General features: G+C 41.3%; 4 protein-coding genes and 1 long non-coding RNA gene across 5 annotated transcripts; 1 reads left to right on the top strand and 4 right to left on the bottom strand.

Annotated features, from left to right (window-relative positions):
• Positions 1 to 18359: 18359 nt before the first annotated feature.
• On the top strand, positions 18360 to 19385 carry LOC135464362 (piggyBac transposable element-derived protein 4-like). Its single transcript, XM_064741788.1, has one exon. The coding sequence runs from the start codon at positions 18360 to 18362 to the stop codon at positions 19383 to 19385; it is 1026 nt and encodes a 341-aa protein (XP_064597858.1).
• Positions 19386 to 37727: 18342 nt separating this feature from the next.
• Positions 37728 to 40361, bottom strand: LOC135464823 (uncharacterized). Its single transcript, XM_064742390.1, has 3 exons — positions 40330 to 40361; positions 39957 to 40116; positions 37728 to 39818 (listed from the first exon to the last, which is right to left on the bottom strand). Exons 1-3 carry the CDS (start codon positions 40359 to 40361, stop codon positions 39474 to 39476), a joined length of 537 nt encoding a protein of 178 aa, XP_064598460.1. The 3' UTR covers positions 37728 to 39473.
• Positions 40362 to 41494: 1133 nt separating this feature from the next.
• Positions 41495 to 43036, bottom strand: LOC135464822 (uncharacterized). Its single transcript, XM_064742389.1, has 3 exons — positions 42757 to 43036; positions 42172 to 42318; positions 41495 to 42055 (listed from the first exon to the last, which is right to left on the bottom strand). Exons 1-3 carry the CDS (start codon positions 43034 to 43036, stop codon positions 41742 to 41744), a joined length of 741 nt encoding a protein of 246 aa, XP_064598459.1. The 3' UTR covers positions 41495 to 41741.
• A 1354-nt stretch (positions 43037 to 44390) lies between these two features.
• On the bottom strand, positions 44391 to 46717 carry LOC135464821 (uncharacterized). The gene is made up of 3 exons (XM_064742388.1): positions 46365 to 46717; positions 44872 to 45266; positions 44391 to 44561 (listed from the first exon to the last, which is right to left on the bottom strand). Exons 1-3 carry the CDS (start codon positions 46489 to 46491, stop codon positions 44391 to 44393), a joined length of 693 nt encoding a protein of 230 aa, XP_064598458.1. The 5' UTR covers positions 46492 to 46717.
• A 6382-nt stretch (positions 46718 to 53099) lies between these two features.
• Positions 53100 to 54998, bottom strand: LOC135464955 (uncharacterized). The gene is made up of 3 exons (XR_010443693.1): positions 54877 to 54998; positions 54592 to 54741; positions 53100 to 53430 (listed from the first exon to the last, which is right to left on the bottom strand). It is a non-coding gene; the product is annotated as an uncharacterized LOC135464955 (long non-coding RNA).
• Between the last annotated feature and the right edge of the window lie 17091 nt (positions 54999 to 72089).

The raw sequence follows: 72089 nt of genomic DNA, 5'->3' as shown, positions 1-72089 counted from the left end.
ATGTAAACGACTTCGTGAGCCCGATGATGTTAATCTTGCCTTGGCAAAGACATGGGCCAACGAACTATCGCAAATGACACCGAATCAGCAATTATTTGCAAAAAAGGCTATTAATGATATTTTATTTGAAGGCCAAATGGGTACTCTACGAAGAGACAGCGTTACAATCAACCAAATGCAGCAGTTCATTTGCCGACCCGGTACAGCAGTGCATCTGAATCAAGTTACATTAACAACCGCCCTGATACGCCATACAGCACTGTATCTGCACCAACATAGAGTCGATCCTCGACACCTTTGCCGCCTCCTGAGGAGTCATCTTGTGGACTCGCTGATTATTTCTCTTCTTTTGTACCGTGAATGAAACAGTATTTGAACAGTTTAAATTTGCAGTTGCTCCAGACTTAACTTAAATTGGTGCAGACTTAACGATTTTGTTTTGGTAATTCATTTCTGAACTTTGTGATGACACATGTATATTTCTACATTTCTTAAATCAATAATAATAATAAACCGAATTTAACAGAAATTGTGGTTTGTGCTTACCTTGATATAGGCCTATGGCCCAACGCACGTGATGAGGGCCTCACACGTCTCGATGACGATTTTTCCTATGGCCTGAGGTGACACAGCAGTGTGAAATTTCAAATCCTCGAAAGAATTCCCTTAGCCAAATACCGTAGCGTAACTGAAAGTCGCTCACTAGGGGAAATCGGATCTCGCATAATTGTTTTTCAATTAAAGGTGTTATCATATCCAGTAGTTCATCAAAACAATTTGCGTCCATTCTCAAGAAATTCCTGAAATCATCCGGCTCATTGTGGCGCAATTCGAGTAATAATGATTGGTTTCCGAACTTTCGTCCACGCTCTAGAAACCATTGTTTCGCCCACAACCTTCGTCTTCTCCGTTTGCTACGTCTAGAGGCAAATACCAACGCGATAGCGATTGTTGGATCCATAGTGGCCAAAGTTTACAGTAGAAATGATACCATTTTGCTCAATACAATTGTGTGATTTTATTGAATCGTGTGTGGCGACCAGAAAAAACCCTGAAGTCAATTGTGCAATACTATTGTGCAATATCATTGATCGTGTATGGGCCGCTTTACACACCCTAACCGATCAGATTATGATTCAAAAGTAACGGACGATTACGTCTTTCCCGTTAATATGTAAAGATCTCATGCTACAAGAGGCGCCATCTATGATGTTACACATGACATACAAGATAGACGGTTACACTGGGCAACCAGCGCCATCTATGTTGTTAAATACCATGTACGCGATAGATATGTACATAGGGATAACAGCGCCGTCTATGAGGTTGATCACAATGCAGATCGCCAGAGATTCTGAACTATTTGTAACGGCAATGGGAACGATTATTGGGCCCCTTATAAATAACCAAGTGTTATAATGACACCAAAGTGTCCGTTTTCAGCCGATGTTGACACTATGTTTTGGTTAAAAGTACCGGTTTTATTTTTGGCTGTGAAAATTGAATTGTGAGATTACCGATACCCATTTTCCTGCACATGATACGAAATATTATTTTCTTTGTAAAAGACAACCATTTTTTTTTCACGGGTTTTTACTATTTAAAAACAGGATATGCGTGGCACGAATATGTTTCTGTCATAAATCCATTTGTGCAACAACGTTTCACTGCAGCTTTTGATGTACAATCGTTTACTTTTTGAAAAAGTACGGAAGCTTTTAGGCAATAGGAGTGGACTGTCTCTAATACATATTCCCAACACAGACTGTTTTATATTTTCAGTTGACTGAGTAAAAAACAAACTGAGGAATAGCTTCACCAAGGCTAAAAAAAGCACCAGCAAGTGGGAGTGCTAGGAAAGCTGCAACAAAAAGGACGGTTTGGTTGCTAGAAAAACGTCAGTTCTTGGACCCATATATTGCAACAAGACAGACTGTATCAAACTTGAACGCTGTAAGTAATAAAGTCTTTAATTCACATCACTTCGGTTTATTGGTCAAATATGTTATGATTCACAATAATGAACAGGATACAAATACAGAGTATTAAACACATAAGGAATGCTGCTTTACATAATTATTTTATAGAACACACTGTGACACTGAGCAAATCATGTATATATGAATAAATATTTACAATAATTTGTTCACTACCTTTGGGGCATTTCTGGCATTTACAGAACTCAACAGGAGAGCACGAGAGTTTCAACTGTTATTGACTTTCTCTCGACACGTGTAAACTCTTCATGTAGTCCTGCCAGGGCATCGACCCCTCCTCAGACATGAAGTACTCAGTTTAATGCGTTGTTCCCTTGCCTATCTAGTTGGGTTTCTGTCTGAGGTGGCTACTAAATCTGTCAAAGCAGGACAGCCATTCCATTAGAATGGGACACTCTTACAGTTTTCTGAAAAGCTAGCTGATGAGAAAATTTCTACTGTTTTAAATACAGATAGAGCTGGAGTTTGTGTGTGTGCAATATTGTCATGATTGGTACATCCGTAGTTAACTTAGAGGCCCCAGAGCGTGGCTCTTCATTTCGGGTCATTTTTGCAACACAGTTATAGGCCTACAAATTAAAACAATGGAATTTTCCATGGAAGATTTCTTCAGTGTGAACTGTCTCCTGCTGCCCAAATGTAGGTCATGAAGCACAGTGTGGCAGCAGAGTACAACCAAACTCTCAGCTGGTTTCCAATAGTCAAGCTGGTAGGATACATTCACCCTCATTTTTGTGTCACGGGAGTCACATTATAAGGTATGTTATTGATTTTCACTACTGAATAATGTGTTGTCGGAGAATTCCATTGACTTATTTCACTTACTGGCATAGCACAATGTGAAAATGTGTAGTTATAATTTTATTTAGATGATTTAATATAATGGGAATTTTGATATTAAAGTCTGTCACGAGAGTCACAAAACATTGTCACGGGAGTCACGCTGTGTAATCATGGCCTTCTAATGTGGCTATTCATGGTTATATTTTACAGCATGGCTCCAACAGCAGCAGAGAGACGGAGGAGGAGAAGAAGTAAGCTAAAATCAACTGGTCAGTTTGATGCATACAAAGTGAGAGCTTTAAACTACAAGAAAGTGTATAGAGAAAAACAGAAAAGACTTCTAGGGCAGTTACCACCTCAAGAGCAATCCATATAGATCGAAAGGCAAAGGCAGTATGACCGAGCCCACCTGTGGAAGTGCCGTGAAAAGAAACACACAGCCAGGCTACAGGCTACTAAAAGTCCTACCAATGCATATTCATCAAGACGGACTCTCTCCCGGGCAATTAACTAGCACACATTATTCATAAATGTGAAATTTTATCAAAACAAGAGTGTTTGGATAAAATGAAACTACTGCTAACTAAAACGGTGGAAGCAAATAAAGTAATGGGAGGGATATCGGAGTGTGATGATATATTAGTTCAATTTGAGGACTTCATTAACACAACAGTTGTGGAACACCACTCGCAATTCGAATCGTTTAAGCCGTACGATTCCAGACTGGATTTGCTTTTCCATCAGACCATTGGTACAAAGGAGAGCTTTAAGAAGTTCTGGGCCATTGTCAGAGACATTCTCCTAATTTCTCATGGCCAAGCATCTGTCGAACGGGGCTTTTCAGTTAACCGTCAGATAGAGGTTGAAAATCTTCTTGAAGAGTCCCTTGTTTCACAGCGTGTAATCTGTGATTATATTGAATCAGTTGGTGGAATAACCAAGGTAGACATCAGTAAACAATTACTTCTTTTTGCCGGAGCAGCCAGGCAGAAGTATATGACACACTTAGAAAATCAGAGAAGAGAGAAAGAAAAGGAGGAAGATCGTAAAAAAAGAAAAGCATTTCTTGATGAGGTTGAATCCCTAAAAACAAAAAAAAACACGGATTGAGAAAGACATATTAAAATTAGAGCAATCAGCTGACAAATATTCTGAGAAAGCTGAAACGACGAGCCAGCTAACTTTCATTGCCAAATCAAATAGCCTACGTAGAACTGCCAGACAAAAGAAAGAAGAACTGAATGCTCTCTGTACTGAACTAGATGAGAAAGTAAATGAACTTAAGGGATGACTAAATTTCTTATCTTTATTTCTGTTGGTAAAGTCATGTCAACAACAGAAATAATCATTTATCTTGAACAGTGAAAATGTTTTTCAGTAAAGTTTTGAAATTTATTCTTGGTGTGGCTTGTTTATAAATTGTCACAGTTTGTATACAGGGACATGTCCAGAGATTTGCGGGGTGGGGGACGTTGTATTCAATAAATGTATTCTGGAATAATTAAGAATTTGAGCTCCCAAACCAGTGAACAGTATTGAAATAGACATGAATATGTCCCTGGTACATGTTGTACATGTATGTACCTAGCCAATTAGCTCAGTCATGCGATCATCTGATTTCAGTAAGCTTTATTGCTATGAAATAGTCTTGTTTTATCAGTCAGATAGTCACAAATCTGCAAACTGTAGTGGGCCCAAATCCAGTCTTGGTTAACAATTTTCATTGTTTCTCACCTTAATTTTTCATTAGATTTGGTGACAAAGTGATTAAAAGTGCTTGCAGATCTCCTTGCGACACACAACTTTTGCTTAATATCATTTTTATTAGCCTTTCACCACTTCAATTGCATAAACAAATGTTCATCGCTAGTGAATGAATTGTTTATAATTCTCCGAAGTCCAGTGGTTCTCTCCAGCTCCCAATTCAGTAAGCCCCATAGGCTGTTAAGAAAGTGACAGATTCTCAAGTACTAGCTTTAATAAACTCCTGCCCGGACAAGAGTGGGCTTCAGCCTTTATCAAGCGACACAAGGATGTAATTTCACAGCGCATGTGCCAGAACATCTCTCAAAGCCGGGCAGGAGTTGATCCTAGCCAAATAAAGACATACTTCAAAAACCTGGAAAACTCATTGAAAGATGTCCCACCGGGCAACATCGTAAACTATGATGAAACCAATCTCTCGGATGATCCTGGCAAAAAACTCTGCATGTTTAGAAGAGGAGCAAATTACCCCGAAAGAATTCTTAACAGCAGAAAAGGGGCAATTTCACTGATGTTTGCCGGAAATGCAGAAGGTGATCTTTTACCAGTATACGTTGTGTACGGTACAAGGCTGAAAACTTGTGGGACACATGGACACAAGGCATACCAAACGATGCTCGTTACAATAGATCACGATCTGGATGGTTTGATGGTGTCTGCTTTGAAGACTGGTTCAACACTGTAGCAGTGCCATTTTTAAGAAGGAAACCTGGCAAAAAGGTCATAATTGGAGATAACTTGAGTAGCCATTTCAGCAACAATGTCCTCCAGGAATGCGAGAGGCAGGACATTCACTTTCTTTGCCTCCCGGCCAATTCCACACACCTGTGTCAGCCTCTAGATGTTGCATTCTTTCGACCCCTGAAGAGCAAGTGGAGAAAAATTCTCACTGAATGGAAACAGGGCATAGGTAGACGCAGCCAAGCTGTCAACAAGGATGTATTTCCAACTCTTCTGACCAAATTACTGGAAGCAATAGAGCCACAGCAAAGGGATAACCTCGTTGCCGGTTTTAGGAAGTGTGGAACACATTCTCTCAATCCCCAAGCAATACTCGAGAGACTTCCATCTGATGAGAATGACCAAACAGACAGCGACGACAAAGTGGCGAATCTGGAGAAGCATGTCTCAGATTCCGTCATTGACATGTTGAAAGCCATTAGATACGGAGAAGAAGGGCCTGCAGCTTCTAAGCCGAAAAAGCGGAGTAGAATAGAGGTTGAGCCTGGCAAAAGCATAAGTGCAGCAGACATCAGCAGGCAGACTGATGAGGAGGACGGATCAAGTGACTCGGACAAACAGTCTGCTGAGGAAACTTCCGACTGTGATGAAACCGTTGGGTCAGAAGATAACATCGCAGATCACCCAGATTATGTTCTGAAGAGAGGTGACTGGATTCTGGTGAAATACGCCATGAAAACTACATCAAAGTATTATGTAGGCCACATCATACACAGGGCTGCATCTGATACCCAAAACTGGGAGGTGCAGTTCTGTCAGAAAGTTTCAGGGAAGATGTCGCTCTTCGCATACCCAGAAGAGATGAATGTTGATGACATCGACAGTGATCAAGTAGTCCGGGTTCTGCCAAAACCAGATGTCAACCGCCACGGACAGTTCCGCTTCAGCTGCAGTTTTGACGGCATTCTTGTAAACTGAATTGGTGATGTGAGCCATTAAAACGGCTGGGAACAATGTCTCTGAGGACACACAATACACTTAGAGTATACATGTCTTTGTGACGATAACGGGTCTTCCGATCTAATTGGTTTCTAGAAAATTTCTCTGTTTTTCTTTTCTTGCCTTACAGGTATTTGTATTTTTAAAAATGCATGTGGAGGCCATTGTAGCCCTTAGTGAAAGGCTACTTTGGGTTCAGAAGGTAATACAAATGCACCGGCCAAAGTATCCCCAAAGCTGGGGTTACTTTGGCCAGAGATTGTTTTGAAAAAAAAAGACCAACATTATTGACCAAATAAACGTTGTAATTCATGTTACTAATTGGACTTTTGTTTTGCTTAATTACAATCAACAGAGCAAGTCTATTGGTAGAAAATAAGGAATGATAGGACAAATGTGTGAAACAAATGGACTAAAGTAGCCCCGGTTTACGGTACAGAAATTTCTTATAAATAATAAATAGAATATTACACAGTAGAATGCCACAGATATCGTTCTCGTGGAAGCTTTGATGATAACTCACTCGATGCTGCGCGTCTGGTGGGTTATCGTCGTCAGCTTTGATGATAACCCATTCGACGCTGCGCGTCTCGTGGGTTATCGTCGTCAGCTTTCACTCGAACAAGATCTGTGGTATCCACCCTTCACTGTGTAATATCCTCTATTTATTACTGCATTGAAGTCTTTGGTTTGAGTTGATATTTAGTATCAATGTCACGCGCAGCGCTTGCAAGCGTCGAGCCACGATTCGCAACATTTTCATGATTTCAGACGAATATTTATATTTCTTCAGGGCGACCCGCCGATACAAAATTCGACAAAACGAATCAGTCGCTAATCTGTCAGTCGCAGCTCACAGCAAAGGCTCAGAATGAAAAACTTTTACTGAAAACAGTATTTATCTGATCAGCTGAAGATCAGCCGTACCTAGCTATAGGATAGGTACTAGACTCCGACTTATCAGTTATGATTTGTACGACTTTGATCTGCTGTTGCAGGTCGACCTTGTCAGGTGATGACGAATTCAACGATATGGACATGGACAACGAGTCTGTCATTTCCATGTCATCTTCCCGGTCTGAACAACGACGAGAGAATGACCTAAAGGAGAAGAACCAGCCATTGGCCGGGGTCTGATCCATGTCCTCCAGCCGTTCTTCACGACGAGAGAATTACCCATCTGATGAGTCACAGCCATTGGCGAGGGACTCAGCTGACCATTCGCAATCATTATCAACTGAAAAAGTTTCCGAAGAAACCTCGAGAAAGAAGAAGAAAGCGGTTCATCGTGGATGTCACAGTTTAACACCAGATAACGATAGCTCATTGGAAAATGCCTTGACTAGTTTTATTTCCGCAGCCACACAATCGCGCCAACAGGTTAAGGACATAGCAGCAGACAGCGCAGAGGGTCTGTTATTTTCGAATTACGCCATACGTTTAAAACAATTACCAACGACTCTTCAACATTACGCCAAGCTTCAGATCTCGCAAATCTTTTTCAACGCCGAAAATCCGGACTGTATCATTCCTATTACACCTCTACCGCTGCGACCTCAACCCACGGTGCCCTATCCGTCCTCAAGCCAAAGCCATGTTATCCAGAATTCTGTGTGGCCTGCACTTCAAACCAGCCTCCAGCCCTGTACTTCGGGACAAAATTCTTTGTACCGCTCCGACGACCCGTTGCCGGACATGTCAATGCCTCCACCAAGCCAGAATTCAGGATTTCACCCTAAATTTGACAATACTTCGCAGGACGTGGGGACAGCCGCGCCGATGGATATTATACGTTCTGCCTTCCGAATTGCATATGTTGACAATGATAATTGAGAATTGATATTGACAAGATATTCATAATTATCAACCTTTTTTAACAATGATAAGAAGATCGGAAAAGCAAAATAAGAATTTCGACGCGAGTCCGCGAGACGACTCGCGCCAAGACTCGTGCAAAAGTCCAGTTGGGCGAGTTCATGTGGACTCGCGCAAAACGTAACATGTATACATGGTTTGTTTGGTAAAAGGTTTCACTTTCTGACGCGTGTTCCTGTCTCGAATAACTTAAAATTGGGAACCGACGGATGTTGACGCTCTCGGACATTTACGACTGCCGTAAATTGGCCGAGTATTGCCATTCACAAGACGCGGTCGCTGATTGGTCATGCAGAAATGTGTCAACCAGTCAATGCCGTTTTAACTCTGTCGAGGTTGACGGCCGCTGCCAAACTCCTCACCTCGTTTTTTGACAGCATGATCTCGGCTAAGCATCTGCGGGAGAATATTGACTATAAGTATTTTGTTCAGTCTTAACATTGAAGGCAGTTATACTGAATTTAGTGTCTTTAAAGATATAACTGTGAAGAAGCTACTGGTTAACAAAACTTCGCCCTGTTTGTGCAGAAAAAATGTATCTTTGTATGGCAGAGGAATAGTTTGTTTTCTGTCGGACACTCACACGGGGGCCGAATGACTGTTTACAAAAATGGCGTCCCGTGGGAAATGCATATCGAAAAGGTCCATTGCTCTTTGGGAGGACGATTTAAAATCAAATTTTGAATTTACGTTGGATGATGGAGGAGAGAAAGTAGTGGCTGCAACATGCAGTCTGTCGATCGCATGTAGATAAAATTCGGAACAAATACAAGGGAAAAGTGGTGAATGATGTGGTGACGTATGGCGTGGAAGGCACTCGTCATGTTAGGAAACCGAATTTACGCCGACATATTGAATCAGAAGGTCACCGGCGGTGTCTGACCGTTGAAACTGGACAGCCTGTGGACAAGAAACAAAACACTGTGACAGCGGCGTTTGGAACAACAAAATATATGGCCAAAACATCTCTGAGACCGCTCCTTGTAGCCGGGTTACATATCGGGCGAATTGAAAAACCATATTCAGAATACCCTCGTCTTTGTTTGCGGTGACATGGGGCTGAAACTTACAACGTCATTTTCCAATGACAAAGCAGTTAAGGTATTTAACCATACTATTGCTGATCAATTAGTGGACGCCCTACGCGATCTTGTGTCCTCTGGAAATTTCTGTAGCTGGCTAATTGACGGCAGCTCCGCTGCAAAACATCGTTTGACGTATGAGGCTGAACTGTTTTATATCCGGACTGCCCATGAACTTACACCTGACACACAGCTATTTCAATTAATTCCAATGAAATCGTATGGATCTGCTAATTCTGAAAATTTGTTCCATGCGGTGCTAAATAAACTGATAAAACTCAACAATGGCAATGAGCTACAGAAGCCAGTTGATGAAGTTAGCACAGACACGCTTGTTGAGAAATTGAAGGAAACCAATTTTCACTTAAAAGTGGTTGGTGCTGGAGCTGATGGGGCGAGCGTGAATTTTGGCAGAAAGAAGGGTCTTATGCAGTTGTACAGAGAGTCAGTTGGTGAATGGATAGTTGGTGTCCATTGTTTCTCTCACCGTCTAGAACTGGCAGCCAAGAATGCCCTAAACCCACACTTCGAGGACATAAATGAATTCCTTAAAAACTTGCACATGCATTTCAGAAACAGCCCGAAGCAATGTAGTGTGCTGTTAAAGCTAGGGGAAAAACTTGAGATGTGTATACTCGTTCAGCCCAGGGCATATGGGACAAAATTTTTACCTCATCTTGCCCGTGGCCTCAGTGTTTTGCGCAGTAATTGGTCTGCGTACATCATTCACTTCAGTGACACGAAAAGTCAGAACAGCGATAAGGATCTAGCGGAGAAGGCCACAGCATTGCTCAGGAACCTGCTGAGCTTGAAATTTTTGATGAGATGCAGAGTCTATGAGGACATTGTGGACAAGTTGTCTATTATAGCCAAAATCTTCCAAATAGATGACACCAGGTCCATTGCCGACGCTTACGGGTCCTTTCAAACAGCAAAAGCTGAACAGGTAGTTGCAGGGATGACAATTTTGCGCGGATTCGCGGAAATCTGCTGAAAAAATATCCAATTCGGTCGTTTTTGTGAATCGTCTAAATCCGAGGGGAAAGTGGGGGGGGGGGGGTGTACCTTCAATACTGAGATAGATACTGAGAAAATAAATTATATGTTAAATAGGCCTACATATCTTGTGTTATTTATAATGCTTTTATCCTCCATCGTTCCGAAGTCGGCAAAGTTTTCAACGTTAAATACAGTGTTGAAATGCTGCACCTTTCACGACGATCGCCCAGCTGTTATCAATGGGCCTAAATGCTTGGTGATAAACTTGGCTTGTGTTTTCTGAAACGAGAGTTTCATTGGTTTAGCCAAGTTTATTTCCGGTATTTGAACCAATGAACGTGTCTCTAACAGCTCATTTCCGGTCTAGAATAAGGTGCAAAACTTGACTCTAGCTGTTGTAGTTCATGCAAAGATGGTGGGATTTCTATCGCTTGGGGACGAAATACGTGTCCAGGAAATCGATAAAGGCGTCCGAAACAAATTTAGATGGAAATGGCTTGAAAATAAGGTGACAGTCCGTGTAAAAGTTGGCGATAAGACTCAAGATATAACGGAAAGTCTGGATGCATTTGTCAAGAAGGTGGATGTTTCCGGTAAAGCTATGTGCACCTATTGCCAGGATATGATCAGCTACGGGTCAAGAGGATGCATCGCATTGACTGAACATGCTTCCAAAGTTAAAAAAAAACATTCTGCTGCGCTTTCAGTTAGGATGACAAATTATTCTCTGGGATCCGCGTTTACTGCCAGAAGTAGTACAGACAATACGACAACCAATACGAGGAAATCAGTGGCACTCTAGCGACGCCCGTTTCAGCAAATGAAAGTGGTACCATTCCTTTCACTCCGGTCGATGACAGAACAGTTCATTCTGAGGTAATTTTCTTTTATATAGGAAATGAAATTTTCAAAATATTATTAATTGCAATATACGAAATGAATACTTTCAAATATTGTTAATTGGCAAAAGTACCATAAGAATTTTATTACTATATTTCAGACAGTAAACCGGGAATTGCCATATTAGTGCAAAAATAATCAATCTGTATGTTATCGAGGCAGCGTTACAAGTACATAGTATGGTATCACTAGTCTAATCAGTAGGCTAATGTAATTTTCTAATTGTTACAGGATCCTGCTGACTTGGTTTGTAATTTTAGTTTCAACTCATTTAGTCTCTTTATAAACGCTTATGTGGTGGTAGTAACTAGATGTAGTTGGAGATGGGCGTACTTTGGCTTTTAATATATTTTTTTGGCTGCTGTACTGAAGGTTTATGGGTGTAGCAATATTTATTTATCAAACTATCAAATCTATGACTTAGTAAAATGTGCACTCATCATGGTTACTAATTTCTAGCTTATATGCTGTAGACAATATTTACTAACCTGTAACCTGTTATCAAAGATTTCCCTATGTATAATTTCTGATATTTGTTTACATTTTGTTTTGGTATTATGGTGTTTCTTAGTCTTTAAGTCTTAAGAGAAGAAATTTTTTTTCTTTCATTGTTGTCTAGTGTTTATTCGTTGTCAATTCGTTTGAATATCTTTAGAGCACTAGAAGGTTAGGTTGTCAAGGACATTTAATATACATGAATATACCAATATTTTGTGTGTGACTGACTTACAACTGCTGGCTTTGTTCACATTTCACTTTTTGTGGGATGAAATACTGGCAGTTTTGCAGCAGCTTACTTCGAGTTAAAAAACCATTCAAAGATTGCATATGTCAATATTATTTGCCTCCTGGTACCATTGATTTAAATGAATTAATGAATGTAAAATGTATTGTTTAAATTTTTGCTTTTATTTTACAGGCCCTTATCCTGAGTGTATTGGCTGAGCACAGCCTTCCACTGACGTTGGCCCCTGTTATTCTCAACACTGCTAAAGAGCTTGCGAAGGACCCAAGAGCACTAACTAAAGTAAAACTTGATAGGAAAACAGCTTCATACAAAATGACTCATGGACTTGGGAAAACTTTAATTGATGAGACTATAGACAACTTGAAAACAGGTCCATTCTCTCTCAATATAGATGAGAGCAAAAGTAACTCTGACAAGAGAATACTGGCCATATTAGTGAGCTACTTGTGTCCTAAGCAAAAGAAAATTGTGGTTGAACATCTTCAGTCTGTTGAGCTATACAAAGTTGACACAAACAGTGTATTTACAGCAGTGAAGCAACTTTTCAATGACAAGAATATTCCTTGGAAAAACCTTGTATCTGTCTTGATGGACTCGTGCTCTGTCATGCGTGGTTCGAAGAATGGCCTAGAAACCAGAATGCGAAAAGAGGTGGCGCCACAACTTTTAGACATTAATGGCGACTCCTGCCACCATATACATAATGCTTGCAAAAAATTCTGTCAGCCTTTTGATGGATGGGTGGAAACACTTTGTACAGATCTTCACAATGATGTGAAATGGTCTGCTGACTTGAAAGTTAGGCTTATGGAAGTTTGTGACATTCTGTCAGTTGCATTCACCACTCCCCAGAGATTCCTCTCACACCGTTGGTTGTCTTGTTATGATGTCACCATTCCTAATATAACCATGATGGATGCATTTCGTGTCATGTATTATGGATTTATGGCAAAAGACGATCAGGAGTTATACAAGACGCCAGTGTACAATATTTTGAAAGAAAGGAATGTGTCTTCTGATGGAAAAAGTCGTATAAAAGAAATCTGGACAGAACTTTCAAGTAAGAACCTGACAGAAGATGGTAAAACCCGAAAACAGCGAATAATCAAGAAAGTCCTCTTAATGTTCCAGAAAACCAACCTAATCATGTCTTTTTATATAGCTGTATTGCGCCTACTGAAGAACGATTGTCTCTTGTTTCAAAGTAAAGAGCCAATGATTCACCTATTACATGACAAACAAGAAGAGCTCTTAAGGGAGTTTCTGTCTTGTTTCATCAAACCGGAGGTGGTCTCAAAACTCAAAGCTGAGCAGCTCATCACCTTTCAAATCGAGCAAGATGAGAACAAGTTTTTAAAGAGGAAAGAAATGTTTGTTGGATTGGCAGCCGAGAGGATTTTGGAGGAGGAGAAAAGTTCTAACGAAGTGGCAACATTTTTGGATTTAGCCTGTACAGCTTTTATTCATTGTGCCCAGCATCTCCAAAAGAGGCTCCCCCTGGAAAATGTGTTACTGAAAGCTGTCTCATCCATCGATCCTATTGCAAGAGGACATCACCTAACACTGAAGTATTTGAAAGAAATCATGGTACACACAAAACATTTTCTCTCAGAAGAAGTAGAAGCCATTTCTTTCCAAGCTCACCAATATCAAGTTGATATATCTCTTCCTGACCCAGCTACAATGAAGGTTGATCAGTGGTGGATGGCTGTCCAGAGTACAGAAAAATACTCTGCTTTGTGTAAAATGGTGTTCACCATTCTCACTTGTTTTCATGGGCCAATGATGGAATCGTCATTTAATTTGATGGGAGATATTATTGACAACAGGTCGACTAGGATGAATGTCAGCACTTTTAATGCAATTCAGTCAATAAAGTATGGACTAAAAGCCAGACAGACCACTTCTGTTCAACTGTTTGCCAAGTCCAATGTTATGCATCAGGTAGACAGGCGTCTGTGCTTGAACATGAGGACTGCTGCACAGAAACAGAAGGCCTTGTGGAAGGAAAGTGCAGATCTGAGGAAAGAGAGACATCCAATCCCTGTACGTTCAGCAGCCCAGAATAAATTAGAGGTACAGAATATGGAATGGAAAGCCAGACTTTATCACCAGAAGTCTGCTAAAAGAAAAGCTGTCGAAAGACTTAAGGAATTGGCTGCTAAGAGAAAGAAGATGTAATCAGATGTTCTGATAATGACATATTGATTTGACTGAAAAAGTTTCTTTGTGTTTGACGTTGATTTCATGCTAGTTTTGTAAAGAACAATTGAAAGCCTTTCTAACAATGCTTGTAGAAGTTAGACAGTCTATGCCAGGACAATTGATACATAAATAATATGTATTTAAAACAGGACACTCCTTCAGGTGGTAAGTGTAAAGCGTTTTACATCACCTGAAAATATCCTGGGTAGTACAATCCCTGTCTATCTCAGATTTGTTGCTTAAAGGTTGCAGTTCCTTAGAAAGTTGCAACTTTTTTTTTTAAAGCTGGGATATCAATTTGTATTTGTGAAAACACATCAAACAATATATAAATAAGGTCTTGAAGATGTGTCAGTATTGAACAGTTTAGTTCCCTAAAATGGCTCAGATGCTCTCTCCGGCCACCTAGGACCTCAGAGCTTCCGGGGCCTAGGCGGCCCCTGGACCCCAGCCTAAGTTGGCCGGGATAGTAAATTTCAGCTGAAATAACTTTCAGCTGTTGTCATCCCTTTAGTTGTAAAATTAATTTGTATTTGTATAAATTGTGTGCGTGTGTGGATGGGCGCGCGTGTGTATAGCTTCACTGTTTCATGCACCCTCAACAATTCAAACAACAGTATCATGTAAAAACAATTATTTTATACACCCACCAATATTTTGGTAATACTTAAGAAAAATCACAAATGTGTGAAATAAGAGGTAAGGCGCTTAGAGATAAATCATAATTATTTGTGTATAGAAGTATCCCCTATACACACAATCAAGATGCCTTCCTTAATACATTCACAAGATGGTACAATCAGTTCAGGTGAATCTTGAAGATTTTGTAAAATATTTAGAACACCTGAAGCGATATCTTCAAAAATAATAAATATATTTCGCAATGAAAAAGTCAAATTAAACAAAAGCAATCTAACAAAATAATTAAATAAGCAAAACAGAAACATGTAGAAAGAGTATAATTATATTCTTTAATATTATATTTCATTTTATGTCTACAGGAACTCTTGGCTTTACATTTGGGAGAATCAGAGGAAGACGCTTGGAGAAGACTGTCACTTGCTCAGTCGCAACTGGTTAGCCCTGATGACCTTCCCTTGCTGTCCGTATCAACACGAGCCAGTCGTTCTGCTGGTAATGCGCCATCAGTGGAAAATAGCGCCAAAATTGTCTTGCCCTGCAAAAAACTGAGACTTGGAGCACCATATCCAGATAACCCTAAGTCTAGATCAAAGTACTTTGATTCAGATGCGCCAGAGGCTGTTACAATGACCAATGCAATCTCCCCGGAAGCCACCAGTGAAATCCGCCAGGCAGCCATTGGCTCCTTAAAGTCTGCTATGAATGAGAGGTTTGATGAATTCTAAAAACAAACAGAGGTGATGTCACGACTCTCTTTCATCGATGTCACAATCTGGCCACAAGATTTAAAAGATCTTGTGTCGTTTGGAGTGGAGGACATTCAGTGGCTTCTGGATCACTTTCGCATCCCTTTACAAGCTGCTGACATTGGCAGTGACATTGATGTCCTTAGGGAATTCCGGATGCTGAAAACGTATTACAGACCACGTATACAAACCATGAAGCTTCAGTCCAAGGATTTCTGGCCTATGGTATACAGAAATGAGCGATCCAAATACAGAGGTATACTCCTGCTGGTTGAACTCCTTCTCTGCCTGCCATTTTCCACATCTGTAGTTGGGCGCGGCTTCTCAGCAGTCCGACGGGTTCTTACCGACTGGCGTGTAAACCTCTCTCCGACCCTCCTAGCAGATTGTTTGCACTTCTCTACAAGAAAAGACAAACTGAAAGACAGCAGATACAGGGATGAGTTGGTAAACAATGCCTGTGACTCATTTCTGAACGAGCATGAGAAAACCAGCTCACGTGGTGGTTTAGGTATGCTAACAAAACGCCGAATCAACAAAATCCTGAACGGCCTGGAAGGGGATAAGAAAGAGTCCGAATGTGGACCTTCGTCGTGTGATGGCAGCAGCTGTCGGTCCCTCAGTTCTGACCTGGTAGAGCTTTCCAGCCATTCAGAAAGTGACTCTTCCCAAACCCCAAGCCCGTCTAATGATGATTGACTACGACAGACTGAGAATTCATGTTCCTTCACTAACTTCTCCTGTTTTTAATGCATAATGAACCAGGGGATTGCACCAACACTTTTAAATGTGATTCTCATGCCTGACTATGGTAGTTTATCCTTTTATAGGAGTTTGTGCCTCACTGTGACTTTTGCATCAGTCTGATGCCATACGATGACTGACTGTGATTGACAAGATTTATGTTGTTATTTGAGTGCTTCTGTTCCTGATGAATAAATCTGTTGAAATTTTCAACACTGGTTTTAACATCAAACTAAAAACGCAACTTTGTATAATCAGCTAAGCTTTTCTCATATGTTTATCATATGATGAATTATGGTATTCATTTATTGTGTCCTGTTGCCTCATTGTTAGTTGGCACTTGTGACTAGGACTCGCCATCAATAAAAGTCGATTTAGGTTAATTTGTCACCAAACCGTTTGTGTTTAAAGTTTTGATAAATCTAAACATTAAAAGAGTTAAACTGAATTTTAGTTGTTTCTTACATGTATATACATTTATTTTGAGAATTTTCGTTTTGACTCTTTGGGCTCTCGCAAATGGCAGTAGTGGGAGTCCACCTGGACTCTCGCGTCTCCGCACGAAATTCTGACCCTGAAAAGTCGATCCATGATAATGTTTAGCTGATCAGATGATTATTTTCAGTGTGAGCCTACTGAGTTTGTCTGAATACGAGAAGTTTATCTTCTATAGCCAAAATGTTCTATGAACCTTTGATCAATCTGTATTTTCTTGTTGATATCCTTTCACTATCATACCCAGGAGTTTGGTATGCACTTTGAACTCAACTTAATTTCAACACTCGCCGGAGATGGGAGTGTGTTTTGTTTTTCCTGTTGTCCTTTCAACGTCAAAATTAAGTATTGTGTCAAACATTAAGTTCTGGACTGGCTGGTTTGTATTAGCACATGACAATAAAAAACGAGAAATTCTCACCTAATAGTTAGACTCAGTCGTTCTCTTGCTTGTATGACATCGGTGCGGGAATGATGCGTCTTTGATATTCCTTCTTCAACTAGATGGAACACCTGGGCAAACTGCTCCCTTGACATCCTGTGAAACTCAAAGAACTTTTCTTCGAACTGCCCAAGTTCTTTAACCAGTGTATGGAAAACCCCGTGTGTGTTGCGACTCTGTAATATGGGGTGGACGTTCCATCGTCGAAATCTTCTCCTCCTTTTTCGTTTCAGCAGCAGTATGCCTAATCCGATGATAATGATATCTTGATCACGATCAGCGAGAGTTGGCTGTACGGGGACCATGATGGAAATGAAAACCGCTCGTACCGCGTTTCAATAAACACTCACCCCTGCGCAAAAAAAAAAACGCTGCCGAAACCGCTAAATCTACCGCTCGCCAGTAAACGAAGCTTTACAGTTACCGTAAACCGGCAAATTTCATCAGCCGATCTGCCGCCCTCCGACATACATGTACAGCTGTTATATTACGGGGGAGTACGATGAATGGACGGAAGAGCTTAATCGGGCCATGTGCTAGCCATGCGTGACGATGAACACTGTGGTATATGCGATACATGGAGCTGTCTGAACTGTGCCGAGATATTAGAACATGAAGCTACGAGTCAAGATTTCATATGTGACAGTTGCTCTGTGTGATAGAACTCACATACACATTTGTCTTTCATCCCATATTGCCAAATTAATTTGTCAAACAATTTTGCGGTTCTACCTTTAGAAGATATTTACAATTTTTGCGTATTCAGTATTGGACAGATTATTATAAATGGGTATCTACTATCTAAATTGTGTCTAGCCAGTTGCTGTTTGTTTGTTTTTTTTAATCTAAAGACTGATTATCAGTTATATGATTGAATGTTTCTCATTCCTGGCAGTTTAACCTTTAAAGTTTACGAGGTGTGGAATTGCCCCGTTCCGCAAGTACACTCACTGGCCATAAGTATTGCAACATACAGAAAATTGAGAACAACCACGGCCTCGTGCTATTAACCCTTTTACCGGTCAAAGGACATTTTTGTCGCTATTGGCTTACCGGTCAAGCGACATTATTGTCGTTTCCGGACAGCGTTATTTAAATGCATTCTGGGAGCAAACTCCGGCCAGGACAGAGTTTTAACTCGGCACTACATATCCCCCGAGACACTGACTATCTCATATAACACCTGTAGAGCCAAAACGAGGCTGCATTGTCCTATAATTTACGGAAATTCCCGAAATAACCGAACGGTGTTTCAAGATGGCGGCGCCCAGTCAAACACCACGCCGGTCTTCTCGAAAACGAGTGCGTGTATTTGATGTTAGACAAGTTTTGAGCTTTTTAGACGAATCCACTAATTCTTCCGATGGAGAAGAGTCTGGAAGTGATATAGATGTGAATGATTTTCACTATGATGACCCGGATTCAGCATCTGAATCAGATGAAAGTGAACACGGAAGTAACGTTGTTGTTGACAATGACCGTTCTGATGTTGACAATACTGCCCACGGACATGGAGATGCTGGCCTTGGCGTTTCTGAGAATGATGATCAGTCAAATGATTCTGTGATTGATAATGTCTGGCAAACTATACGAAACTTGCAGCAAGATGAGCCTCCAAATGTAAACGACTTTACATCACGCACAGGTCCAACATGGACTCCTCCGGGTGACACACCACCAGTTGAATATTTTGACAGATTTTTGCAGAACCCCACTCCTGGCGGACTGTCACTTTGGGATGTTTTAGTTGATGAGACTAATAAATACTACAGCTGGAATTTGGCAAAAGCTGGTTTACTGCAGGAACATTCGCGATATCATAGATGGAATCCGATAGCTGTACCTCAGCTGCGAGCTTTTATGGGACTGTACTTCAATATGGGACTTATTCGCAAACACAGCATTGAGGAGTACTGGAATACAACCAATTACTCACAAGACACTCCATTATTTAGGCGTGTAATGAAACTCCAGACCTTTGAGAACATTCTTCGTTTTATACACTGTTCTGATAGTGCAAATGAACCCAAACCAGGTAGCCGTGACTATGACCCTCAGTACAAATTTCGTCCTGTACTGAATTTCCTGAATGAGTCCTGGGCACGGGAATATGATTTAGGCCCGGTTATTTCTATTGATGAAACAATTGTTGGCTTCAAGGGCAGGCACACACTGGTCAATTACATTCGTATAAAAAAACACCACCAGTGGGGGCCCAAAGAATATTCCCTTGCTGATTCAAAGAGTGGTTATGTGTATGAAACTATCATGTTGCTAATATGAGAGTATCGAATCATGGTCAGCCATTTCATGTATGTGACAAATTGTTGGAAAAACATGGTGGAAAGTATCACCATCTTATTGTTGACCACTATTATACAAGCATTCCATTGTGTGAATACATGTTCAGCAAACAAATCTACGTTACTGGTACCGTGCGTTCAAACCGTGTGGGATTGCCTGATCCAATCAAAAAAACACTAAAACAGAAGGGTGAATTGGTTTGCCAGCGTAAAGGACAGCTCTTAGCAGTAAACTGGTTAGACAGAAAACAAGTGAGACTTCTATCCACAATTGCTAATTCTGGTACAGTGGAGAAAGAAAACTATAAAAAAGAAAAAAAAATTGTACCGAATGTTGTCATTGCCTACAATTCTGGTATGGGTGGTATTGATAAATCAGATCAGATGACTGATCAATACTCTTGTGAGCTAAGAAGTAGAAAGTGTTGGAGAAAAATTATGTTTCATTTATTTGACAGAACCATGACAAATGCGTACATCTTGTACAAGGATAATCCTAACTTACAGGGAACTTCCTTTGACTCATTTGAAGTTCGTTATTTCGGTTGTGGAAGGACTTATCGGTGGGTATGAGGAACCGCGAGAAAAAGTGGGCAGACCCAGCCTTGGTGATCCTCTAGCAAGAAAATCTGCACGGCATTTCCTCACTAAAATCCCTGATGGTAAAAAGAATGAAATGTGCCTATTGTGCTAAGCCCAGACAAGCTGGATACAAAGGCACCAGGATTGGTACATGGTGCAAGGATTGCGGAGTTGGACTGTGTCGCAACAAATGTTTTGAAAATTTCCACAAATAAAATGAATCAACTGTGGAAGTCCATGCAAATAAGTGAAATCCACATTTCAGACACTTGATTTTTATTTTTTTTTTTGATTGGTGTTTTACGCCGTACTCAAGAATATTTCACTTATACGACGGCGGCCAGCATTATGGTGGGTGGAAACCGGGCAGAGCCCGGGGGAAACCCACGACCATCCGCAGGTTGTTGGCAGACCTTCCCACGTACGGCCGAAGAGGAAGGCAGCATGAGCTGGACTTGAACTCACAGCGACCGCATTGGTGAGAGGCTTCTGGGTCATTACGCTGCGCTAGCGCGCTAACCGACTGAGCCACGGAGGCCCCTCAGACACTTGATGGTGTCTGTTTTGAAACAACAGATGTGAATGACAAGCATCTAATAAAGTTATTCAACTTTTATATCAGTACTTTACGTTACTGTATTTTTTAGTATTTTGTAAAAAATATTCACCGAGTGGTAATATATGCCTGAAAAAATCGACCAGCCTCGTGCTATTAACATATAAATACCCTAAGGAGCCGTGTATATTACTCAATAAAGAATGCACTTCCTTATATAACAAGTTGAAGTGTTCTTCGCTGCTGCAAGCTCAAGAGCATTTCACATGGTTTAGTTATGCCGAAGACACGAGAGTTGACAGATGTTGAACGACAACAGATTGTTGTATTGAGAGCTGAGGGTATTCCGGTTGAGAGAATTACCAGACGGTTTCGTGTTTGTCGTCAAACTGTTTATAGGGTTTGTAGGAGATATAACGAAAGTGGCAATTGTAACAAATTACTCAGAAGTGGACGGAAAAGGAAAACCACAGCGAGAGACGATAGACGCCTTTTGCGCATCACGCGGTTGGCTCGTTTCAGTCCTGCAAAATTTTTGGCTGAAAGGTGGAGCAATGCTATTGGTCAGAGAATTTCAACCAAGACTACCCGTCGGCGGCTTCATCAGTGCAATATGTTTAGCCGTCTTTCCAGAAGAAAACCGCTTATCTCTCCGATCAACAGACGGGCGAGAGTGAGATGGGCAACCAGGGTAAGAAACTGGACAGTGGATGACAACTGGCGCCATATTGTGTTTTCCGACGAATCTAAATTTTGCTTGTCTTTCGATGATGGGAGAATTCGAGTGTGGCGCGGGATCAGAACTTCCCATAATCCCGAAAACCTGACCTTCGCGCACCATAATGCAGTTTCCATAATGGTATGGGGATGCATCGGGATACATGGTGTCGGTGAACTCGTACTCATAGACGGAAATATAAACCACGTCTATTACCGAAGGATTTTGGAGGAGAATTTGCTACTATCTATTAGGAACATCTTTGGCGACCAAGATCACCCATTCGTATTTCAGGATGATAATGCCCCTCCCCACAGGGCTGCAGCGATGCAGGAATGGTACCATGAACGAGGGATCAACCATATCAACTGGCCTGCCCAATCACCGGATGCCAATCCGATTGAAAATCTCTGGGATGACATTGGCCGAACAGTTATGAAGGACAGGCCCACCACCAGGAATGACTTGATCCACTCCATTTTCATGGCTTGGGCTAATATCAGTCCAGAAAGAGTAAGACAGCTTTATGACACAATGCCAAGAAGAATGAATGCCATCATACGAGCTCGAGGGTACCCAACAAAATATTGAAACAGGCAAAAATCAGTGAAATATAGTATTTACGGTTATTATCAAACAAACTTATCTGTCCTACGATGCAACCCCGGTCTGCCCTGCTGTACATGTTGGGTTGACAAATGTAGCAGCTTGAGTGTTCAAAAGGCATGAGTCACACCCTGCCCGTCAACCGGAAATTGTCCTGGAAACTCCTGGAATATCACTGCAAAAAGTCCTGAAATGTCCTGGAATTTCAGGATTAAAAAAGTGTATGAACTCTGTGTTAATGTATACGAAAATTATAATTATAATTACGAAAACATGTTGCTGCTACCAAGTTAATAGAATAGCAGTAATGTTCGCAACAGGGTAGTCTAACGGTAGTTTTACATCTAATCGATGTGGAAGAGTTTACAAAGTTTAGGTCTCAGGCGATGTGGAAGAGTTTAGCTAGGTCGATGGCGAAGCTAAACTAATTATAAAAATTCGTAAATTATTTTCGTCGTTATCGAAAATGATGAGTGTTAGACCTTAACCGATCAGACTGATTCAAAAGTAACGAACGATTACGTCTTTCCCTGTTAAGGTCTGTTTATACAGAGCGCGAACGTGAACGCGAACGCGGTTTTTCGTCCTGGAATGGTATAGTCCTTTTATAATGGAACCGTTCAAATAGAGTGCGAACACGAAAGCGAACAAATATTTGTTCGCGCGAACGACCGCCGAGATTGCCCCCAGAGCGAATTTTTCAGAACGCCGCAGCGGATTTCTTGCTATCAGGTTGTATCAACCAATCAGGAAGTACCACCTCCCATTGCATCATTTCCAAAAATAGAAACTTGTAGGCATGGCTTTTCCAAGAAAACGCTACTCATAACCAGTCTACGTTGCTTGTAGGGTATGGCCGATGCCGAGAAGATGGATAAAACGGAAGTCTTGATTTTAGAAGTGGCAAAAAATATGGTTTTGTTCGACAAATCTGATAAAGCTTACAAAGAGACAGTCAAAAAGAAAGATATTTGGAAGGCAATTGGAGAGAAAATTGGACTGACAGGTCTGTGATTGAAATTAATTTCAATTTATTTTGCCTCTGTCAACAATGGTATGAAACTAACATGATTGTATGTACCAATTCAATTATTAAACACGTTTTAACTTTCATGTTAGCAGTCATCATAATGACACCATTTTAGCTCTGAGAGAACTACAGGTACGTCGAAAAAAATAGAATATGATGGAAATGCTTAATATTTTTTAGATAATATTTTTTTCTGATTTCAATGACAATGTCCTACCAATTAGCAAAATTTCAAGAACTGTTTGAAATATTTAACACTTTATGTAATAAATCCTCAAAATGTATGATTTATACTTTCTGAACCAACTGACAAAAATATTGACCATTTTCATAATATTCTAATTTTATGAGACGTACCTGTATATGAAGGAATTACGATATTATAAAGCCTGCGTCTCACACTGACAGATCTGATACACAGGAATACAATAAACACAGGCAATCTGTTTGTCTATCTGTTCTCGTTATTGTCTAGACAGAGCTGTGAATGATATTATCTTCTTTGGGTAAATTGACTGTTGTCACACGTTGTTTAAAACGTCCTCTGAATGTGTGGATGCATGTCTATGTCCTAATTGGCATGTCCAAAGCATTCTTCCATTTGCCATGTGACTGCTCCTGCTGGGGAGACGAAATAGTTTTTGAATTGTTCTCGCACTTCAATGGCTGCATCCCTAGGTCGATGGCCTTCTCGCCTGAAAGGCCTCAATACACCATCGTGGATGTCTGTTTCCATGGCCTCCACGTCAGCCCCGTGTGCACCGACCTCCAGTTCACCACACAGCATGTTATGTAAAACTATGCTTGCTTTCACTGCACACTCCACATTTTCAGGTGACAGAGAGAGTTTTCTGTGATACATTCTCCACCGATTTGCCAGTATGCCAAACGCGTTTTCAGAGATTCTCCTTGCTCGCGATAGTCTGTAATTATAAATCCGCCTTGCATCATTCAGATGAGAACCTGGGTACGGGCGCATCAAATTGGTCATGAGCGGGAAGGCTTCATCTCCTACTATTACATGAGGACAGGGTTGATCATCCACGATTAATGGTTTGTCATCCGGTAGGGCATGCGTTTTGTTTTGCATCTTTCGAAACAATGCAGTGTTTTTGAAAACGCCAGAATCACTGTTTGACTCGTATGAACCAATATCCACAAATGTAAAACGATACCGATAATCCACGAGGGCCAGAAGAACGACTGAGAAAGATTTTTTGTAATTGAAGCATTTACTTCCTGAACAGGGAGGCGCCTGAATCAATACGTGCTTTCCATCTAAAGCACCTATGCAGTTTGGGAACTGCCATCTTTCACGAAATCCCCTTTCAGTTTGCCGCCACATTTCTTGAGTTGGCTGAGGTAGATGAATTGGTTGTAGTTGATTCCAAATCGACTCGCATACTTCACGTACGATTGCTGCCACTGTTGCAACCCCCACACGGTAACTCGATGCTATGGTGTGGTAGGAATCCCCAGTTGTCAAGAACCAGAAAGCAAACAAAAGATATTAATAGAGATCTGCATTTCTGTTTCAGGTAAAGAAGTGGAAACTCGTTGGAAGAATGTGCGTGATGGCTTTTCTAAATATAAAAGGAAGCTGAAATGCCAGAGCGGGGATGCAGCTGAACCAGTCAAGGAATACAAGTACGCAAAAGCTCTGTCCTTTCTAACCCCCTACTTGGGTGACAGACCCACCAGCAGCAACTTGACAGAGGGATCAGATGAGGACCCATTGCCACCAGACACCTTCTCTGACGAAGAAGATGATGCAAGTCAAATATCTGACATCCAGCCACGACATGATCGACCAGTTACACCACTGAGCACCAGTGTTGCCTCCTCAAGTCAGTCCAAGCGAAAACAAATGCGCACTCAGGATGATTTGGACGCCACCTTATGTCACTATTTGAAGAAGAAGTCACGTACTCCTGAGAAAAGAGAGGAAAAGCAAGATGATGTGGATCTGTTCCTTCTGTCAATGGCCGGAACAATCAGAAAGCTCCCTGCACGTAAACGGGCCGAGGTTAAGTTTAAAATACATAGCGTCGTACATCAAGCGGAAATGCAGTGCTGCTTTCCTGAAATGTCGACACCAGTTGATATGCAGCCCATGAGTGAACTTCCGAATTTGACCTACACCCGATGCATGACATCTCCTGCGCATGACATGCAGCCAATGGGCAGCCAGCCCACCGTCAGAAGCAACTTGGAATCAACCTTTCAGGGCTTCCAGTCGTACTCTCAGTTTCTGGACTCTCAGGGATCGTGATGACCACAAGGGCATCTTTGTTTCTTTGAGTTATTATAATTTTAAATTGCAGATGACAATTTTAAGGAAATATTTAGATTTAGGAAAATATTGCTAAACAAAATGAGAAACACATAACAGTGTTTATGCTAATTTTGAACATTTGAACTGTTTTCATCAAGATGCGATGGAAAGGAACTGTTTCAGTCAAGATTCGATGGAACAAACTGTAATTATTTTCATTTTGGACATTTGAATCGATAATAAAATAATTACGATTATTTTTACTACTGCTTCTTTTTCACTCGAACCTGTTATAAAGATTTACTGCACTGAACACAAGCATACATAATAAATGTTTGAAATGCTATTCAAGTATTGTTTTAGTTAACGAATGCATTGTATAAATAAAATCTTTTAATTATGATTTTACACGTTTTTTTTGGTTTTGTTTTGTTTTTTGTTGTTTTTTTTTTCTTTTTTTAATTATTTTTCCATCCTTGTCAATGCGTGTCTGCTACAGTATTTCCCACTGAAATATAAACATTGCAGATCCAAAATTAACTTATTATAGGGAAAACACTGAAACTTTACTTACCTCAAACAAATGGCCAGTCGTTCTCTTGGGGTGATGGCCTTCTTCCAGTTAGTATCTTGTTTGCAAATGTCGCCTCGAATTAATTCCAAAATGTAGTCAAATTGCTCCTCAGTCATTCGAAAATATTGCTGAAATTTTGCAGGATGAAAATACAGTTCTTGGACGAGGTGGTGGTACTCTCCATATTCACTTCTTCTCTGTAAAATTTCATTTCTCTTTCTACGCTGTTTTGTGTATAAATACAGAGCTATGATCTCCGTGTCTGACTCTGCCTGTGCCATGATCCAGAATGACAAAATTTTAACTCTCACAACAAGAAAAAGGCGAGCCGCCTGGAAAGCTGTCGATGGTTTTCCGCGCTCTATTTGAACGGCCAAACTGCTAAAAAGTCGCGTTCGCGTTCGCTTTGGCCGCGTTCGCTTTGGCCGCGTTCGCGTTCGCGCTCTGTATAAACGGACCTTTATATAACTGGCGTGGTTAACGTGAAGTCAATTAAGGAGTTACATGTAGATCAGTGGGTATTAGTGCGGCTTGGGGATCGTGTGAAGAAACTGTTCATGGGAAGTATCGACACCGTGTATTATTCAGATGGGGATCTTGAGGTTTCTTTTCTAAGAAGAAAAGGTCTGCAAACAAATGCATTTGTTCACCCCAAAGAAGAAGACTGTGCATTAGTGGATTTCGACCAAATAGTTGGAGCACTTAATCAACCACAAACACTGCGAAGAGGTCTGCTCAAATTTACGGTTGACGCCAGTGAATGGATCCCATAGTCAACAAAAGGAATTCTAGAGACGTTCTGTTCCGTATTTGAACTGTGTGTTGCAAAGCTTTTGTTTTTAAACTGTAAAATTATGCTCCCAAATGGTGTAAACGTGATTGCGGTTTCTCAAATTTGTTTCATTGTTAAGCAAAACACGTGCATTCATAACTTTTCAAACATCCTGAGATGTTTAAGTTAAAATTTGTATTTTTTAAAAACCTAATTAAAGTCCGAAACCAACCCTTTGGTTCGCTTATCTCGTTTACAGGCATGGCAATTCTCCGCCGATCGGCGGATTTCCGCCGTTTTTAAAAATTCTAGAGGGCCATTTTTCTAAAACGTTAAATTTCGCTAAAAAAAAAATTAAAAAAATAGGGTGGGTAATGTACCGTAACTTCATCGGTCCGTGCATTCTAGGCACGGTTGGTGAGTACTGTCAGAGAGCGCTCTGTTGTATCCTTCTGTTTTAAGAAGCCTCAAGCGGAAGTTCTGTGTTGGGTTTGAAACGGCTGTTTTCATTGGTTCAGGCGTCATTCCTCCAGCCAATCACTCGATCTGTTCTATTCAATTTCGCGCTATGTTACAAATCGAAAATGGCGAAAACTTTGACAAGAGACCAGGAATCGGCTGTCCGAGAAATTGATAAGACTGTTCGCAACAAATTTAGATGAGAGTGGCTTGACAGAAGCGTTACAGTTTGAGTAAAAATCGGAAAGAATTTCGAAGACGTAACAGAGAAGTTGTCAAACTTTGTGAAAAAGTGCGACATCCCTGGTAAAGCACTCTGCACCTACTGCAACGACATCATCAACTACGGCTCTAGGGGATGCGTTGCATTGACAAACCATGCCATGAAAGTTTCAAAACACGCTGAGAATATGTCAATTCGGCGTTCGAATTATTCACTAAAATCAGCGTTCACAAAAAAGAGCGCTGTGACTGATGCTACACGATGGGGGACGCTTGCAAAACCTACCGAGAAGCGGGACTCGGAGTCGGAGCCACTCACCCCAATTGCTGATAGACAAGTTCATTCTGAGGTAAACTTATATTGACTGCCTCTTTACCTTTTTTATGTTTGGAAAAACTATTTGATTGTCTGATTTTCAATATTCACAGTATTGTCGGCATGAATGTTTAATTTAATTGACAGCCTTTGTTTAATGTAATCACAACCTTAATTTCATTACTTCATTTTTATTTTATTTTTATATACATTCATGCTTAATATTAATTAACCTATTTTTACAAAATCAAAAATATTTTATTTTTTCCATTTTTGACAGCGGTCAGAAGTAAGTCTTTTGGTCCTAATAAATCTCTGCCCTTGCACTTTTCCTGATGGTTTTGGTGAAGGATTTCTAATAGTCTACTGCAACACTAACTGTAGTGCTAGCTTCATATTTAATGCTATTAATTTGGATATGGCTTTGCTTTATAATTGGGTATGTAAGTCTCGAAGAAAATGAGCGAGATTTCACAATTTCCGGGTACCTCTGACACTGACACCAACGTCTTAGTGACGTTCATGCTCGCTTGGTGACGTGGTTACATTATCACGTCGCAAGCAGGCGTCATGTTCGAACGCATGATTCGGGGACGCATGCCTATACGCAGCAAGGGTACCCAGAAGTGCAAAGAATTCCGACGAGACTTACATGCCCTACACTGGTGTAGTGCACGCTCTACTTCATTTGCTTTAAATTTATTACTCATAATCATTACTATCGGACTTGGTTAGTTTGTAGAGTGCTATTGTAGAAAAGGAGGCCATTCTGCTGCATATATTGTTTGTCAGGATCTTCAGGTAGTAAATCTATGGCTTCTAGAAACTCCTTGATATTCCCTAGAGAGTTCATTTTACAGTCGATTGCTGTCTGCCTATAATTAATCAATTGCTGTCTTCCTGATTTAAAGTCTCTCTTTGACTTCTTGAAATAATTTAAATTTATACAACAGCTTAGAGGTATATCTAGACTACACCCCCACCCCCTTTGCATTAATAAGTAGTGATTGTATAATGATTAGCTGAGCAATATTAAAGATCTGCTTGGATCGTCTCTTGTGGGATCATTTTGTTGTATTAATTTGACCTAGACACACACAAATATCATTGTTTTTTGACAGAGAGAGATCTATGGAACTAAAGATATTATGTACATATTAAATTATTTCTTAAATTAAAATTTTAATTATTGTCTTTTCAGGCTCTGGTCCTCTCTGTTCTAGCAGAACACAGCTTGCCCTTGAGCCTCGCGCCAGTGATTGTCCAAACAGCCTGTGAACTTGCAAAGGACCCGAGAGCCCTGAGTTGTGTTAAATTGGAACGAAAGACTGCAGGATACAAACTGACACATGGCCTGGGAAAGACTTTTTCAGAAGATACAGCCAGTGCATTACAGTCTCAGCCTTTCAGTCTCAATATTGACGAAAGCACATCTAACAGTGACAAAAGGATGTTAGCTGTATTAGCCAGTTATTTCAGCGTGGAACAGAAGAAAGTTGTGGTTGAACATCTTCGATCAGTTGAAGTCTTCAAGGTTGACACTAAGAGCATTCTTGCTGCTCTTGATTCCCTTTTATTTTGATGGATTCGTGCAACGTGATGCGGGGTTCTAAGAATGGTCTGGAAGTTCAAATTCAGAGAGAGAGAGCTCCTAACTTGCTTGATATTGACGGGGATTCTTGTCATCGTGTACATAATGCGTGCAAGAAATTCTGTTCCCCTTTTGAAGGATGGGTTGAAGGTCTAGCCAACGACTTACATAATGATTTGGTGTGGAGCACAGATCTAAGACAGCTTTTCAGTGAAATATGTGAAATGCTTGATACACCATTCACCATGCCAAAGAAGTTTATTCCTCACAGGTGGCTTTCTTGTTATGACACAAGCTTGGCCAACCTAGTCATGATGGATGCCTTTGCTGTATTCTACTATGGGTTCCTTAAGGAAGACGATAAAGAACTGTACCAGGAACCTGTAAATGGAATTGTGGACCAACAAAAATTGACAGCTGATGGCTTAAATAGATTAGACGAAATTTGGGCAGAGCTTGCGCAGAAGAAAACTACGGCAGATGGTAAGGAGAGAAAGCGCAGGATTATTGAAAAAGTCTTGTTCCAGTCCAAAAAGACCCATTTAATCATGTCATTATATTCTGCAGTCCTGGGTATGCTGAAAGAATTCACCTGCCTCCTTCAAACAAATACACCCATGATTCATGTGTTACACGACAAACAGGAGCAATTATTCTCCGATTTTCTGGCATGCTTTGTAAAAGCTGAAGTCATCGCTGGGAAATCTGCAGCTCAGTTGAAAGTGCTAAATTTGAATGATGGTAACCTGTTTGTCAATATCAAGGACATGTTTGTTGGAAGTAATGTGGAAGAAATCATTAAGAGTAGTCACCCAAAGGACACAACAGTAACAGAGTTTCTGAAGCAAGTTTCTGCAGCTTATGTTGCATGTGCTCAGCATTTGCAGAAAAAACTACCTCTTGATAGCAAGCTTCTTCGGTCAATTTCTGCTATTGACCCATCAGCAAGAGGCCACAGTGAAACTGTTAAATGTCTCAAATATTTAGGTGAGAGCTTGAGACCTTTCCTTACAGATGAAGAACAATCTAGTGTGTCACTTGAAGCTCATAGATTCCAGGTAGACTTGAGCCTAACAAGTCTAATTGACAGAAGTGTCCACGACGTTGATCAGTGGTGGGCAGCCTTGGACGAAGCGAATAAGTATCCAGCCCTTTGTAAACTTGCCAAAACAGCATTAACATGTTTCCATGGACCCATGGTGGAATCATCTTTCAACCTTATGGGTGACATAATTGATCCCCGGTCATCAAGAATGAATGTTAACACATTTAATGCATTCCAAACTGTAAAGTATGCACTTAAGGCCAGGAACACCACTGCCATCAAACTTTTTGCCAAGACAGATGTGAAACACACCAAAGTGGACAAATCATTGTGTATCAACATGAGGGCAGCAGCCAAGGAACAGAAGAGGCTGTGGGAGGAACAGAAGACATTAAAACAGAACAGACTAAAAAACATCAAATCTGCTGAAAAGGTGGTCCCTCCCAGTACAGTTGTTAGAAAAGGGATAAAGACTTTGGAGAAGGTTGCTCAGCAACAGAAGAGGAAAGCCATTGAAAGATTAACTGCATTACAAGCCAAAAAAAAGGAAAAAGTAGACACTGTTCCAAGAAGTATGTCAGAAATTACATGTGATGGGACATTACCGTTAATGAAATGCAGTGTTTTATTATGACATACATGTATTCAACATGGCTGAATACTTTATTTTCTGTTGTGTGGCAGGTAAAAATACACTTTTATCCTTTATTTTTGTCGTTATTAATCTTGTATTAAATGCTCTCTAGTGCTTTCTCACTCCCCGAACCCCAAAGACCTGGTCCCGGCGGCCCCCAGACCCCCTGCTGATGTTCAGCTGATTTCAGAATTAGCTGTTGCCATGCCTGCAAGTGTATTTGTTCACCCCAAAGAAGAAGACTGTGCATTAGTGGATTTCGACCAAATAGTTGGAGCACTTAATCAACCACAAACACTGCGAAGAGGTCTGCTCAAATTTGCGGTTGACGCCAGTGAATGGATCCCATAGAATTCTAGAGACATTCTGTTCCGTATTTGAACTGTGTGTTGCAAAGCTTTTATTTTTAAACTGTAAAATTATGCTCCCAAATGGTGTAAACGTGATTGCGGTTTCTCAAATTTGTTTCATTGTTAAGCAAAACACGTGCATTCATAACTTTTCAAACATCCTGAGATGTTTAAGTTAAAATTTGTATTTTTTAAAAACCTAATTAAACTCCGAAACCAACCCTTTGGTTCGCTTATCTCGTTTATGTGTTGATGTAAAGTAAATCTCCGAAGTCACCACCTCCTGTGGGGGGAATTCGGACAACTTTCAAACAAAAAAAAATCGCAGACTCTTATACATTGAAGACTTGTACTAATGCTGGCTGAACCCATATATTAAATGCAAACTGATCAGAAGAAAAAGTCCTTATTATATCAGATATTCTGAAGCACAGAAAGAAAAGACTAAAAAAACCGTCCGAATTCACCCCAGCTTACGGTACACTATATGCAGGACCCCTTGGTATATTGCGATCCAAATAAGGATAATTTACGATATCAAAATATGGGCAAACTTCGGCAATATGGGGGTTATTTAACGCCAGATCATCAATATACCGCTTGGTGAATGAAAAGGATCGAACTTTACAGATATTACTTTCAAGTATTTTCTGCATCTAGTCGTATTCATATGAAAACACGTATAGGTCTGCCAAAAGAGGCGCACAATTGGTACCCATAGGAATACCTATGCACCGTTTGTAAATGTTATCCCCCGAATACCTGTGGCGCGCTGTTTTTGTCCGAGAGTGGGCGTGTGTGGCACATGTCTAGCTGAAAAGTCGCCGGGTATATCGTCCAGCCTCATATCTCCCACCATGTTTGTTTCAAGTTGGGGTGGCTATCTGGCTAGTTTACGATCAGTCTCACCAGAAATGACCTGGAAGGAACCTGTAGTCAACACTGATCAATAAAACACTTCGCCCTCAATTATAGAAAAGATTAACCAATAAATTCAAAGAATGATAATTGTTAGGACATGTGCCATTTAGTACGCTATTTGAAGGTAGTTTGGTTTGACGTTGGCGACAATCAATTCTAGCGTGGCGCAGACCTCTGATACCGGTCCTACAGGGAGGTGCACTGCTGGGCACTCCTTCAGCAGTGTAGTACGCCTTGCCCATTTATCGATACGAGTTTTGTCGCAGCGTTGCTGTATTTCATCTTGCACGAATGTTCAATAACCTTAAGATAGACTGACGACAGGTCGCGTTTCACTAAATAACTGCAAACACGAGGGCGTATAAGTTCTGTGCTACTCTGCCGCGTAATGGCGGTATGGCGTTTATTTGTAGCCTATTCCAGATCGTTCCGGTAAAGAATGGGTACGGTGGCGCCATCTGTGTTGCCAAGTTGTAATAATAATATATCTATTTTAAAGCTTAGAAGCTCAATTACTCTTTTTAACACCGATACATACGTAGGAAAACGTCAAGAGAACAAAAAACATGGGTATGTTGATGCTTTCGATGACAAAATGTGCTATGATAGGCGGAAACATCAGTGGTTCACACCCTATTCCATGTAACGAAAACTGATCTCTTAGTAGTTCCCATAAGCGTGTAAACCGCTTTCTTCGTCTGTTCACACTGCGTCACTCCTTACAACGGTAACGTTTGCCTGTAGGATGTGGTAACTTTATCACACAATGAGTGCGCACATGCCGTGTAGATTCCTTCAGCGGGGACTCAATATTAAGAACTAGGAAGCTAAAAAAGTCCACCACCTGTGGATCCACTTAAAGAGATAATGATCATACATAGTGCAGTCAAATCTTGTGTAAGAGTGATCTGGTTTTTGACTGCTGTCATATAGAGACGTGTGTACACATTTTATATATTTAAAGCGCCATGCCACCGACTTCCAACGAGCAGTAGGCTTTTTGACAATGACCTAGATAACAGGTGCATGTTGTGTGCTTCATTACTTGTGCTACAGCCCTTACATGAAGTGTGAAGTGTGTTCGTGCCATATTAGTTCCCGTTTGATCCCACTACTTCCCACACTCGGCTATGTTAAACACTCTGCTCAGTGCCGTTGCACCTGAGGTTTTAATGTGGTACCATGGCTGTCAGCAAGTGTGTCTACTGGATGAGCTCTGTACTTAAGGCAGAGTATTTGAGGTGCAGGACCATATGGCCGATATCAGTATCCATTGCAATGGAGATAATCATTGAATGTTTATCAAAGCTTATTCAAAGGGTGGTAGGATAGGATGAGTGTCAAAGTAGATCCAGCTGTCATATGTACACAGCTAAAATTTAAACTTAACACATTTATTTTTGTGTGTAGTGCTACTAGCATAATCTAGGCCATGTTATCACTATAGAAGGCATACCGTAAACCGGCGTGAATGTGGACAGTTTTGCCTGTATTCTTAGTAGGGTGTTTTTTTTTTTGTTATTATTAATGGATTTTGAGAAAAGTGATTATGCCGATGTTATTCACATGTCCGTGTTCTGACGTCCGTCTCCTCATTGTTGCTTAATATCATTTTATGTTCAATAAATGCATCTGTCATGAAAAGTTGCTTGTTGAAATAAGGCCAGGTGACTTGTGACGACTTGTCGTATGCAGGTGCGCCACATTTTGTTTTTGGTTGGGCATTCATATGTTTTCTCATGACATTCTTCAGGTATTTCTAATGGCCTTTACATTCATTAACTGGAACGAACGAACACACACACACACACATCTTTGGTGCCAAATGGGGACCATGTTTCAAACCTGGGTAAATGGGGACTTCATAACTATTGGCAATTCAGCAATCTCCCATATAGATCTATAGTAGACCTATAGAGGCCCTGTGGGGTCCATTGACCATTTAGCATGCCGCATTGTTGAAAACATCAAAAGTGATATTTGCAGTCAAACTGAGGACACACTTTAGTCCCCGAATGTTTGTGTGTCCCCATTTACATAGACAGTGATATCTCCCCCCAAAGTCTCTATTTAGATAGAATATACTGTATGGATGTGCAAGGTGTTCCCAGTTATATAGACTGTGTCACTCTACAACTGATGCAAAGTTAGTGTGATCATTCACTAGGCATAGAATAGGTGTGAAATGTGACTATAGTGTCTCTTCTTAGGCAGGATAGCTCGCTAAACACTAATTTGGATAGTTGTCTGCATTTACTAAGTGTAGGTCAGAAGAATGTGTGTCTGTAGCATCCCCGCTTTGACAGGATGGTTCACTAAACACTATGCTTGAGAGATGTTCCCATTGACCCAGCATAGGTCAGAAGAATGTGTATAGTGTGGCCACTTAGGCTGGATAGTGCATTAAACATTGTGTTACAGAAGTGTCCCCATTTACCCAGCATAGGTCAGAAAAATGTGCACAGGTTCCCCACTTTGGCAGGATAGTTCAATGAACACTGTGCTGGAGAGGTGTCCTCAGTTAAGAATTGTAGGTTAGAAGAATATGTATCTATTGTGTCCCCACTTAGGCGGGACAGTGTGTTAAACACTGTGAGAGAATTGTTTCCATTTACCCATCATAGGTCAGAAGAATGTGTATAGCGTCGCCACTTTGGCAGGATAGTTCACTGAACACTGCTGGAGAGGTGTCCTCATTTACTAATTATGGTAAAGAAGAATGTGTCCCCACTCCCCACAGGATAGTGCGTGAAAAAACACTGTTGGTAAAGTGTCCCCATTTACTCAACACAGGTCAGGAGAATGTGGATCTATAGTGTCCCCACTTAGGCAGGATAGCGTGTTAAACACTGTTGGAGAAGTGTCCCCATTTACCCAGCATAGTTTGGAAGAATGTGCACAGTGTCCCCACAGGCAGGGTAGCGTGTTGAACACTGTTGGAGAAGTGTCCCCATTTACCCAGCATAGTTCGGAAGAATGTGTATAGTGTCCCCACTTAGGCAGGATAGTGTGTTAAACACTGTGATGGAAAAGTGTCCCCATTTACCCAGCATAGTTCGGAAGAATGTGTATAGTGTCCCCACTTAGGCAGGAGAGTGTGTTAAACACTGTGTTGGAGAAGTGTCCCCATTTACCCAGCATAGTTTGGAAGAATGTGTATACAGTCCTCACTTAGGCAGGGTAATGTGTTAAACATTGTGATGGAGAAGTGTCCCCATTTACCCAGCATAGTTGCGAAGAATATGTATAAGGTCCCCACTTAGGCAGGATAGTGCATCAACCACTGTGTTGAAGTGTCCCCATTTACCCAGCATAGTTCAGAAGAATGTGCACAGTGTCCCCACTTAGGCAGGATAGTGTGTTAAATGCTGTGTTTGGAGAAGTGTCCCCATTTACCCAGCATAGTTCGGAAGAATGTGTATAGGGTCCCCACTTAGTTCAGAAGAATGTGTATAGGGTCCCCACTAAGGCAGGATAATGCATTAAACATCGTGATGGAGAAGTGTCCCCATTTGCTCAGCCTAGGTCAGAAGAATGTGTATAGTATTACCACGTGACTGGCATTGGTCACTATTTGTTATACATGTACTGGCATACATAGTTAATTTATGTGTTATGTCAGTGGTAGAACTGCAATTGCTTACATACATCAACTGCTCATGTCAATGTTGATCTTTTAGTCATTATTTTTTCATCCTTTCTTTGTTATATATTGTTACCGAGGCCTCTGTGGCTCAGTTGGTTAGCGCGCTAGCGCAGCGTAATGACCCAGGAGTCCCTCACCAATGCGGTCGCTGTGAGTTCAAGTCCAGCTAATGCTGGCTTCCTCTCCGGCCATACGTGGGAAGGTCTGCCAGCAACCTGCGGATGGCCGTGGGTTTCCCCCGGGCTCTGCCCGGTTTCCACCCACCATAATGCTGGCCGTCGTCGTATAAGTGAAATATTCTTGAGTACGGCGTAAAACACCAATCAAATAAATAAATAAATATATTGTTACCTGTTTTTTACCTAGTTCAAACATCGTTCAGTCCATGTTGGGATTATCTATGGCAACCATGCCAAGCAGCCTACACATGGACTAATATATAAAAACATTTCCAGCTTTCACTCTAGAGAGTAAAATGTAGTTAATAACGAGAAGTATGACTTTCAACCCAGGTGTCCAGAGTGCCTTCGTTCATGTCACCAAGAGTTTGAAGACCAGAACCCCTGGTGATAATAGCGTCCCCACTTTGGCAGGATACTTCACATAACACTGTGTTGGAGAGGTGTTCCCATTTACCCAGCATAGGTCAGAAGAATGTGTACAGCATCCCTCTCAGACAGAATAGTGCATCAAACACTGTGTTGGAGAAGTGTCCCCATTTACCCAGCATAGGTCAGAAGAATGTGTACAGCATCCCTCTCAGACAGGATAGTGCATCAAACACTGTGTTGGAGAAGTCTCCCCATTTGCCCAGCATAGGTCAGAAGAATGTGTACAGCATCCCTCTCAGACAGAATAGTGCATCAAGCACTGTGTGGGAGAAGTGTCCCCATTTGCCCAGCATAGGTCAGAAGAATGTGTACAGCATTCCCTCTCAGACAGGATAGTGCATCAAACACTGTGTTGGAGAAGTGTCCCCATTTGCCCAGCATAGGTCAGAAGAATGTGTACAGCATCCCTCTCAGACAGAATAGTGCATCAAACACTGTGTGGGAGAAGTGTCCCCATTTGCCCAGCATTGGTCAGAAGAATGTGTACAGCATCCCTCTCAGACAGGATAGTGCATCAAACACTGTGTTGGAGAGGTGTCCCCATTTACCCAGCATAGGTCAGAAGAATGTGTACAGCATCCCTCTCAGACAGGATAGTGCATCAAACACTGTGTTGGAGAAGTGTCCCCTTTTGCCCAGCATAGGTCAGAAGAATGTGCACAGCATCCCTCTCAGACAGAATAGTGCATCAAACACTGTGTTGGAGAAGTGTCCCCATTTGCCCAGCATAGGTCAGAAGAATGTGCACAGCATCCCTCTCAGACAGAATAGTGCATCAAACACTGTGTTGGAGAAGTGTCCCCATTTGCCCAGCATAGGTCAGAAGAATGTGTACAGCATCCCTCTCAGACAGAATAGTGCATCAAACACTGTGTTGGAGAAGTGTCCCCATTTACCCAGCATAGGTCAGAAGAATGTGTACAGCATTCCCTCTCAGACAGGATAGTGCATCAAACACTGTGTTGGAGAAGTGTCCCCATTTACCCAGCATAGGTCAGAAGAATGTGTACAGCATCCCTCTCAGACAGGATAGTGCATCAAACACTGTGTTGGAGAAGTATCCCCTTTTGCCCAGCATAGGTCAGAAGAATGTGTACAGCATCCCTCTCAGACAGAATAGTGCATCAAACACTGTGTGGGAGAAGTATCCCCATTTGCCCAGCATAGGTCAGAAGAATGTGTACAGCATTCCCTCTCAGACAGGATAGTGCATCAAACACTGTGTTGGAGAAGTGTCCCCATTTACCCAGCATAGGTCAGAAGAATGTGTACAGCATCCCTCTCAGACAGGATAGTGCATCAAACAGTGTGTTGGAGAAGTGTCCCCATTTGCCCAGCATAGGTCAGAAGAATGTGTACAGCATCCCTCTCAGACAGGATAGTGCATCAAACACTGTGTTGGAGAAGTGTCCCCATTTGCCCAGCATAGGTCAGAAGAATGTGTACAGCATCCCTCTCAGACAGAATAGTGCATCAAACACTGTGTTGGAGAAGTGTCCCCATTTGCCCAGCATAGGTCAGAAGAATGTGTATAGCATCCCTACTTAGACAGGATTGTGCGTTAAAATTTTATTTATTTATTTGATTGTTGTTTTACGCCGTACTCAGGGATATTTCACTTACATGATGGCGGTAGACCTTCCCACGTACAGCTGTAGATTAAGCCGCATTGGTGAGACTCCTGGGTCATTATGCTGTGCTAAGGCTGGCGCACATAAGTCTCCACCACGCAAAACAGAAAATCCAAGAAAAAAAAAGAAAAAATTAAGTCACGCTGGTGACCTACTTTCAAAACGAAAGCGACGTAAAGGGGAGATAACTTTGAGCAACACATACTTACGTTTATTGCATTAGTAATATACTAATAGTAATACTTTGGTTTTGTTTATATAAATATTCGCTGTATAATATTTGCAGGATTTCATAGGTAAAGCTGCTAAGACTAGGCCTTCCTCAAAGTTTAAATTTAATAGAATCAGTGTAGTTTTGAGAACCTCTTACAAACTTCAATGAATTTGAAAGCCACTGGCGCACGTAAGTCTCCACCGCGCAAACCAGAAAATCCAAGAGAAAAAGAAAAAATTAAGTCACGCTGGTGACCTACTTTCAAAACGTAAGCGACCTAAAGGGGAGATAACTTTGAGCAAAACATATTTACGTTTATTGCATTAGTAATATACTAATAGTAATACTTTGGTTTTGTTTATATAAATATCCACTGTATAATATTTGCAGGATTTCATAGGTGAAGCTGCTAAGACTAGGCCTTCCTCAAAGTTTAAATTTAATAGAATCAGTCTAGTTTTAAGATCCTCTTACGAACTTCAATGAATTTGAAAGCCGTAATTTCACTTTTACAGAATTGGTAGTGTATGCTTTTGCACAACGTAACAGTCAGGGTGACTGGTCCTAGATATAATTGCACACTTTTTGCTTAATCAATAGTCCAAGAACATTGATAAATGGAAGTAAACTCAGAACCTTGAATATCAGCTTGTTCTGATCTTATGAATAACACAATCGCCATACTTAGCACACCAACAAACTTAACAAATGTATTGTTTCTCCAAATATAGACACTAAGCAGAACTACATTTTCATCATTAATGATTAATGCCCTTCTCAGAACCTTTTTCCCCGTGTATGTAGACCTACAAATCCCACAAAGACCTCACAGCCATCCCCAAACTGCTGAATCAAGTGGTAATGGATGAACTTCTGATCTCATTGTTAATACCAGTTCTCATTTTGCATTTTCATGAAATACTATAGATTTCTGAAATACTATGGAGCATCATATTAAACCCCAAGCATTCACTCATTTCATATTTCTTGAAAGTATCATTCTCAAGTGAAAATAAATCTACAGTTTGTTGTGGCAATCACAGTTGTCATGCACTAGTGCTATTTTGAGACCGCAAAAAATTTCTCCTCTGCTTTTACAAGGGCTTGGAACCTACTGTGCCATAGAAGCGATGTCACTCAATGTTACAGGTTTATCAACTTATCCACTGATGCTTTCTGAATAAGTTTTATTCTGCATTGTCATCAAGATGTCAACATCTCTTTAGACTACGACACAATAGGCAGCATTCAAATTTTTTACGGATATATACTTTTAGTTCTTTTCACCCTGATTCCTTTTCTCTCTGCATACTGCTTAAGTAGTCCTCTTCCTTGCAACACCCTGGGATTGAAGGTTTCTTCTCCACTCTTCAAATGGTATTGCTTGTGTCTTTGCACCGTATCTGTAGCCCATGAACTGCTGATGTAGTGGGGGGACTCTCTCCTCTCCATCGCATCGCACCAACGTTGTTTTTCTCATGTACTTTCTTTTGGGCGCCCCTTCTTTTCTTTCAGGCATACCTTGAGACGATGGGGGCACAGCCTGACCTGGTGTTGACTTGATGTTTTGGAAAACAACGGGATACAGAGGGTAATATGGGTACAGGTGAAATACTTGGCCACACTCTAATAGAGGACACAGCAGTTTCATGTGGAAGTGGTCGTTTCACGGGGTGGGCTGTGGCTGGCACGACAGAGCGAAAATGAGCTGGAAGTCTTGGTAAAGTTACACTGGCCATAAATGTAGGTGAAGACGTTGTAGCCTGTTGTAACCTTGGGCACTTCAGTTTTGCCATGCCTGCTGTATCTGGAGGGTCTGGGAATGAAAATGTTTCACCTTGTCCCACACTGAAAGTAGCTGGCTTATCTTTTGGCTGTGGTGCGCCATGGAGGGCTGAGGCAGATCAATGCCTTGGAGAACAACTTGTAAGTCTTTCTCCTTTCCTTTTTTGTTGTACCTGGGGGAAAAGACAACAGAAATAGATTACCTTTGAAGAACATCTCTGTTACGGATGCACTGTTGTGTATTTCACAAATGGCAAAAAATGGCACCATTCACCAGCTGTAAAAATTCAGCACAAACAGCAGATCTGCAAGTAGTTCATCTTAAATACAGAAACAGGAAAAATCAAATTTCAATTACCACTGTTGTATTGTCTTAATATTAACACTTGGGAGCTGTATCAGCCCTGCGGTTGGACATTAATTAGGCCCTGGATACAGGACTAGGCATTCTTCATGAGATTCCAGCGAGTGGTGGAAGTTTTGGTTTTCTTAGACCGCCTATCACTCGGGTATGCAGCAACCAATTTCTCAATGGTGGCCTCCACATACCGATTGCAATCAGGCCAGTTAGCCCAAGTGGGGTTGGGTCCAAGAATAGCCCTGTAAGTATAAAAGGATATAAATGTAACTTTTATCAAAGATTTTACTGCAATGTACGTAAAAATGTACAGTCATAAATCATATAAGTATAAATCAAACCGTCAGTCATTTCAGGTGGAGGTGTATGTAGAAAACTGTAATATTACCTTTGAATGCTTGTAACTCCCAAAGCTACTTGTTTCTTGGGACTTTTGAAGCGACCAGGCCCTGGTGAAGGAGATACCCTCAGGGGAAACTTTGTCCTTTGCTTATCAAAATCAGACAAGCCATTCCACAATTTAATGAGGCTGTCTGCCTCCTCCGATGTTAAGGGAGTAAGCTGTTCTTTCAAACTAGCCAGGAAGCTTGCCAGTTTTAACACAGCAGTGTAGCCTGGGACATTGTCAGGACCAAGGTCGCTCTGAAATTTGAAACAGACAAAATACAAGATATATAAACATTTTTATGCTGCTGCTGCTTGCAAATTACCTCCTTGGGACTGAACTACATTGCATATATACATGTATGGCCAGTGGTTCCACAGTGTAGAATCTGTGAAATGTCTAGAACTATCTCAGAATATGGCACTTAGAGACTGTCTCGCTTTTTTTAAGTGATATGAATGGAATCATGGTCTGGAACTAATTTTTGTCAGTAAGTAATCTGATGACACCTGAAAAGTAAATATAAAAATCATTAATTTGAGAAAAATCTATACACTACCACTGGATATTATTTATAAAATTCTTTTATTCCTGCAAGCTTAAGAAGTTTCTTGCAGCACTATATATCTTTGTGGGGAAGAGCTGAATCTTTACATGGCATTTGTGTTAACTAATCACAACTTACTCACCTGTACTTAAAACAGCCGTTGTGTCAATGGATCCCTCTGAAGCAGAGGTCACAGGAGGCGTACCTGATGGCTGAGCTATAAGGAATAAGCAAAACACAAAACACTCAAAAAGACAAAAGTTACTGTAACAAAATTCTGTAATGAGAGTTTAAAGAAAGCGGGAACAAAAGTCCAGAGATGTATCATTTGCAAATCCTTAAAGCTACGTATTACACACACGGATACAAACTTTTTTGATTACAGCTCTGTCCCCAAAAAGTTATTTCAAGATAATGGGGGTATTGCATTTGAACTGTCAGGAATACAGAACATAAGGTTTGAAGACAATATCCCAATTGTGTATTTTCTTTTAAATCAGACTTTAACCTAAAACTTAAACGTCCAGCATATTTCAACAGCCACATCTCTCCTTCCAAAAAACTGATGAAAAACTAACACAAAATGCAGCTTACCCATAGTAATATCCCCTGTCTGCACTTGTTCCTCAGATGCCATAGCATCCAGCATTGGAACTGTGACATCCTCAATCTCTATAGCATCCACAAAGCCCTCCTCTTCTAAAGCCTCTGGCTGCTCTTCTGAAACAGCAGTGTCTGACTCCAAGGCTTGAGCAATCTCTGCATAGCCCAGGTCTTGTGCAGAGGACTGAGCAAACAAGTACTCTAAACCCAGACGTTCCCCTAAAAACAACCAAAATATACATGAAGTAAAAGTGATCTGTATAATCTGATCATTTGCATATCTCAAGAATACGCAAAAACAACACATTATGAAATTAAAATTATGCCTTTCTTACCCGTATACTTTTTTGGTGGCACAAAATTTGGACAAAATGTTTTCCCCAGCACCTCTGACGACAACTTGTTGACTGCTTGCTGCAGTGGACCATCATAGGAGATGGGATCATCTCCTCTTTGCTGGTTAAGGCATCCCGTCTTCTGTCCTCATTCCACCTGTACACACCATCAAGGAGGTAAACCTGGAAGTTTACATCATTGGCAACAGTACCTGAAAAACACATAGTGTTATAAAACTGTTAAAATTTATCTTGGGCTGATTCGGTGATGAACATATTACTGACAGTAACAGCCGAAACTGACATAAGGAAGGTAAAGTTACCAGACTCACAGATACCGCTGGTTTAAGATGTTCAGTGGTTGGTGTTTTATGACATGCTTAAGAAACTCAAAACACATCTACTGACTACAGTGCTGTATCATGAAGAAATGTCAGAGAGAAAATAATAACAAACTACCCGTATGAATACTGTAACTTTACATACCGGGGATAAATCTAGCCATATGTAAATGGAAACTCTCCAGACTCGATCCTCTGGAGCATCTGAAAGTTGGGAGTGTTACACCTCCCTTAACCAATGTACCCATGCAGGTGTACAACTGGATAGCTTCAGGGTCCTGGATACAACCAACATGTCGACTCTGTTGTTGCCAAATGTCTCTCATTTTCTCAGTGTTGATGAGGGGCACACCAAGAATATCCAGGCCCTTGTCACCATCCATGGAACTGATCAGTTTCGAAATAAGACGTTCAGTCCCATCGGTGCCACGTGTCCTTCTCCTGCAGTGGAGAGCTAGCTCTTCCCTCTGGAGCGCCTGCATTACTTCAGAATCGCTGGGATTTGGAATATGACGCTTGATCATTTCCAAACGGTTTGCCTTTTTCAGCAAGCGGATATCTTCCTCCTCCCAGCGAAAGATGCAATGACTCAGACGCCCCATAAAAACCCCATACAGGGGATGAGCATCAGTTGTACACCCTGAAGATAAGCGTCTCATGAAATGCCAAATATCCAGTCTGTAAACAGAACAGGAAAAAAATTAAGGTTCCCCATTACAGATAAAACCCATCCAATATTAAAGAAAAACAAGTGGTTGACAAGGTTTACATTTAAAATATGTATTTTTAGGGTATAAATAATGACCTAAGTTCCAGTAAAAGGATTATTGAAACCTGTCTGTCTGATACATTCCCATACATCCATGATGGAAATCGGCCATACAGTGTTCTTCCCAGGCAGTCCAGTCCAATAAAACCATTAAATTTATTTGATTTATTTGAAGTACTCAAGAATATTTCACTTATACAATGGCGGCCAGCATTATTGTGAGAGGGACCCATGCACACTCTGGGAGAAACCCACAACCACCCACAGGTTGCTGGCAGACCTTCTCGCATACGGCTGGAGATTAAGTCAGCATGAGCTGAACGTTATTGTGCACACTACTAGAACTCTTTGGCATAAAGCAAACAAGACTTTACCTAACTTGCAGGAATGGCCAGTCATCAAAGTACTTGGCAATAGCAGAGCCGCCACACCAGCCTCTGTCTACATAGAGAAGTCCAGGAGGGTCAACACTGGCACGACAATAGCGATCAATGACACCATCAATCATATCCCTCAAACCCTGTCCTTCCCCAGTAGTGAGAACTGTCATGATGACTTGCCCATGCTCGTTGCCAACGTTTGTGGCCCACATGGTAGTTTTTGCACTTTGACCTGGAATCAATATTGATAATTGTTATGTACATCAAATCTTTAGTTTATCAACTATCAAAGTTATCAGCATTCTGCCTCTTAACTGCTGCAGTTGCTCTGTGAAGATGGCAAATTTCATTTCAGAAATTCATTTAAATTAAAGAATATGAATAAACAGGCTCGTGATAAATGTGTGCATTTAACATAAGTCAATAATCCATAAGAATGACTAAAATCAGATAGATACCAGCCAATTTTTTAGTGATTTTTTTTGTTGAATCTAATTTCAGCGCCTCTCCAAATTGGGACGTTATGCTAGCCTTGATGTAATCTAGCCTTTGTATCACATCAAGCTGATACATTTTCATCAACCAGCGGTGCCCTGGTATCCTAATTATTTATGGAGGCTCTTCAAACTGGGGTGTTACCACCAGACCACTCTGTGATGCTCTCTGGAATCGTCGACACTCAGTCATAATGATGCACTGCCTTGAGATAGTGATCTCCATGTTCCTCCTCTAACTCTCTAACTGCCTACGCAACAAACTACTGCTGTTACCCAGGCCTCCTTGCCGCAGTAGCTCCACCACCTTGCGACCACAGGCAAACTTGGCAGTTAGGATGCATGGAAAAACTATCTGACGGTCAAGATCCAGCTGACTGATGATGTTATGTGCCCAAGAGATAACCTAGAAAGAAAAATTTCATCTTAAGTTTTGACTTCCAGCAAGAGGGAAAATCATAGTAAAAACACATGGAATTGAACTCACAGCCGCTTTGCTGAGAGTTTCACTCAGCCTTATTGTTGTGTACAGCAAGCAGACTGGGGAACAATTAAATTTATCCAAGCCCATTCATGAACTTATTGTGTTCACAATGTTGGACTGAGGAGTGTGTTCTATCTCCTATGCTTGAATTTAGACTCACAAGACTGGGTATGAAACTGTTTCTCCTCTTGTTTAACATACAGTTGAACTTACGATATAAAACATAGTTTACCTTAGCACCACAGGATGAGCATTGTAGATACTCTGCAGCAATGATGTAAAAGCTGTCAACATCAAGCACCATCCTTGTTTTCTGGTGGAAGCCTACCCTGGTCAGCACTCCACCACATTTTCCAAACTCGCTGCCATGTGGACAAAGAAGCTTTACTCCCCCAAAATTAACAGGCATCCACAAAAACAATCGATGACTGAAGTATCTGTCAACTTTGTTTCGGGCTGAAGATGCCATACTTGGAGGGGGTGGTGTATGCCACAGTTTGATCAAGATATCAGAATGGAACTCAGTTTTGTTGGTCCGGGGGTTCCTCCTGAAAAATGTTTTGGATATCCACTGCTGGTCCTCTTCTGGCAGCATAGATTTCCAGCCTTGATACAAGAGGAGTTCATCTGATGTAAACAATAAGTCAGAAATTGATAAGTAGGAATTAAGATAATTTCTCGACAACTTCACATTTATGGCAAAAATCAAATGGTATTTTTCAATCCTTAAATCACTCAACAGATCACTATTTTGATGGAAACAACAGACGTTAAAGCTTATGAAGTATAATTTACAGTTGAAGAGAATTATACAATTTAGGCAAGGAAATACATCCTTGATTTACAGGATTCTAAAATTAATTATCAAACTAAAAGGAAGTCAAAAATTGTACTAAATTTATAAGAAAATTTAGTTCAATTGGTTTTCTTAAAATATTTTATAAACCATAGGTTACCACACACCCATCTACATGTATATACACTGACAGTCCCTTAATACCATATACACACAATGCATTGCTCCATTCTTTAGCACTATGATATGCTAAGTTCTGCCAAAACCACAAGACATGTTGTTCACATACATATTGTGCATTGCCATTTAAGTTTCATTAGAATAAATGAACATAAAGCTATAAGGAAATGGATGGAGTGAGTGAGTGCTTGGGGTTTAACGTCGTACTTAACAACTGAAATGGATGGAGAGCAGACAAGAAGCTTTAGTGAGAGACAAAATAAATGAAGAGAAGTCCCGCAGGTAAAAAGCAAAGGTGGACATGTGGAGCCTCAAGCTAAAATAAAATATTAGTACTTACCTCAAGTCAGCCTACTAATATCATAAAACAATTCCATGTAAACATTAAACATCTACCAAAATACAAATTTTGAAGTACACTAACTCACCTAAAATCTGGGGAAAAAAAATTTGCTTCTTTTTGTCAGATTTTAAAAATTTGATGGCATTTTAAGAAATCATTTTTGCATTTATTAGACACAGTATTAAAAACACAAATACATATATCAGTTACCCAATGTATAATGTTTGGCAGCTGTAATGACTTCTAAAGTTAAGGTGATATTTAGGATATTCTATTTACTTCATTTAAGTGGACATCAAATTCATAAAATTAAAACATATCTTGTTCCTATAAAAATGATTTCTGGAGGATTTAAAATGTAAAAATATTCGTCCTATACAAACTGAATATTTTACACAAAAATTACCTGGAACTTCTGAGGATACTTCAGTGGCGTCCGACATTTCAGTCGATTCAATATGTTCAAGAACCGAGACCAGATCTCGATCTTCCCGTGCTGAAGTACCTGTGCAAGAAAGAAGCAAACATATCATGGAATCGTTCTTCTGCACCAGTTATACAATCCTGTAATATATGTCACGTTCACTTGACTGCTTTCATTCGTTACCACAAAGATGTGTATTTTAACACCCAAACACACCAGTGGGATATATATCACACCCACACATATTATTATCTCTAGTCCACATACAAGCCAGGTAATGTGCATGTGAGTGTTTACATAAATACTTACCCAGTTTGATTTCTTGAGCAATCAGAGGTGACTGAGACGATGGAATGTCTGTGAACAAAGAACATATGTTAACTGATAGATAAAAAACTAAATACAACAAAAATTAATATTTCACACATCTTATTTTCACAAGAAACTATGATTATGTCAATGATATATCTTATTACAATTGTGAGTTATCTCCCCTGATCCTAAATTTTTTTTTTATCTTCTCATCACTGTGTGGTATTAATCCAGTTATAATTTTTAGTTATCATCTTTGTAATATTTCGATAAACAATAATAACCGATTTGCACTGATTTATCAGCAGTACTCACTTGGTTTCACCTTAGGTGGGGCAAAAAGTGTCTTGGCACAAGGGCCCCAGTTGATAGCTGTCGCTCTGTTGTGACAAGGGCCTTCAACTGAGAGGTGCTTGACTTGCATGTTTCCTCGCTTTTCCTTTGAATAATGGTGCGCCCCTCCTCAAACATTTGCATGTAGCGCTATAAAATACAATTTTCATCTGATTGTCACTAAATGTCACTGAAACAGGTTCAAGTTCAGAAAGATTTGTACAATTACAATAGAGTTCAATTAAATTTGTCTGTACACTGTCTGCTTGTGTTGGCATGTCCGATTTCGAGAATTTCACTGTAATAGTTATTTAACTAGGAATCATCCAATCTATGGTTCACTACCAGTCTTGTGCAAGTCAGCTGGCATCCATTGCACATCCTGTATACATATAAGGGGGTTTGATTATTGATTGATTGAGCCGTAACATCCTACTTAACAGTGTCAGTAAACCATAAAATGTACAGGGTGTCACCTTAAATTCAGCCTTGTTGTGTCTTTACTGAACACTAGACAGGTCTTGTTTCCATTCATCCTTGATGATCTGTCCAACAAACCATCCACAATATCCAGGGACATTCTCCAAAAGCCACCGGAAACACTTTCCCCTATACTTCCCACACTGGAGGATGTACTCACCTAGTAGTTTATAATAAACACCACAGGTTGAATTAACATACATTAACATGTTCACTTTTAATGTATAACATGGCTGTTATTTTCAAATTATAAATTTGATTAGATTGATTGGAGTCCTACATGCACTGCAGAACTTCCACTTACTTGTACATTTGAATAATCGGTGGTATTATCGCAAGAAAAACAACTAATCATGACCATCACCTGTCTGCTGATGAACCATCACACTTAACCTAAAGAACAAATTCAGCTGATGCTGAACAAGGTTGGCAGATCCTGAGGGACATTTTGGTCAGGAATACAGAAATAAATAACAATAACCAAATTAAGTACTCCACAGACACTGAATACATGTATCTAAAATTTAACAAGTGAGTGTACTTGTTTTATAGTTTTATCAGTTTCTTATCCATCAAACAAGATACTAACCTTATGCATGTTCTTAAAAAATAGCCCTACTGGTGAATACTATTGACCTAATCAAGGACCTACCAAGTACATCTTTTTCAAGTTAAAAGTTAAGCACATCCAACAAACCCTGCCTACGACTGTGTTTTCAATCCATTGTATGTAGACAAATATACTAAATGTCCTAATAAGATCCCTTCGTTCGGTCTTCGTATACGGGAGCATATTGTGGGAGCTAACATCAAGCTGGAAGATATAGCTCCGGTGTCTTTTCCGGAGTCTCCTCCATGGCTTCTCCCACAACCTAAACTAATATTTGATCTACGTAAATATAATAAATCGAATATAAATCCTCTTATAATTCAGCAAGGTTTTGCTGAAATTAAAGCTAATTATATGGATTATAAATTTATATATACTGACGGGTCGAAGGATGAGGACAGGGTTGCGACTGCGGCTGTCATGGAGCAGCGAGTCTTCCTTTCGTCTTCCATCCTCTTCTTCAATATTCTCTGCCGAGGCCAGAGGTATACTCCTGGCCTTATCATATGTTTCTTCTGGGCATGCCCAGAGGGCAAAGTACTTCAGCCTATCGAAATGCCCATTCCAAATGAAGACAAGTGGAAAAGTTTGGCAAAAAGATTTGGAGATTTGTGGGATTATCCATTTGCTATAGGCAGTCTTGATGGTAAACACGTGGCATTGGTTAACCCTATGAACAGCGAATCACTTTTCTACAATTACAAAGGGTATCCCAGTATTGTGCTTTTGGCACTCAGTGATGCTGATTCGTGTTTTACATTAGTAGACTGTGGACAGTACGGACGAGTGAGTGATGCAGGTGTATTCCAGGCCTCAAGAATAAGCCAGCTTCTTGACCAGGAGAGGTTGAACATACCGGATGAGTCTTTCATGGTCAGTACCACAGAGAAACGGATACCGTTTCAGGTTGTTGGAGATGAAGCCTTTCCATTGAAAAAAAACCTCATGAAGCCATATGCAGCCAGAACGCTTGACAGAATTAAGCGGATTTACAATTATCGGCACTGTAGAGCTAGACGTCCAGTTGAGTGCACTTTTGGCATATTGGCAAAGAAGTTTGAGATTTTTCAACGCCCAATGCGCCTACAACCAGACAGAGCAATTACAGTTACTAATGCATGTACTGTTCTGCACAATTTCATCCGTAGAAGAGATGGACATATGATAGATCGGACATCAGAAATTAACTATGAAATCAGGTCTAACAATGAACAAGGATTGATGAATCTGCGCCCTCAACAGGGTGGCAGAAACTCAGATGAGGCCACAGAAATACGTGATCTGATTGCTGCATTTTTCAACGATCCTCGCGGCAGTGTCATGTGGCAAGATCAGAATGTGTTCCGAAATGTCCTTCTTCTCGAGGACTAGAAAGTCAAAACAATTTGAAACTATTTGCAAGCAAAACACTGTTCATAAATTAGTGTTTATTTGTACTTTTTGATGAATAAAGTTTAGAAATTTCAAATACCTGTTTCTGGTGGTTGGAGCATTTCTTCTATTTTTTCCCATACTTGTTTCCGCTGATCTTTATTCTTATAATCCCTATGTCTGGGATCCCACAAAAGTGGGGTTTTCTGGACGAGGGATATCAGGTTATGTTTGTAGTCATTCATGTTTAGAAGTTGCAACACATGGCGTGAAAACGAAAGTAAAAGCTGGGGAAAACCCAGGGGAACCCCCTATCAGAAAGCAAAACGTGACACGAGACAAGAAAAAGAATGAACATGTTCATTCTTCGAAAACGTGTCATGTCACGCGAGATATGAGACACGCGACACGTGACATTGGTGGAAACGGTTCCGACCAAAATCATATGTTCCTATTTCTTGTCACGTGACACATGACATGTCACGTGTCATGTGAAACTTGGTGGAAACGCAGCCTTATGGATCATTAATAAAAGTATTCAGCTCAATGTTATGTTTGTTTTTCTTTTCTATATCTAGCAGCTCATACCGTAAGCTTGGTGAACAAAAGAAAGAGAAATTTTACACTCACACGGTGTTTCAACGTTGTGTGTTGCCTGGTTGGTACTTGACTCCTGTGGCACATTTTTACGTGAAATTCCGTTATACAGGCTTATATGTTTGCAATATGCCCAGTCCAACATTAAGTACTTCCAGTAAGTGTCATTACGGTATTGGGGAGCGAGTTTGGTATCCCTGATTACTGATAATTAACGCAGTTTCCAACGCACGTGGTGTGAGTCTTACCACAGTGATATATATATATATATATATATATATATATATATATATATATATATATATATATATATACTCGCTACAGGGCCGGGAGAGACCTTGACGTCACAGGCCTATGCGTCACAGGCCTGTGCTCTAAATCAGAACGCAGCCGGTGAGGTCCCGTAAGGGCTCCATGAATCTGTACGGTAGACTCGACTAATTTGGGCTCGAGTAGCAGTTAAACTACATGTACATGAAAAGGTAACCTTGTTTTATTTACTTGCGTGATCGTGAAAAGATAAGTCAAAATAAATAATTTGAGTATTATCTCAAAGCCTGTAAAGCATATATGAATGATTACATTTCCATGTGCATGCTATTAAGAACAAAGTAAATAGACTGCTGACAGTAAACGCTATCAAATTCAAATACTAGATTTTGAACACAGTTGGCTGTTTTAATGGGAAGAACATTCTCAAAACTGAACACTAACTGAGCATGTTGCACAACGTTTGAACGGCGAAAAATCCAATGCATGTAGTATCATGAAACAGGTGAAACTTCAAACACTAAAAGAAAAAAAAAAATGCAGGCTCCTATTTAAACAAATACTTGTATATAAAATCGCACGTCCTGCAAAACATCGGTCTCACAATAAGGTACACGTGCCTGTAGGCCTGCTGATAGGATGAAAATGAGGCGACATGTCAAACACCATCAGACATCCGAAGCAAATCAGTTTTACAGTAGGTATCAGTCTCCCGCTGAGTGTATATGCAAGTTGCATAATCTGTCCCTTTTGTCAATACTCAATGTCCTGTAATCTCCCGCCTTTGGAAACATCTTTTATCATTTTTTATTGGCGTGAAAGCTTATATTGGTCTGTTAAACGGCTGTAATCAACAAAAACATACATTTATATTCACTTTGTAATTAGCAAAGAGTTGAACTAAGGGGTCCAGCATACAGGAGGACAGTTCTCAGTAGGACAGTTTTCTCCTACTTCACTTTCGGCAATATCACTGAAGTCATCATCTAAGGAATTCCCGTCCGAGGAATCGGACTCAGTTGAATCTTCAGAGATGTCCAAATGCGAGTCCGACAGAAGCAATTCGTTCACCGGCTGAAATGGGACTGACAGAAAAGTGTCGTCGGACCCCTCTCCGTGACTAACATCGCGTCGCCTCTTCCCGCAGTGTCGTCGCACGCTGCAGGCTGTCATGTATTTTTCAACAGCCTTAGAAACCAGTTTCTCCTCGTAACCGGAATCCAGACTGGTCAGGACTGGAACGTTTGTGCGGATAAAGAGGAGATCATTCAGCGTAGTTTTCTGGAGGCGCGTTCGACAGTCGGTTAAGATGCGTCGCGTTGTGCTGAAGCAACGTTCGACTGTGGCTGAGGAGTATGCAATTGTCAGACACAGCTCCACCAGCAGCAGGAAATGAGGGAATTTGTTGCCGTAGTGAGTGAAGATTGTCTCCCAAAGGCCGATTTTGTTTTTGAATGACTTGTATTTCTGCTTCACAATCTTTTTGAGCTGCGAGAACTCGTTCAGCGCCAAGTCCAGAAGAAACCCGTGTTGTAAGCGGCGTTTCGAAGTGTTCAGCCAGTTTTGATATTTTATCCCTGCCGAAGTTCTCGTCATCGTAGTCCCAGGTAGTTTGATCAGTGTTTAACATTGCACTGAACACAGCATTATGGTCAAAGAAATACAGGACAGCACACAAGTCAAAGTGGAACGTTAAAAAAAAATCATGAATTTTTTATAAAAATAAAACAGCTTTTTGTATTTATTTTGGTTTGTTTGGAGTGAGCAGGTTGACTTGTTTTTTTCAGTTCTGGTGACTATCAAGAAAACTATTGTCTTTCTAATTTACGAAATTAATTAAAGTATTGTTACGACCCAAACTGTCTGTATTATAAAGAGATGGCTTGTTCGAAATACACGACAGTTTAGCCGCACAAAAAAGTAACCTAAACCAGCAGATTTTATTTTACAACAGTTTATTAGCTTTAACAAGAACAGAAAATAAGACTTATACAAATGAAGACTCAACGGGAAAAACGAGTGATGTCACACTCTGAACATTTTGAGGAAACTGAATTTTTAATTCTGAAACCATAACATCATACTACTGGATGGATTTAATATTGTTTTGATACATGGATTTAACTAAGCATGGGATTGGTAACAAATATTCTGCTAACTGGCAATATTTCTGAAGCTTTTACCTTGGCTTCGCATTGAGGTAATAATGCATACCTGTATGGACATCTCTCATTTTCCCCTAGAACACAGGAACTCAGAGGTTTTAGGATCCATAGCTAAGCTTACCTATTAAATAAAGTGTTGTAGACTTGTTATGAACTGATTAAGTGAGTTCTTGTATGGTCTGCTAAGCGGTATTTCTGCTATATAACGATACCAGTATCTCCATCTTTAAGGGTGAGTTCATACCACTACACGCTAGTGTACTCTCGTTATCAGAGTTTCACACCGAAGACACAAGACCAAACAGATAATGTATAAACCCTTGTATACCGAGTGCTACTTCAGGACACAATCAGCTTAGTTTTTAAGTATAATCTAACCCAGAATTGAACCTGCAACTCCCGATTACGAGAGGATTGCTTTACAGTCCTATACTGGTGTGTTTGTTTGATTGGAGTTTTACGCCGGGCTCAAGATTATTTCACTCACATGACGCCGTGCCAGCATAAGTGTTGAAGGAAACCGGGCTGTGCCCGGGGGGGGGGGGGGGGGGGGGGGCGGGAGCCAGGACCTTCAGTAGGTTGCTGGAAAACCTTCGCTCGTAAATCTGGAGACAAAGCCAATGGCAGCTGGATTTGAACTCACAACCTCATTGGTGCGATGCTACAGCGGTTATCGTACAATGCACGCTAACCGCTCGGCCACGAAGGTTTCACTTCAACAACAGTGCTCACATGAGGAAGCCGGAGTACCCGGAGGGAATCACCAAACTTTGGTGAGTGCTGGCCACTCTTTCATATGACATTATCATACATATATCCAGTTTCAACAAAGGGGTATTGTAGTGGTGAAAAGCCAGCTTTAGCAGATCTGCAAGCGCCTTCAATTACTTAGCCACCAAGGCCCCATGAACTGTGTGAAAAATGTATTATGGATTATGACAATTATCAGACAGGCTGGATTTGAGCCAGAGCCTCTTGCCTCCATTCAGCTAAAGGCGTGTGCCTTAGCCACGCGGCCATGACCCGTTCAGAACCCAAAGAGAACCAAACCTCTGGCAAGTGTTAGTCGCTATTCCACCACCTACTAAGGAGTGGTAAAAGTCCAGTGATTTTAAGCGAGGGTATCATTAGGTTTGCATATTTACAAAGTGGTCAACTGCTTAGCCACCAATGTCCCATGAACAGTGAGTGCAAGAGAATCATGACAATACTTTGACTGAGGCTGGATTTTAATCCCAGCCAGGTGTGTATGTACATCAAGTTGTGCCCCTTAGCAGCATGACCGCTTATTGTTATACGGATATGCTAATACACAATTAAGTGTCGCCAAGGCCCCATGAACATGGAATAAATCGTGAAAATTTGATGTTCTCGAGTCTAGTTGACCTCGTGCTTTGTCATGCAGCACGAACACTACAGCATGAAGGATAAGCATCTATCCGTTAACATCCAACTAAACCAGAGACCAACACCTATTTATTTCAGTCTAATAGGAAACAGAGAAGCAGAGTTTTACCTATATAAGCAAAGCAGAACAGAGAACCATTACAATTGAAGGTTAATTTACCATATACATATACAATTAAGCCAAACATAAATCAACAAGGTACAAAGTTTCACGCAACTATGCAAGCCCAACATAAAGTTCAATACAGCCAAACAAAATGTATTGTTTTACAATGTATAATTTACATGGTCTTCTCAAGATGCTAAATGACCTATTGAGTCAACAGTCTATGTAAGGATATCCATGCCCGAGTGCAATACACACTTTTATTCCTTGCATAATAAATCAAATACATTTACATACATTTACAATTAACATAAAATCTAAACATCAGCAACATCATAATTTTTTTCATACAAGAAAAAAGCGATTTGGGCAGAAAATCTTACAGCACATACAGATTCTCATTCTTGCATGATCAAACCTTTGATCAGGTGCATATATATTATAATCATACAAATAAGCTTGCCCTCAACCACATAAAAGCAAAAGCAGAGGAGAAAGGACCAGCACCAGGAAAGCAAATTGTCTATAAATCTATTTGACCATAGCGATGGTATGTACCAAATTTTTACCGTGCCATTTCTCGATCTACGTCTTCCATTGCTGATGACAAAGGTGGCGGTACATTAAGGTGCTGTAGGCTCCTAGCTAGCTCGTCAGCATTGCCAGTTATACCTTCAACAACGGCCGACATAAGGCGGTGCCCATAACCTGCAAAAGATAAGAACAGGAATTTACTACATCTTATTACATAAGAATTGCCTAATTAAAAATAGAGAAACTGTAGTCAATCTCATATGAGCACAGGCAAAAGCTGTACCAACATGCAGTCACTGTATTACTCACCATATGTTGAGGCTACTCTTTCCCATCTAACTGAGGGCTCTCCTTTTTTAGCCTGGGAGAAGTACACAGTGAGCTGTTTCTCTCCGCTTCTCTTATAAGCTCTTTCTCTGCCGCTGTTCTCATTAAAGTGGAGAGTAGCCAGGATTACTCTGTTAAATGATAAAAGCATTATCCTTTTTTCAGTTTTTACACATAAACTCCAGTCGAATGTGTACACAGTTTTATTAGTTCAATATTGTAAAATGTTTGAGCTAAAAAATACACTACTGTGGTTACATAATTATTATTAGTCCACACAACTGGTGATCTCCCGTTGGTTGATTTCTTGTTTATAGCATACTTAAGAATTGTTCACTTACATGACGGCTTGCCAGCTTACAGGTCAGCCCTCGACATAAGAGGAGATCGAACCGACCGATCACGTGTCGATCACCTCATTCGAAAAAAGGGGGACCGAAACGTCGGTTACCATAAAAGCCACAGGGGACCGATAAATAATTTCGGCAGATTAGGAGTGAACGTGTACGTAGTGTCTGCCGCTGCCGAAAATGCAAACCGCTCAGTCAAAGGGGAGCTTGTCGCAGTGCGGCGCGAAGGGAAATGTATGCATGCGCTATGAGCCGTGGGTCAGGACGCAAAAGACATTTGGTCATCACAAAAATAAAACAGTTAATTGGGTCACTGTCCAAGCGCGGCGCACAGAAGGTGTAGTTTAACGTTCACTGATACCCACGTATCTTTACCAACCAGAAGTTTAGGGTCCAACAACACTGACAGGCATGCATATGCTGTGATCTGGACGATTCCAATTATTGGAAACTAAAGGGGTGGTGAGGTTGTTCCAATACGCGTCTGTTGTACTTCGATCTAGGAATTTCATAACTGTCAATGAAAACTTTGAAGAGAATACGTACTTGTATCATATATCACAAGGCCAATCTTAAAATGCATTGCATGGATTATTTTGCTTGAATTGGCTTGCAAACCTAAACTCAAAGGTCCCTTGTTCTGCTGCTGTCTAGAAATCTGGTGCCGCGTCTCTTTCAGGCGATTAAAACAATGCCAGCTAAGTTTTTGTCTTCATATTCATATCTGTCCATCTCTTATTCTATTGATATCGGTTCTGCTGGAAAGACAATGTACATGTATGTATTAATAGAATGCAATATATGTGTACATGTGTCCGTTTACTCGATCGCAAAACAGGTAATCAAAACAAGGTTAAAGTCCATGGCATTCCACCGTTGGGTCAACGGTCGCCAGAAATAATAGCCAATCGTTTTAACTGCTAATTAGAATATTGACAGAGGCGCCGCGCTGTAGATGTTTGTCACAGTCCAGAGCGGAATATTGGCGCTACGTCGAGCAGAATCTTTTGAGGAGCTGACGAATATTGCTTAGATTTTAATCGTTATTTGTGTATAAATATGTTTTGATGGCTACCAAAAAGCCAGAGACTGTCCATCAAAAAAACCTTCGAAAAGTGGCCTTTCAAGGAAGAGTTCAGAGTTTTGGCAACTGACAGTGATGGTAATATCACTAAACTGCAGTGCAAAATATGTGCGGACAACTTGGCAGCTATCAGGGCAGAGGCGGCAAGGCGAAATGTGAAAGGTGCAGCGTTTAATGGCATTGTGAACCTGGCAGACGGTGTTGAGTGCGTCCACCGAGGAAACTTATCTCGTCATATCAAACCTGGTGGACTGCATGACTGGGCCAAGCAAAGATTTGGCAAATCACCCGTGGCATCAACGAGCAGTGCTCCACAGGCAGGGTACGTACCATTTAAAGACATTAAATTTAAAGTTTAAAATAAATGTAACTGTATAGGAAAATGATACACACTGATGTAATAATGTAGAATATAATAATAACTTGTTAAATATAATCACGAAAATATTTAAAATATAGGTGCCGTATGCATATAGTTACACTGGTGTGCATGTGTTGTTCATCGTATATAGATTATAATTTGTAATGTTTAAGCTCGAGTTTCTAAATGATTTTCTCTCCCTTTTGTTTAAGGCCTCCCAGTGGATCTGGTCAATGCCGCATTGATATTCTTATCGACCAAACTTCAAGCACAGCATATAGGCACCTATTCAACACCGCCCTTTGCATTGTCCGGCATGAAAGGCCGTTTTCTGACTTTCGTAGTCTTGTTACGCTACAGCGCAAGAATGGAATCAAACTGTTAAGCGGAAAAGACACTGACAAATGTTGTCGCCAGTTCGTTTCTATAATGGCCGCAATACTCCGACAGGACATTGCAAAAATGCTGCTCCGCTCCAACTTCTTCTCGGGCCTTATGGACGGCTCCCAGGCCAGGAAGACGGGTTCAGAAAAGGAGCTAATCTATGCAAAAATTGCAGTGAACGGATGCACTGTAGAGCTCCTTGTAAAGTGCCAGGATATGGCCGAGATCGGAGGGGAAGATGCTCGAAGTTTAAAGCAGGCCTACGATCAGGCATTTTTGGATTCCTGTGAGGTGCCGAAGGAAAGGCATGACAAACTGATGGTGAGCATCTGCACTGACGGCGCCAGTGTAAACATGGGGAAATATAATGGCGCATGTACCCAACTGAAGGCTGAACGAGAGTGGCTGCTCGTGGTACATTGTTCAAACCATCGTCTGGAGTTGGCCATTAAAGATGCCTTTGCCTCTGACAAATCGTTCGAAGAAGTGGACGAAATCATGACACAAATGTATTATCACTTCAGAAACAGTGGCAAAGCCAAACGAATATTCACAGCGACAGCAATCGCATTGGGCGTTACTTGCGTCGCTTTCACGAAGGCGCACGGGACGAGATTTCAAAATCACAAGTACAGGGCATGCAAGGCCATGGTGATTAACTTTTTGCCCCTCTGCTTGTATTGTGAAAATATGATAGAAACACCAGGCGCGTGCAAGACAGAAACGGTAGCAAAACTCCGTTGATACCTACGAAAGTTCTTGTCATACTCCTATCTCAGCAGTCTTAACTTCTACATGCAAGTCCTGAGGGTCACAGCTCAAATGTCATACGTCCTGCAAACCCCAACGTCACTAATAACAGACGTCATTGAATCGATTTCAGAGGCAAAAACCAACCTTCGTGAATTGACGGCAACTGAAGAAGACTTGCCGTTCGATACGGAAGGGACAGCCGAGAGTGACAGTGTGAAACTATCGGCCAAAGCAACAAACTTGCCAGCGACGCTTGCCTTCAAGGAAAAACTAAACGAAAAACAAAAGAGACAGGTCGAAAAATACTGCACTATTGTGAAACAGGACTAACGACATCAAGTTTGTGCGCCAAGGAAAAGCAATGTCCGGAGAGTTAAAGAGACTCTGATCCCAGCAATATCTGAAGCTATTGATGCGAGATTTGTTCCTTTCCTCTCTGAACAAGAAATCTATGCATCTGTTCAAATAGCTGACCACAGATGCTGGGACTTCGAAGAAAAGACATTTGGTCTTGACAAAATCCAGAAGCTGAGTGAGCATTTTCAAGAGCCGCTGGGGTATCATGAGTACGACATGAAAAAGGCCCAATCGGAGTTCAGACAGCTGAAGGCCGTTGTTGCTGCGAAGTACAGAAAATTCCGCAACCCCTTGCAGCTGTGGAAAACAGTCTTTCAGCATTATGTCTCTAAGTATCCCCAACATCCTACTGCTGATAGAATTGTGCCTTTGTTTTGCTTGGAGTTCTGCAACGGTGGAACGCGGTTTCAGTGTTTGCGGCCGGACCTTGACAGATGCAGAACGTCCATGAGCAAGGGTACACTGGATGACCTGCTTGTACTCAGGATAAACTTGCCATCGCTCGAAAAACTGGACAGCGAGTATGAAACAAGCCTGGTGGATAGAGCAGTGTCACAGTATCTGTCAACACCAAGAAGAAAAAGTGGAAAGGCGAAAGCAAGTCGCCAAATCTGGAGGTTCTAGCGAGCCTGGACCAGCCATAATGCCCACTCCATTCTCATCCAGCCGAAATCCTCTGTTAGAGGATGACAGTCATCTGTATATTTCAGAAACTGATAGTGACGCAGACAGTGTGTCTGATGATTCAGAAATAAGCGATGTCGAATCAGTGGAAATGCCGATGGAATTCGAAGAGGAGATTCTGAGTGATTAAAAACAAGATCGCCTACATAAAAGTGTAAAACTTTAGCTAGGTGCCATTAAATTTAGTTCTTTGCCTTGCACTGACTTTGTTGATTGACTGTTACATAATCATGGCTGAACTTTTCACGTCAACACGTTATTACTTCAACAGGAAAGAATGACTTTTGTGCAGATCTCGTTTATTTGGTTTTGAATTTTTAACGTTTGCTTTGAACTAAAATATTTCTACAACATACATGTATAATATATATGATAATGTGTGTGGACGTCGTATCATTCTTGCACATTGATTACTTATTTAAACTCATTTTTTTACCTTTTATCGCAAACTTAAATACATGCATATAATATATATATATATAACGTTTGTAACGAAGTCGTGTGTGTGATGACATACACCTCGGGGACCTGGCATTTCAATGCAATAACGTCTTATATGTTATGCCTTTTACATTAAAACCATTTAAGTATGATTGTGTGGTTTTGTTACATATTCAACTGCGCCTGTATTAAAGACAAACGTACAGAAGGCTATTTTTCAAAGACTTGCGCCAGCATTGGTTCTTTCGTGGTATGTTAACATACAATTACAACTCCAAACGGTAACAACGCGAAGTAACGAAAACTCCGGCCGATATGAGTCATTTGAAAAATAGTTTTTGCAAAAATAGGTATAGCAACGGATACGCCAGGTAGATATGTCATGCATATTTATCCTCATTGTAGAAAAGTCAATGTTCTCCTTCACCTCCTATCTTGCCAAAATACTGACTGCGAATCCACATGGCGTGAGTGAAATGTTTGTAGACATCGCCATGATCTACATGCATCAATCAATCCTTGTATTTAAATTCAATAATTACGTTCTATAACTTATGCGTATATACCGCAGGCTGGTAGTCATAAGTCTGCTTTAGACAGATCGCATAACAAGTTAGGAATACGAAACTTTCAATTTTGAGTGGTTAAATTTCACCGTGGCAGTCCCCGCCTGTAACTGATTGACTGGAAGTGTGGGCGAGTCCAAAAGCATGCTAGCGTAGGGGGTTTTCGACTCGAACTAATGTCATTACTATTTAATGCTTGGTTCCGCTGATTTTCTGTGGTAGCAGCAATCGGGGCACGTCATGTTTTGTAGAAATAGTGAATTGAGAATATTCAAGCAACATTTACAAGTTGTATCATTACTTTTCGAAAGACATTTCTTTACGCAACTTCAAAACTTACCCACCCCGTGTGACCCTCTCGCAGCAGTCAGCTTTGCGCGGGAACGTGCTGGAGACATTATGCCTTCCAGAGCAGGATTTGTATTATTTCATTACCTGCTTGGAGTACTGGGTACGTTTATTTCTAATACAAATACAACAATAATGTGATCAGTAGTGACAATGATAAATTCTTCATTTTTTACACGATCAGTACGTCAAACACCATAGACATTGCTCCAATCAATTCGCCAGTTAAACCCACCACTCGGACTTTGCTGCGATTGCCAGTGGGTTTCATGGACGGCGTACCAGCGACTGCAGCGAGACTGGGACTAGTTACTTCTGAAAACAGACGGGAAGCCCTCTAACAAAATTAAATAATGCAGAGCATACATATATATCATTGTGTACATGAACTTCACGGCATACCTGTATATTACAAGGAACAATTTTGGTTCTCGAAACCTACGTAATCGATACAGGGGATCGATCGGTTACCAAAGAATTTGGGGGAGATCAAATGTCCGATCACCTGAACGTTAGGTCGGGGGATCGATTTCTCGATCACCATAATTATCCTTATGTCGAGGGCTGGAATACTATAGGCTATAACGCAATATACCTTTATTACGCTGACAATGCTTGCGTGAATACTGCGTTGCACGAGTTATAGTCAGCGGTGGTACAGGTACGTCCACTGGATCAACACTTTCTTCAGTGCAAACATCTGCATCAGGACTGCATGGTTCAGGAGCTGAACTGTCAGCACTAGCACTTGAACTGGCAGTCATACTCACAGCTGTGTGTCGCTAAAAAAAAAGGTCAAAATTTCATTTAAGAACAAATAACAACTTTATACTTTCACACTTTGCCATAAATTGGGGGGTCAGTGACTAATCAAAAGTACACCTTAGTAGTTAGGAATGTGGCTTTGGTTCATTTTTGAGGAGGCGGTTTTGAGGAGGTTTTTTTTTGTGGTGATGTGGTGGTGACGTCACCCCTCAGTTGTGGGTTTTTCCCACGCCGCGGGGCGTATGTGTATAGACAAGTGTGATATAGTGTACAGTATAACAGTATAAGGAAAAAAGAGAGAAAAAAAAGAGGCAAAACGTCGGCTTGTAAAGTCGAGTGGGACAGCTCGAAAAGAGCTCCCGGGCGCCAAAACGGGCCAATGGGTGAGCTGGATTTGCCCCAAAACTGCCCAATGGGGGGCCCGCAAAACGGACCAATCAGCGTGCGAGAAGAGGTTACGTAAGAAAAAACGAACCAATCAGCGTGTGGTGAATTTCCGCGTGTCTCAGGTACAAAAAGGCGGGTGCAGCAGTAGCAGAGCACTTCACCTGAAGACACCAACCGAGCGAGCGATCGAGCGACCGAGTAAACAAGCGACGATGGATCAAGAGGATTTCGAGGTTAATATGGAGAAGACGACGTTGGAGGAGAAGAAGACGGCGAAGCTATTTACCTGTGAGGTGTGCGATCGAGGATTCACCCGACGCGATAGCTGGCGACGACACCAAAAAACTCAACACGGTGCTAAGGAAAAGAAGAAGACGGAGAAGTATTTTTGCCGGGTGTGTGCCCAGCATTTTACCCGGGAGGATAACTGGCTCCGGCACCAGCGGACGCATCACCAGCCCCAGACAAACAAAAGATTCACCTGTCCGACCTGTGACCGGGCGTTTTTTCGCCAGGCGAATTTGATCCGCCATCAACAGCGGCATGGTAACAAAAAAGAACGTGTGTGGCATTGCGAAGACTGCGAGGAGTCTTTCTACCGGTTGTGGGATTGGCGGGCCCATCAACGTGGGAAACACGGCTCGGTAAGTTCTTTTTTTTTTATATTTTATTTTATTTTTCTCCACCCCAAGCAGCAGGTTGAGTGACCTACTAACCCACGAGCCACCACAAACCTCCCACGCATTCCTCACCCTCTTCCCCTTTCACCCGTTCTCCCTGTCTTGGGTGGTGACAATGTATTATGCTGTATGTTATGACGTCATCATATCCCTTTCTCCCTTTCCCCTGCCTTGACTGGTGACAATGCATTATAGTGTATTATGATGTCTGTTATGACGTCGTCATATGTAAACAAACATGTACGGCGACCGAGTCATTGTGTCCGGGTTGAGTGACCTACTAACGGGTCGGTTATATACCTTTTGAACTACCACATAGAATACCACAAAGAACTAACAAAACCAGTAGAGCGTTATAATCCTGGTTTGTTGTCCGTGTAGACAAGGCGAGTGTATACATCAGACTGATACGGAGTTTGCTTGAATTCAGTTTTGGATCCACTGTCTATACATCAAAACCTGAGTCTTAGAAAAGATAGCGCTGTAGAGTGACGTGCCACCGAGGTGATCGGCCTTTTATAAGACAACCCCGGCTTGTAAAGTTGGAGGGAAACGCGGGGCGCGGGCCTAAGTGAGAGCACTAAAAGTGATGTATCATTGGCGGGCGTGTTTTCATATATCCATCTCGGCTACATTTTCCCGCGCGTTTCATCCAGAATCCCAAGCCTGGCAGTGCCTGGCAGTGAGCTGTGCGCGTGACGCTACATTGTTGTCAGCCGGGGTTGTGTTCACCTCGCCTGCTATGTATATATGTAATATATGTATATATGTCTAATACTGACAAGCCTACGCTGCACCGACTGCACCGACTGACCTGCCTGCCGACCTCCCAACCAGCCTGCATTGAAAATACATAAGTAACACCAATACATTATACATATACACAAGAAAATTTGGTGGGTTTCTTCCACACCGCGGGGTGTATGTGTATAGACTAGCGTGATATAGCGTGTAGTAGACTAGAGTACAGTATAACAGTATATGGGGTATAGATATAGATAGATAAATAGAGAAAACAGTGGTTTGTTTGTTTCAGGCTGGGTGTGAATTAGGCAAAGTTTTAAGTAACTAAGTTTTAGGTATGAATTAGGTGGAGTAGAAGGTTAGGAAGACTTTGAGGATTTGCGATAAAAAAAATATCAGAACAAGTACAATTAAAAAAATGGGAAGACTGTGTCTGGTGTGAGGGTTTCTTTTCTTTCTTTTTTAGTGCTTAGATTGAGAAAGTACTCTTTCGGGAAGAGTTGGGTGGCCCTGAAAAGGGCCGTTGGAAAAGTGCTGTTTCTTTTTTTCTTTTTTAAACAGCCATGTTTCTTTTTTTTCTTTTTTAAACAGCCATTTTTTAATTTTTTTTTTTTTAAACAGCCAGCTGTTTTTTTTTTCTTTTTTTTAACAAACAAATTCACACGAAAACGATTAAAAAACGAGATATACAATTAATAAAATAAACGAACAACACGTAAAATATACAAATTACAGAAGGGACACCGCTGCGGGTCAAGTCTGCGGGCACAGTTGAGACAGATCGCCGCATGCCCGCAGGGTAGGAGGCATGCACTCGACGGTCTCTCATAGCAAATCCGACATGTCGGAAAACCGTCGGATACCTGTCCCCTACCCTGTGGGGATGCCGCAAGCCCCTCACCTGCGCCCGGCCCAGGTGAGATAGGTGGTGGTGCTGCTGGTGTTGACTCGGGTGGAGTTGGTGTTAATGGTAAGCCTCCTACCGCCGCGGGGATGAGAAACCATTGTAGGGGCGGTTGAGCTCTTAACCGGTCTTCTACATCTCTAACCAGGGTGTTGCGTTCCTCTGCAGTTAGATAATTGTGGTTTCCAATTTCTGTTGTGCGAAATGTCATGTTGGGGTGAGCTCTAACCGCCCCTACTTCCCTAACCGGGGTAGAAGGCAAAGCCTGGGCTAGGGGTGATGGTAACTGGCTCTCATCCTGACGGCGGGTGTCCCGTGGCTGGGGTGGGACACGAGCTGTAGGACGGGCCTACCCGCTCTCCTATCTACACACCGCGGGCAGGGGCAGGGGCGGAGGTCTCTCTCCTCCCCGTTGGGTGTGGTGTTGCTCCCCTGGGGTGGTGGCGTATCCGGGATGATGATTGGGGAGGCCGGGGGTGACGGCGTCCATGGTTCTTCATCCTGGTTATGGTTAGAAGAAGACTGGTCTTCATCACTATCATCCCATTGCCCCTCCCCGACACTCCCCAAAAAATCGTGGAATCGACGGTCCATAGTGTGGAAAATAGCAAACTGAAGTCAAGCAAACTCCGTAACAGTCTGACTAACTCAAACCCGCGGTTATGTTATATATACTAACAACCCTGGCCTGGGCGAAAGCACGACAAAAGGAATTATCAGCCCACTGATTGGATGATGAGTGTGAGCGGGCTTTTATGTTTTTCTCCCGCCCGTTTCATACAGAATCAGCAGCCCGCCAGAGCTGTGCGCGTGACGCTACATTGTTGTCAGCCGGGGTTGTGTTCAGCTCGCCTGCTATGTATATATCTTTATATATATATATATATATATATGTCTAATACATCGGCTGGTGGTTGTGATTTCTACGTGTATAAGTGTCAATTGAATAAGTGGTCATTGTAGGCTTAGATGTCTTCTTTCTTCCCCGAACCTGCTTTGCTTCTTGAAAGTTAATTGAAGACAGTAAGAGCTATCGCGTGTTACATGTTTGTAACAGTATATGAAAAGTATAAAAAACTGGATATGATACGCAATAAGACAAGCTGCATTTCATTGCTGAAAGTGACTATTCACAGCTGAGATCGCTAGTTTTCTTATTGAAATAACAGTAGTTTTAGTTCAATATATTTAAGGATGGTTGTGTCTTTTAATAGTTTGTAACTCCAGTAAAGCTAGATAGAAAGCTTGAGTAGCTTAGAGGATATTTCCTTATGTATTTCGTAGTAGAAATCCACGAATGTGTGCGATGTCAAATGTATGTAAACAAGGGGGGTAACTCCTGATGAAATACGCTTAGCAGGGGCGACTACTTTTGTTGGAATAATGGAAATAAGGGGCGTAACTCTAAATGTCAAACGACAATACGTGTCTGGAAAGAGTAATATATAGTAATTTTCTTTATTTTTTGTTCCAAAACTGTATAGGGGTTTTGCAGAGTTAACAATTGTATCAGTATATATATTTATATATATATATATATATATATATATATATATATATATATATATATATATATATATGATTTATTTAATTTAGTTCATATTTGTGTAAAGCAAACTTATGTCACAATTCATTTAAACACATTGTATTACTTTATTTCACTTAATTTACAATACCCCATGAAAATTAATTATGATTTGTTGTTATTTAAATCGGGCACTCATTTACCATCCTTGAGACGATCACCAATAGTATGGGTCAGTGTGTCAGTGTGTCATGCTAGGGTTGCTATCTATCGGAATGGTTCCTATGTATTATATAAATTTTTTTAGCGGAACATACGTACATATGCACATATGTACAATAGTATGTATATAGAGTATGTCTAGGGTTTGGTTATAACGTCCACACCCTTCTATGTTACAGAGACCTGTTTCATCTACCACTACCCCAATGAGTAAAGCTCAAGTGAGTTTAGCGGGGGATGCCTCGCTGGAAGAAGAAGAAAAGAAAAAAAGTCCAACGAGCCAGTTCGAGCCCGACCCAGCACAACCTCACGAGGCTGTCTTGCCGAGCCGTGACAGTGACGTGCGGGAGTTGTACCAGCGGCATTGGCGATCGATCAGACCGCATTTCCATCGCCACAAACCAATTCAAGACTGTTATAATTACCGACTGAGTGATCTCGGTGCTATCCCAGCCTATGTAGACGAGATTTACGAAGGCCAGCCGACTGCTTTCACTATCAATTACAGTTTTGGATATATCCTCCGCCACAAAGAGACGGGCCAGGTGCGGTATTATTACCCGAGCACCAACAACACCCGAGTACTCGACGCACCGTACCGCGTGGCGAGTCGGGCTGACCTGCGAGGATTCCACACCCAGCATCTCCTCACCCAAGATCCGCTTACCTGGGCCCAAAAACAACGCCCCAATACGAAATGGACCGTCGACCTCATCACCAACGTGCTGTTTTTCGTCCACAAACTGCCGCATCAGCCTATCGGTAAAGGTGGGGTAACGTTACCCTCTTACCTGAAAGAAAACAAGGGGCTACACACGTTGGTGGGTGGAAATAACGGTCCGTACAGGGACTATTTGTGTTTGTTTCGGTGTCTGGCCGTCCATCTAGACCAGGCCAACCCCAATAACTGCGAACACCAGGCTGAAGTGTATTACCGCAGGTATCTGAAGGAAATGGAGATGGAGCCGAGGTATTTCCGCGGGGTACCGCTCAGTGCGCTGGACACGGTGGAAAGCCTGTTTCAAATGAATATTCAAGTCTACCAGCTCATCCCCATGGACAGGTCGTACTCAGCACAACTCATTCACCGCAGTGCCGAGCGCTATTCTCCCCCTACCCTGCGGTTAAACCTGTACCAGCGGCATTTCAGCTATATCAAAGACATGGGGCGTTATGCTCGATCTTTCACCTGCCAGGTGTGCCAGAAGAGTTTCCCGAAACTGTGGGAGTTACGACGGCACGGTCAAACGTGCACCGACGCCATTCGACGAAAGTACCCGGGGGGTGTCTTCCGCAATCAGCCCACCATTTTCGAAACGTTGGCGGACATGGGGATCGAACTTCAGGACGGTGACGACGGCATCTTCCCGTACCGAGCGTGTTACGACTTTGAGGCGTACTTGGCTCCGGTGAACCCGGTGGACGATGCGGCGACTGCCTCCACGGAATGGACGGCTCAACACATCCCCATGGGTGTCAGCGTCAACTCTAATGTACCGGATTACGACCAGCCCGTGTGTTTCATCTCCACCGGCGATCCCCAGGCACTCGTCGAGGACATGATGGCTTACCTCAACACCATCAGCGAGATCAGCAGCGTCTATCTCCACGAGCGTTATGCTTACATCCTGGACGCCTTAGACGAGCGGATCGATCCCGACGAGAAGAAACCGTCTTACACACGCCGAGTGCGGGACAGATTCGTGACCTATATGGACCAACTCCCCGTCCTCGGCTTTAACTCGGGTAACTATGACCTGAACTTAATCAAACAACAGCTTTACCCCCACCTGGTCCAGAGCGGTGATTTGGAGTATGTGATTAAGCGGAACAATAATCACATGGCCCTCACCACACCGCAGCTGAAATTTCTGGACATTCGGAATTACCTGGCTCCGAATTACAGTTACAAGTGGGTGAAAGCTTACGACTGTCACGTGACCAAAGGGAAATTTTGTTACAGCTACATAGACTCCCTGGCCCGGCTGGAGGAAACCACACTGCCACCGCAGCATGCTTTCGACAATGATCTCACCCACCCGCCGTGCACGGACGTAGAGTACAAGACCTTACAGACGGTGTGGCGAGAGCACGGCATGCGGACCGTCAAAGACTTGCTGCGGTGGTATAATAACCTAGATGTCATTCCCTTCATGGAGGCTGCGGAGAAGATGTCGGTGTTCTACCGAACCATGCATGTGGATGTCTAAATCCACTTTGTGTTTCATTTAGTACTTTATTTTTAGCAAGATGAAATTCTAGTCTGTTTTTGACCATAGTTTCCATTAGTTTACATAGGCATGACGTGAGTGATATTGGGCGGTAGGAGGAACTGTCTGATGGGTTTTTTCCAGTCTTTTGGATGGGAATGACAATGGACGATTTCCAACTTTGTGGCAGCTGTTTTTTCCTCCAACTTGTATTTATGAGTTTTAGTATTATATTTTGTGTTTTTAGCGGTAAGTGTTTCAGGATTTTGTAGCCTAATTTGTCTTCGCCTGGTGAGGTTTCTTTTTTATAGTGAATGGCTTTGTGATATTCCTGAAGGGAGAAATCTTTGTTAAGGTCATGTTCAACGTGATCGTCGGGCTCTAGTTGTAGAAATGTGTTATCTTTGATTATTTTGAACGTTGGATTGAGGTTTCGATCGCTGCTATTTTCTGCGCAGGTTTTTGCGAGGCATTCTGCTTTTTCCTCATTGATTTTGTGTTTGTGATCCAAAGTTGGGATTGGATTGATGGTTTTGCCTTGTATATGTTTGAGTTTGTTCCATACCTGCTTTGAATTTGTTTTTGTATCAAGTGTTCCACAGTAGTTCTCCCAGTATTTGGCTTTGGCACGGGAGACTGATTTTTCGGCTTCAATTTTTAGGTTTTTGTATTTTTCGTGGTCTGTATGTAATCTGGTTCTTTTGAATTTACGCAGTGCTCTTTTTTTGTTTCTTATATTTGCAGCACATTCACTGTTCCACCAGAGAACAGGATTTGCAGCCCTTTTATGCTGGGAGGAAATAGGGATGTGTTGTGCTGCTATCCTGAGTATATTATCAGTAAGTTTTTGGTTGAATAGGTCTATATCGGAGAGGCAGTCATCATCAATGAATATATTTTGGCAATCTTTCTTAAAATTTTCCCAGTTTGCTTTGTGGAACAGAAATTTGGGGTTGTTGAGATTTACTTCAGATTGAGGTGACATACCAAGTTCTGTCATGATAGCGAAATGGTCACTCCCGAGTGTATCTGGTATAACATTCCAGCTTGATTTAGGTGCGAGATCGGGTGTGGTAATAGTGAGATCTATTGCTGAAGTGTTGCCTGTGACGAAGTCTATTCTTGTTCCCTCACCGTCGTTTAGGAAGACTAGGTTGTGTTCTTCTAACCATGCTTGTACTGTGTTGTCACGATCGTCACTGTGTTTACACTTTGCATCCCATAAAGGGTTATGGCTATTGAAATCGCCGCAGATAATAGCACTTGGGCTGAACATGGAAATAATATTGTCCAGTTCTGTTTTGGATATTTTCCTCATACTTCCGGGAGAGTATATGTTTATAATGTGCATTGGTTTATTTTCGTGGTAAATTTGAATAGCTTGCCATTCAAGTAAGTCGTTTACGTTATTCGAGCCCATATACAGGTGTATGATGTTTTCCTTGACAAGGATAAGATTTCCACCCAAACGGTCTTGCAACCTATCACATCGGTATGCTTTATAGCCGGGGATATTGAATTTGTTGTTGGGGTTGTTTCCTGGTTTGAGGAAGGTTTCCTGAATACAAATAACCTCGGGGTTAGTTTCAGAGGTAAGTACTTTAAGGTTGTCTCCGTTTGTTTGAATGCCGCGGGCATTCCATTGTAGGATTTTGATGTGATTTTGATTGAATTTATTGATCGAAATTTGGAGCCATACGGTTAATCATTGTTGGGGCTGTAATTATATTGACGTGTTTAGTCGTTCTGATATTTTGGTTGGAGTAGATGCCTTCTGGGTAAATTTTGGGTTCATTCCCCATTCAATTATTTCTTTTGGGGTGAATTTCCAATTTACAAAGTCATGTGCAATATTGGATATTATGTCAGTTTTGGTTCTGTTTGTTGTCCGTTGATTGTGAACGGAGTTGATCACTATATTTATAAAACCCAGAAATTCCAGTTTACTCATGATAATTTGGTCGGTTTGTTCGGTTCCGGTTTCCTGTGCACTCGATTGTTTTGGCTCTTTTGTATGCGCTGCACCCTTTATATCCTGCTGAGTGGTTTTGTTTACAGTTTGCACAGGTGGTCTTTGTTTCTGTACAATTTTGATATTCATGTTTTCCTGAACATTTGGGGCAAACTATGTCGGATTTACAAACTTTCTTTGTGTGACCAAATTTTTGGCACTGGTAGCAACGTCTAGGCGCTTCATAGAAAGGTTTCACAATAATGTTGTGCAGGGACAGCTGGACTGTTTCTGGTAATTTTAATCCTTTAAAGACAATCATTACGCTTGTTGTTAGTGTGTTTCCCTTACTAAGACGTTTTGCATGCAGAACATTTTGATCTTTGAGCTTATTTATCAATTCTTCCATTTTGGTATTTAGGTCAATGCCATATATTACACCTTTACATTGTGTTCTTCGAGGTGTATAAGGTTTAATATTTACTGGTTTGTCTGCTAGAAGGTCAACATGTAAAAGTTTCTGGAATTGCGTTTCGGATCTGCAACGGATTTTAAGGTCACCGCCAGGTAGTTCAGTAACGCTGTGGACATCCCCAGCTTTCTTTTTCAGGTCTTGGGCTAATTTCTGTTTAGGGAATTGGCTAGCCCTCATATTCACTAAACTGTGAACAATTGCTATAAAGCTAACAATGTTTGTGGGAGGGCTTTGGGCGAAACGCTTCGGTGACCTGTTCAATTCAGGGATATCAGTCGCCTTGCGTTTAGCCATGTTAGATGGGGTCGAGGGATTGTCGAAAGTTTGCTGGGTTAAGACTTCTTAAACTGAAAAAGGAAAGGAGTAATGAAACGATTATACTTAGCTGTTTTGCTTCTTTCTTTCTTCTTATAGGAGTGTAAGGGTTTACGTTTCTGGTTTACGTTTCTTGTTTTCCTTTCTTCTTCTGTTGCCTGTCTTTCTTGATTGCCTGGTAGGAAGCTTAGCTCAGTCTGCTTCAGCGATTTGTGCTTAGTTAAATTCCACTTGGAAGTGCTCGTGAAGCTTCAACTATTCTTCTCGTTGTGATCCCTCTACTCTGCACAGAAAACACGGCTTATCAATACTATACTATATAGTATACTATCCACGTAAAGCTCAGTGCGTTTCGGATCTGCCACGTCAAGTTCAAGTTCCAATTCAAGTTTCGAAGGTCCTCCCCTCTGCACAGAAAACACTGAGCTGTTTTGCTGTTTTTTTTTTTTTGTCTTCACCGGCTTTTATCCTATCCACGCGGAAATTCACCACACGCTGATTGGTTCGTTTTTTTTTACGTAACCTCTTCTCGCACGCTGATTGGTCCGTTTTGCGGGCCTCCCATTGGGCAGTTTTGGGGCAAATCCGGCTCACCCATTGGTCCGTTTTGGCGCCAGGGAGCTCTTTTCGAGCTGTCCCACTCGACTTTACAAGCCGACGTTTTGCCTCTTTTTTTCTCTCTTTTTTCCTTATACTGTTATACTGTACACTATATCACACTAGTCTATACACATACGCCCCGCGGCGTGGGAAAAACCCACAACTGAGGTGTGACGTCACCACCACATCGCCACAAAAAAAAAACACCTCCTCAAAACCGCCTCCTCAAAAATGAACCAAAGCCACATTCTATACTACTTTGCTCCATTTTGTGCTTTCTGAAATTTACTCCAAATTTTGTGGGTCAAAAGGGTACATGGCAGTAATAAGACCGATTATGTTCTTCCTTTTTCAGGCGTCAGTAAAGATCGTGTAACCAGAATTGCACGGTATTATGCCGAACACGCTACAAGCCGACCGGAAAACAGAGGCGGTAGACGCAGGGTAGCTGATTATGAGCAGAAAAAACAGGATATCGAGGAGCATGTGAAAACCTTTACATGTCGCGCAAGTCATTATGGGCGTAGAGGGGCACCTGGCAGAAAATACTTGCCAAGCGATTTGAGTGTGAAAAAAATGCATGCTTTATTCCAACAACAAAACCATGCAGATGTCAGCTATTCTTTATATTATTCCGTTTTCCGTTACAAATTTAATCTTGGATTTGGGAGCCCTGTCAGTGATGCATGTGCCACATGTGTTAAGTACCGCCTGAAAATGAAAGACCCGAATATGACTGATGAGGAAAAGCAGTTTGAAACTGCCTCATTTATTCTCCATAGGCGACGTGCACGTGTATTTTATGACTTACTGGGACAGGTTATAGATACATCTGTCACAGTTTGCTTTGATATGATGCAGAACCTGGTTCTACCAAAAACACCTATCGGTCAGGCTTACTATTCACGTCAACTTTACATGTATCTATTTGGGATAGTAGTACACCATGGGAAGGAAAGCCGCCAGATCAAAGATGATGTTTATCTCTATACTTGGATGGAGCATGAAAACAAAAAGGACAGTAACATGATCTCATCCGCCCTTGACCACTGTTTTCGTTGGGCCTTGAATGGTAGTCTACGACAGGCT

Source organism: Liolophura sinensis, chromosome 4 (genome assembly GCF_032854445.1).
Source record: "Liolophura sinensis isolate JHLJ2023 chromosome 4, CUHK_Ljap_v2, whole genome shotgun sequence".
NCBI classification, from domain to species: domain Eukaryota; kingdom Metazoa; phylum Mollusca; class Polyplacophora; order Chitonida; family Chitonidae; genus Liolophura; species Liolophura sinensis.
Note: the sequence above shows the minus strand (reverse complement) of the source record. Positions and strands in the feature narration are given on the sequence as shown.

Coding starts and splice junctions, on each gene's coding strand:
- LOC135464822 (XM_064742389.1), bottom strand. CDS start 43,036: ATGATCAAGCGTCATATTCCAAATCCCAGCGATTCTGAAGTAATGCAG. Junction 42,319..42,756: donor CCAGTTGTACACCTGCATGG/GTACATTGGTTA, acceptor AGGTGGAATGAG/GACAGAAGACGGGATGCCTT. Junction 42,056..42,171: donor GCCACCAAAAAAGTATACGG/GTAAGAAAGGCA, acceptor GGTTGTTTTTAG/GGGAACGTCTGGGTTTAGAG.
- LOC135464821 (XM_064742388.1), bottom strand. CDS start 46,491: ATGATATGTTTGCTTCTTTCTTGCACAGGTACTTCAGCACGGGAAGAT. Junction 45,267..46,364: donor AGTATCCTCAGAAGTTCCAG/GTAATTTTTGTG, acceptor TGTTTACATCAG/ATGAACTCCTCTTGTATCAA. Junction 44,562..44,871: donor GCTCATCCTGTGGTGCTAAG/GTAAACTATGTT, acceptor TTTTCTTTCTAG/GTTATCTCTTGGGCACATAA.
- LOC135464362 (XM_064741788.1), top strand. CDS start 18,360: ATGGCGGCGCCCAGTCAAACACCACGCCGGTCTTCTCGAAAACGAGTG.
- LOC135464823 (XM_064742390.1), bottom strand. CDS start 40,361: ATGTCCAACCGCAGGGCTGATACAGCTCCCAA. Junction 40,117..40,329: donor AGGGCTGATACAGCTCCCAA/GTGTTAATATTA, acceptor CTTTTCCCCCAG/GTACAACAAAAAAGGAAAGG. Junction 39,819..39,956: donor AGACCCTCCAGATACAGCAG/GCATGGCAAAAC, acceptor CCGTGAAACGAC/CACTTCCACATGAAACTGCT.